The sequence below is a fragment of the Phoenix dactylifera genome, chromosome 13 (assembly GCF_051530095.1).
Source record: "Phoenix dactylifera cultivar Ajwa chromosome 13, Ajwa_hap1_PhDact_Kaust_v1.1, whole genome shotgun sequence".
Classification (NCBI taxonomy): domain Eukaryota; kingdom Viridiplantae; phylum Streptophyta; class Magnoliopsida; order Arecales; family Arecaceae; genus Phoenix; species Phoenix dactylifera.
Window position 1 is genome coordinate 27,093,078 of NC_143202.1, and position 59,489 is coordinate 27,152,566.

Below are 59,489 nucleotides of genomic sequence, written 5' to 3' on the forward strand. Positions count from 1 at the left end.
ACAAGCGCAGAGAGAGAGAGAGAGAGAGAGAGAGAGAGAGAGAGAGAGAGAGAAGAAGAAGAAGAAGTTTAACTTTCTGGCATATTATGAACATAAGACAGTCAATCATATGATGTGCAATGGAATCAAACTGTAGTTGGTTGCTGATCTCCCCAACCCCTGCTTAGATTGAGGAGTCCATCTAGCATCTGTATTATTCATTCAGAAAAGACTATGACCGTGGCCCAGTTAGCTCTTTGCCAAGAGTTTTACATGCAATTAAATTTCACCTATACAGCAACTAAACCAGCAGTGTAAGGATTTTTTTGAGAAACAATGAGGCTACCACAAAAAGAGAAGACATCATGTCTTTCTCTGGGGAAGAAATGGAATGGAAGATTAAAATCACAGACTATGCCTAGTCAACATATGTCGCCATGCAAATTCTGCAGCCATATTATAGGAGGTTATGACGTTGCTCCGCTTACCAGAGCTCAAGGAAATCATATTTTCCAAAAATTTGGGCAAAACAAACTCCTCCTAGTTCCCACTTTGTCAGGCACATGCCTGCATACGTTCAAATAACAGTTACCCTCATATTAAGAGCAGTTGCCAAATAAAAATTTGGAAAGATAATCCCAACCCCAAATAGAGACTGCAGAAGGGAATTATGATCTATCATAAGCAACAGAAGATCAACTAATGAGAAGACGTTCCAGGATAGCATGGTACCTACATCCCATCACATGGCTGTGACAAAAACAATGGCAGCCTCATGCTATCAGTTGAAATTTTGGGGACTAGAAGGAATGGCATTTACAACTCGTCACTGCAAAAAACATATCTATTTTTCTGAAAAGATTTTTCTTAACTTGCAAGTATAACTTGGGACTGAACTGACCGATTGTCCCATTCAAAACATCGTCCATAAACGTCCATTAATAGCCAATACAGAAGCCCAGCCAACCTCCCACCATCTTTCTCACGATCTAAGATCCACATAGGACACAGAAAGCCCAGATGTGCCAAGAAGTGTAACCTGAAATTCAAAATCCGGGAGAATGAGTTGAGAAAAACAAAGTAGACAAACATGCATTCTGACGCTCCTGAACCATATCTGAAAAATATATCATTCAGAGTTTCAGAGCCAAAAAAAATGAAGCAAGCAAACATAAAACTTTTGACACATATCCAAAGTAGTTTTCTTCTTTTGGAGTATATGGATGTTGCAGTCCCAGCCCAGCTCCAACATTAGGCAAACAATCCAATATAAAGCTAATAGTAAATCCCATAAAGTACAGGGACTTGTTTTGCATGAACAAGTTTGAAAATTTTTGAAGATAACTATAAAATAAATCAAATATATTCCTTGTAAACAACTCTGAAAAAGGGCATTGTACTCAGTATCCCCTGCCCTCTGAAAAACAGAAGAAATGGTATTGAAAAACAGCTGAAGCCGCATTATAAATGATAGAACTTTCAAATTAATATAAAAAGTGATATCTTAAAACATAGAGAACAAACTTCTATAAAGATGGAAGTTTCAAGGACCATGGATTATGCATGTTGGTTTTCTGTCAGATGTATAGGAAATCTAAGGCAAGCAAACTATATAGGCACATGCATTTCATTAAGGGCACACATTAGAATGCAGAAGATGTAACAATGGAGATTTGCTAAACAAGATATTTAACAAACAAGATTACAGTGTGGAGGTTGCTTGCTATAATTATCTACATCCCAGAAATATGATGTTTGAAGAATTTCTTGTGGTTATAAGTGGCACTCTGGTGCTTAAAAAGCATATCCATTCAGAGTACAATTCAAGAAATTAAAGCACAAAGTGTGGTACCAAACAATTAAGTGATATTTATCATGCACTACTAAAAAGTAACTTTACCTTTCCCCACTTCGAACCCATGCCACTATATCTCATCTTCAAGTGTGTCATTTTTGTTCCCAGCTTTCTTTCAACTTTTTCCACAAATAAGCCTCACCAGGGCCAAAAGAATCCAGATATGCCATGTAGCATTTATATGCGGCTCTTATGGCATCTCCTATATAATCTGGTAGGCTTCCCACATTCTGCAAGGTAACCTTAATCAAAATACTTAAGGCAAAACCCAAAAAGCAACAAGGTGCAAATTGACATCTCTCTCTCTCTCTAACACAAAGTGGCACAACTAACAGAGACAAAATGCCCAGACCTCAACACTTAATCCATTTAGATCATCAGGAGCCATTCTGAGGGTAACTAGACCACCACCAAACTCCACGGAAGCCTCAGCTGCACAAAAGACATTTGCCAGAGCCTCTTGGCCAGCCTTATCATCAGAAGCTTTAGAGAGTGCCTTGTTTGTCTCATTTGCAGTACACTCTGGGATTTCATCCCAGTTCATAGCCATTAAATCCTCGAATGCAGCTTCTATGTCACGGTCGATTATGGCACAGGCAACTGGCTTATGTTTGAACAGAATGCATGCCTACAGCTCAATGTGAAAGGAACACTGCAATCTGAGATTGCTTGCACATAAGGAAAACAAGTTTCTGGTTCAAACCAAAATTTGAGTAAAAAATCAAGAGACTGAGAACAGTATAATGCGACATGAATAATGATGTATAGAATTTACAAGACGTGCAAAATGATAGAAAGACCAAGTTAAAAGGAGGATTTCTTCATATTTAGTCGAATATATGAATTTGCATCATCACCAATGCAACTATGTGATTAGCAAGAAGGCAATAGCAGGAAGATAAATCATTCTGCATTAAGTAGTTATCTTCGAGAATTAGTTACTATAAGGAATAAATAGTGGTTGCTTTTTCCCAGATGGTGGCAACATCATAGATTCTTAATTCATTTCTTTTTACATAACCCTACCTAGACCAACAGCAGCTGTCTAGCAGATCTTTTGTTTAACTTCTAGACATACCACTGGCATAATGCTATCAAGATGTAATATTCATATTTAGAAGAAAAATATGGCACTCTTAACTCTTCCATTCTCTGTGAGACAGCTAGAAATGCTTGGCCTTAATTCTCATGGGCATTCGATCTGCATTTTGCATTCCAATATAAATGTCAATTACGCTTACCATGTATGCAGGTATTTCAATTTTACAAAAATAAGTCGCATACTTAATTTCACAAGTGGTAGGCATTTGGAAGGGAAAAGAACAAGAGATTGTCTAAGTGCAGCATGAAGGCAGCCGTGTTGTCATAAGGGGCATGTAAAATAGATTAGACAGCTAATTTATGGCCAATCATGCACACCAAGTTCTATGATGCCCAAGCTCAGCTTAAGAATCTTTTCTGTGCTGACTCATTTGGGATGTATATGTACTCATGTAATCTAAATTCGCATATTAAAAGAAAAAGCATGTAAAAGCCGATTTATTGGCGTATCACTACCCACTCTATCTAAAATCTAGGCATATATTTCAGAATAGAATGCAATGCTTTTGGGTCAAGCAAACTGATTCAGATTCAGAGATTCTTACTGACCTGAATAAGGAGGTCTAATACAGGATATGCAAAGCTGCATGGGAACCCTCATCTGCTATCTCTGTCACTCGTTTGCTACAGCAATGAGAACCACAGCATACGTTCCAGAGAGCATTTTCAGTTTTCCTAGTGACGGTAGGATATGGATCAGATGTTCCATGAAATAAAAATGTCTTTCTAGGCTTCCACTCAAATTAGTTTAGTTAGTAATGTTAATACTTCTATTGGCATTGTAAATTTCTTTCTGTAAATTTTACATAATTTTGTAGCTGCATGATCACTCAATAGTCCATTAGAACTTCAAGAACATTAAATTGTTTCAGCGCTTATTAATTAGCGAGTTAATCTTCTTTTCAAAGAGAACATCTACAGGGAGAAGTGAGAGAGTAGAATATAATGCTCATTCAAATAGCATTTTACTTCTATAAGTAGAACTTGTAGCAAAACTTTCAGACAATAACTTTCTACCATAAGATGACTATATGACAGTATTTTTTTTATTTGGATAAACTAGCAATCTTCAGCAGAGGCAACTGCTATAAAATGTCCAGCATAAAATATCATATATATTCACAAATTATTTAATTTCTACAAAATTTTATGATGATATGAAAACAAAGTAATGTTTCTGGTGGTTATGAACAATGGTTCCATTATCACTGGATAAATATTTTATCACTGGTTTAAAAGACAGACTAATCTGTATTTGGTATATAGAAAAGCACATAGTATGTCATTACAAGATGCAATATAATTAATCATTTTTAGTATATGATATGAAAAATCCTTATTTTTTCCCTCTTGTATCCATGAAAAAAGTTTGACACAGAATTCTGTCAAAATGTGCAATTTGATCGTGATTATAATAGTGAAGAAGCTACCCAAAGGAGGTATACAGAAGAAACTTAAATCAAGCATAAGAGTTGATTGTTGGAAACCAATTCCATTGTTCATTCCTACTATCAGCATGAATTTTTTTCTGTCATCAGCAGAGCTTATCGGTTACATTATCACACACAAATGGGTGGGCGAATATATGAATGCATAAACCTTGGGCCTTTTGTATTGACCATTTCATTTTGATTGCCCATTGAATTGCAAAATAATTCTGATGCGATTGTCATTGTTTGACATATTGATGCCATGCATCATAGCATCCTGACTTCTTTAATCATGTTTATGTCATAAGTTATGAAATGCCTGTTTTAGACAAAAGCTATTTTATATGACTATTAGTATGCAATGGTTGAGCAAGAAAATAAAAAGATCTGTAAACTAATACAGATGAAAGCTATCCAACTGTTTTCTGTGAACGTATTCAGAAAACATTAAGCTAGATCAGCACACTGTGTGCAATCTAATGACTTCAAGAATTTAAGGATATTGGGTTCCCTCTATCAGGTGATTTCCAGTATCCCGATCATTTTGACAATCGTATGATCCACATTTTCCCCACAGAGAAGGATTCTCCTCTCTTAACCGCTAACATCTTCCCAACCTTAGCCATATAAGGGTAATTCAATGGATAAGCTTTGCAGGTGTCAAAACAGGCCCTTAGTCATTAGAAGTTGATGCTGCATTTCTATGCTATGTGTGAGGACCCGTGCGGGCATGTGTTTAGTCCCACATCGGTTATTTGCTGGATAGATCTTGGGTACTTATACAGGATCAAGGAACCCAAATAATAACTTCCGGCTAGCCATTTTGGATGAGGTCTTGGATTGTTATAAATGGTATCAGAGCGGACCCAGTCTATAACCTATGTGGACTAGGAAACACTGCAACACGGATCCATTGGAGCTGACCACGGGCCAATCGTGGTGTTTGTGATTAGATTTGAATAGATTTGAACTCTTAGCCTGACGAGAACGTCAGGGCTTGAACGGCGGTTATTTGCTGGATAGATCTTGGGTACTTATACAGGATATATCTTGGGTACTTATCCACCAGATTTCTATATAAAGGCATAAATTCCTGAGAGGACATTCATTATTCAGTAGAGGGACTCGCAAGCTGATAGTGTGAGACTTCAAAAAATAATGCTTTCAACAAAATAAACTAGGGAAGCAACATGAAGTGGTAATCAATCTGAATATGCTTGATCAATTGAGAAAAAAGACAAGCATCTAACGAACATTCTGGTAATAAAGACGAAACTCCAGAAGAAAAAGTTGGACAGAGCAAAATGGTACATTTTTCTCTATCAGGACGCAAATGCTATAATAGGCACTTCATTTCCTGAAATTTTTAGGGACAATATTGGGCCAAGACAACGAATAGCGTATGCATAACATTATCTATAACAATAGAAAAGGGTGAAATGGAAGAAAGGGTGATCCTTAATTCTAAAGAGCATAATGGAACCACATGACCACATACTCTATATAAGCTGTTGCATAAAATTCGACCTCAATTGTAAAGCCAGATACGATGTTCTTCAAGCTCTTCCAAAAAGAAAAAGAGCCTTAGGAAAGTAGTCGTTATAAATGATGCAAAGCCAAATTATAAGACTGATTTAATTAAAATCAGCAAAAGTCCAACACAAAGGAAGACAACATGCCAAGCACGTGTTGTTGCATGCTGGTCCCTGCTGGCAATGCCAGGTGCATGCTGACATGTACCATATGCCACTACATGCACGTGCTGTGAGTATTGGGCCACCAGATGGGCCGATCTGGACCAAAGTTGGCAGCCCATCTGTAGGCCACTATCCGTTACTTCGAAGGGAGGGGAGAAATTGATGTACGGTGGCTCAGTCGTCGAACCCTCCAAAATCCTTAACTGAACCCACGTCACTGTTCCTTCCTCACTATTCTCCTCCTTCCTCAGAGACCGGGTTCCCTGAACGGACGTCTGTGTCGCCGGAGAATGTGCTTGTAACTCCTCCCCGAAACTATATAAGCTCCTGACCACCTTATTTTTCCTCTTTCCAGCATTCTTCCCTCCCGGTTTACAGTTTGCTTGGGATAACAGAGAGGGAGAGGGAGGAAGGGAGGAAGGGGGGGACTCACATGTGCATATCTCCGCCGCAGGAAGAAGGCGAGGGCTGGCCGCTGTGGGTGCTGCCGGTCTCGGCCTGGGCCTCCCGAGCACCCCGGCGAGGGACCGCTCCCTTGTGTTCATGGAAAAGGGGAGGAGGGGGCCGGGCTACGGCCTACGGGCATCGCCGGCCTTGGGCCGTTCCCCTCCCGAGCTTCCTTTCCGCCATGGGTTCTCCTCCTGAGCTCCCTCTCCGCCGTCGGTTCTTCTCCCGAGCTCTGGTGTGGGATTTTTCTTGTGATCATGAGAGAAGAGGGGAAGGGGAGAAGAAGAAAGAAAGGAGGAGAGGAAGCTTCGGGAAAGAAAAGAAACGGGAAGAAGGACAGAAAGAGAAAAAGAAAAGAAGAAAAAGAGAGAGAAAAAGAAAAGAAAAGAAAAAGAAAGAAGGCCCACCGTGGGCCGAACTGGGCCGAGCTTGAGCTCTGTTCATTATGGGCCTAACTTGTGCCCAGTTGGGGCCGTACCCTTTTGTGGACCCAACTTGGGCCCAGTCCAACTTTGCTGAGCCCTATTTGGGCTGTACCCATTATGGGCCCAACTTGAGCTCAGTTCAGTCGTGTGGACCTTGTTGGACCGTGTTCAGTAGCATTTTTAGTTTGCTTAGCTTTAAGATTGATAAAGAAATTAATTATATTCTAATAATATTTAACTAGGTGCACCTGACCCATTCGTGTGAAGTAAGAGTTAAGCAAAAAGAGGTAAGTAACTTAATACTTAAAAGTGTGTGTTCTAGATTATTTGATAAATTAATTATCAGTAGATTAAATTTTGAGATATGTTTTGTATTTAGTAAAAATGGGTCAGGCATATTAAATATTATTGTAAATTATGTTATCTGCTATGAAATCTGTAAAATATGACTGGACAATTTATGAAATCTATTTTTATATGTATGTATTCTCAGCATGGCTATGATCTGTTCTGGTCCCACCAATGGAGATTATTCGTTGGCCCTATAGACTTGTATCTGTGAGAAACTAGTTTCGACACTGTACCACCGGTGATTAGAATAGTGATATTTGGACACCGTACCACCGGTGATTAATAATAGTGGTGTTTGGCACTTTGTGTAACCTATGCCACGGGGTTACGTGGCCATAGCCTATATATGTTGGAATTTCCGTATCAGAGTTTTTATGAAAATGCTTAGTAAATTTTTTTAAAAAAATATGCTTATTTGTGATTAAATTTTCAGTCATTATTTTGTATTTTAATTCAACATTTGATATGCTTTGACCCTACTCTGAGGTATTATGTTGCTTACTGGGCTAGTGTAGTTCATTATCCTATTTTATTTGTTTTTCATATCCAAAAGATTGATCGCATGGGATTGAAGAGTGCGATAGATTTTGAAAATTTTTGCTAAAATTAGAATTTTGATTAGTTTAACTAAAATATTTGAATTATTTTGATATATCCAAATTTTAGAAACTTTGTAAGATTGTTTTGTATATATATTAATGTTTAAGTAAATTTTTAAGCATTTGAATAGCATTGATATGGTCAGCTGCCTTGCATGCCTGTACGGTCCGCCGTGCGGGCATGCGGCGTCTGTTGCGCTTCAGGCTCGGGGCGTGACAGATTTGGTGGTATCAGAGCCTAGATTTTAGGATTCCTAGGATTCGTTAGAACGGTTGAGAGATGGGTAGAATTTAGATAAGGAGATAATATTAATTGCTTTTTGTTAATAATCTTTTGATTAAACTGTTTGGATGATCTTATAACATTTGTCTATCTTCACTAAATCAGAATGCCGCCTCGCCGTGCTCGTAGCCTGAGACAGATGATTGGGCGCTCTTGGGGTAGAGTTCCTACTAACTAAGCGGCCGAGGCATCACAAAGTTCGAGGCTCCAGAATGAGGCCTTTGAAATTCACCAAGAAGGAGGGGCTGGTCAACCAATGGTGAATCAGCCAACCTAGGGTCAGTCAACATTGACACCAAAAAATGTAGTTGGAAACCAGACCCAAGTACTCAAATTGATCGAAGAGGTCGTTGGGTTGGTACGTGAACAGAGGCAACAACCTCAGCAATCAGTCTAGCAAAGATGTTGGTTGCTCTGAGCAAAGGACTGTTATGGAATTCAAAAGAATGGCTCCTTCGGCTTTTAAGAGAACCACTAGTCCTTAAGATGCTGAAGCTTAGATAGATGAAATGGAGAAAACCTTTAGGGCAATGGAGTGCACTGATGAAGAGAAGGCTCGATTTGTCATCTATATGCTTCAGGACCATGCTCATCATTGGTGGAAGTCTGTGGAGCGCACATTGAGGACACGAGCATGAACCGGTTACCTAGCAGAAGTTTCGCACATCCTTCTACTCTAAATATTTTCCTTCTAGTCGCCTGAGGGAGCTTGAGAGAGAATTCCTCACTTTGTCTCAAGGAACCAAGACTGTGGATAAGTATGAGGCAGAGTTTGATAGGCTGTCTCGGTTTGCTCCCACCCTCGTTATGGATGTAGAATCCAGGATGAGGAGATTCAAAGAAGGGTTGAGGTTTAGCTACAGTGCACTCAGTACACTATGATGATCTAGTAGACAGAGCCAAGAATATAGAAATTGTATGGAAGGAGACTCAGGATACCAGAGAAGAAAAATAAAAGAAGAAGAGTAGAGACTTCGATAACCACAGTGGACAGAGTTCTGTCAGGTCTACATAATCTCGCAATAGATCCTGGCAATCAGGGAAGCATGGATCTTATGGGAAGGCTACTCAACATCAGCAAGACAAGTTTAAATGTGAAGCATGTGGAGGTGCCCATAAGACAAAAGTTTGTAGACGGTTATCCAGAGCTTGTTTCAAATGCGGCCAGCAAGGTCATAGGATAGCAGAGTGCCCTCATAATCAATAAGACTCTCAATCAGTTCAGAGGCCTCAAGCTATAAGGACCCAGCAAATGCAAGCTTCTCTTGCTCCAGCTCAGTTGGCTCAGCCTTCTTCTTCCAAGCAGCAGAAAGGGGGGAGACCGCGCATACAGGGCCGTGCAGTCGTGTTTATGCACTGACTCAACAGGATGCTCAGGCATCCAACACTGTGGTGTCAGGTATATTACCGATTGCATCTGTTTATGCTCATGTGCTGTTTGATTCTGGTGTTACACATTCTTTTATGTCATTTACATTTGTGCAAAAATATGGCCTGCCTTGTGTGTTGTTAGATTATGATTTGCATATGGGCACCCCTACTGGGGTTGGGGTGATCGCTAATCAGGTATGCAAAACTTATTCAGTTCAGATAGTAGGTAGAGACATGACTGCTAATTTGATAGTCATTGATATGCATGATTTTGACATAATATTAGGTATGGACTGGTTAGCGATGCATTTTGCTACTATAAACTATCATGAAAAATGGGTAAACTTTCAGATCTCTAGATATACTGAATTTAGCTTCATGGGTAGTGGTGCATATACTTCCCTTCGAATTGTCTCTGCTATGCAAATAAAGCGGCTACTCAAAAAAGGGAGTATGACATATATTGCCACAGTAGTGGATACCAGACAATCATACCAAAGATTGGAGGATATTCCAGTAGTGAATGAATACCTTGATGTTTTTTCGGAAGATCTCTCTGGCTTGTCACCAGAGAGAGAAATTGAATTTGCAATTGATTTGACTCCTAGTACCACACCAATCTTCAAAACCTCCTATAGAATGGCTCCAGTTGACATGAAAAAAACTAAAGGAACAGTTGCAAGATTTGCTTGATAAAGGTTTTATTCGACCCAGTGTTTCGCCTTAGGAAGCTCCAGTATTGTTTGTAAAAAAGAAAGATGGAAGTTTGAGGTTATGTATTGATTATCGGGAGATAAATAAAATGGCAGTAAGGAATAAGTATCCTCTACCAAGGATTGATGACCTATTTGATCAGTTAAAGAGTGCTTAGGTATTCTCCAAAATTGATCTTCATTCTGGGTACCATCAGTTAAAGATAAGGGCAGAAGTTGCGCCTAACACTGTTTTTCATACTTAGTATGGGCACTATGAATTTTTGGTCATGCCCTTTGGATGACAAATTTTCCTGCAGCTTTTATGGATCTGATGAATAGGGTGTTTAGGCTCTTTTTAGATAAATTTGTGGTGGTCTTTATTGATGATATCTTAATTTATTCTAAAAGTTAGGCCGAGCATGAGTAGCGTGTGAGGATAGTACTAGATCATCTACAGTGATGCTTCAAAGAAAGAACTGGGTTGTGTGCTGATGCAGAATGATAAGATGATTGCTTATGCCTCCCAACAGCTTAAGCCATATGAGGAGAATTACCCCACTCAAGATCTTGAGCTTGCTGCTGTTGTGTTTGCATTAAAAATCTGGAGACATTACTTATATGGTGAATCTTGCAAGGTGTATACTGATCACAAAAGTCTAAAATACCTCTTTACCTAGAAGAAACTCAATATGAGATAGAGAAGATGGTTGGAATTGATAAAAGATTATGATTTGTCTATACATTACCATCCGAGAAAAGCTAATGTTGTGGCAGATGCACTGAGTAGAAAAGCTTCTGGTAGTATTGCTGCTCTACTTACCTTTCAGAGAGGAATCTTGGAAGATTTGACGAGAGCAGAAATCGAGGTTTGTTGGCACGATCTTGATGCACATTTGGCAAATCTACGTGTCCAACCTATCTTGATAGAGAGGATCAAGATTGCTCAAGTAGATGACCCTCAGTTGCAAAAGATTAGAAGTGACATTGAGTTAGGTTCTCAGTTAGAATTCAGACTTCATGAGGATGGATCATTGAGATTTAGAAACAGAATTTGTATTCCAAATGACTCTAATTTAAAGAGAGAAATTATGAGAGAATCTCAAAATACTAGATATACAGTACATAGTGGGAGTACTAAAATGCATAAGAATTTGAAAAATATGTTTTGGTGGAATAACATAAAGAAAGAAATTGCACAGTTTGTAGCTCGGTGTTTGACTTGTCAGCAGGTTAAGGCAGAACACCAGAGACCGGCAGGGTTGTTGCGTCTCTTTTCAATTCTTGAATGGAAGTAGGAATACATCACAATGGATTTCGTCTAGGTTACCTCGTACTCCTAAGGGTTATGATACTATATGGGTGATTGTCGATAGATTGACAAAGCACACTTTTTGGCATTCAAAGTGGGAATGACACTCAAAAAGTTTGCGGAGCTCTATATTGAGCAGATAGTTAGATTGCATGGAGTACCCATATCCATTATTTCCAATAGGGACTCGTGGTTTGTATCTCACTTATGGGGTATGTTGCCCAAAGGTGCAGCCCAAGAGGGGAGATGAATTGGGTCTCTTAAAAAATAATAATGAAGTGAATAACTCACTGAAAACTTTTGCAAACTCAGAGATCTAGCAGCGGAATTAAAGCAGCACAAATAAAGCAGTAAATAACTTAAGAAAAACAGTTAGAAAAATGCGGTAGAAAAAGAGAGACAAGCCACACACAAACACAAGGATTTATAGTAGTTCGGTGTACTCCCAACACCTACATCCACTCCCCAAGCCAAGCTTGATATTTCACTATAACCCAGCAGATTACAACCTGATTGTTTTTCGGGCGCACAATCAGAAACCTAGTCGATTTTCTCAAAAAACTAACCGAAAACCTATCACCATTTGTTTTTCCGAGCTCACAAACAACCTAGTAGGTTTTCAGATAAATCAACCAAAAATTTTATACTGTTTGTTTTTCGGGGCTCACAAACAACCCAGTTGGTTTTCAGATAAACTAACCAAAAACTTTATCCTTGCTGAATTCTTCCGATTCAGCAACTTCCAATTAAGGCTTGGAAGTACCTTTACAAGTTTCAGATGATGAAACTGTTACAGCAACAAATAATCCAAATAAATGATTGTTGTAACCAAAAAACTAGAGATTCAGAAAATATAAAACGTATCAATAGAAGAAATGCTAAAACCGATGAAGAGATTGGCTGATGATGTGAATCCCAATGTTGTGCACCAACTCTTTTTGTTGCAATGGATGAGAAGCTTTAACTAATTTCCTTACAGGAGTAAGTTTCAGAAGAATGCCGATGAGGATGATGAACTTTTTTGTTTTTTTCTTCTTCTTTCTTTGTGAAAACTTCTTTTTCTTGATTGAATGTTTCTCTCTTCCTTGTTGTTTTCTTTCTAAGGTTCTCTTGAATTTATAGATAAATTCTTTAGAGGGATACAAATTCCTTTCTTGCTGTTCTGATAGGAAAAAATGTTGGCCCATCTGGAGGCCACTATCCATTGCTTCGAAACGTTGAGAAATTGATGTACGGTGGCTTAGTCGTTGAACCCTCCAGAACCCTTCTATTAACTGAACCCACATCACTGTTCCTCCCTCACTATTCTCCTCCTTCCTCAGAGACCGGGCTTCCTAAGTGGACGTCTGTGTCATCGAAGAAGGTGCTCGTGACTCCTCCTCGAAGCTAGGTAAGCTCCTGACCACCTTATTTTTCCTCTTCCCAGCCTTCTTCCCTCTCGGTTTACAGTTTGCTTAGGATAACAAAGAGAGAGGGGGGGGGGGGAGAGAGAGAGAGAGAGAGAGAGAGAGGAAGGATGGGAGGAAGGGGGGACTCACGTGTGTATGTCTCCGCTGCAGGAAGAAGGCGAGGGCCGGCAACTGTGGTGCCGCTGGTCTCAACCTGGGCCTCTTGAGCACCCCGGCGAGGGACCGCTCCCTTGTGTTCACGGGAAAGAGGAGGAGGAGGCCGGGCTATGGGCATCGTCGGCGCCACCGGCCTCGAGCCGTTCCCCTCCCGAGCTCCCTCTCTGCCGTGGGTTCTCCTCCTGAGCTCCCTCTCTGCTGTGGGTCTTCTCTCGAGCTCCGGCGAGGGATTTTTCTTGTGATATGGGAGAAGAGGGGAAGGGGAGAAGAAGAAAGAAAGGAGGAGAGAAAGCTGTGGGAAAGAAAACCTATTCCTGTTTCACATCGTCATGATTACATATCGTCCACAGATAGCCCCCAAAAACGTGTAAGAAGACATACCCACTTAATTGAGGATCATCGACAGATAGAACTCCGAACCATGTAAAAACATCAAACTCCATACTATGCCCAATCTCATCTCTTCTTGATCTCCTTGGATGCAACTCGACAACGGGCGGTCCTGAAAGGCAACCAAGAATAGAATACCTTTAATCAAAACAAGCTCAACTCTTCTTAACTGCATCTCAGATATACTAAAAGATTCATTAAATAACTATTCAAGAACTCGATATCGGCAACTTCTCACGCAAAATTTAGTTGAAAATAAGAAAAGATTCAATAAATCAAAACAAAACCTCAAGAAAATGGTCAAGAAAATCCTAGATCGTAGAACAGAAACTGAGAAGAAACAGAAACGAGATAGAGCAAGGGGAGTGGGTTACCAGGTGATTCTAAATTAGAGGACTATTCATTGAATAGAAAAAGATTCATTGAATACTAAACAGGCTCAACTCTTCTTGACTGCATCTCAGATATACTAAAAGATTCATTGAATAACTATTCAAGAACTCAATATCGGCAACTTCTCACACAAAATTTAGTTGAAAATAAGAAAAGATTCAATAAATCAAAACAAAACCTCAAGAAAATGGTCAAAAAAACCCTAGATCGTAGATCAGAAACTGAGAAGAAACAGAAACGAGACAGAGCAGGAGGGAGTGGGTTACCAGGTGATTCCAAATTAGAGGACTATTCATTGAATAGAAAAAGATTCATTGAATACTAAACATGCTCAACTCTTGTTGACTGCATCTCAGATATACTAAAAGATTCATTGAATAATTATTCAAGAACTCGATATCAGCAACTTCTCACATAAAATTTAGTTGAAAATAAGAAAAGATTCAATAAATCAAAACAAAATCTCAAAAAAATGGTCAAGAAAAACCTAGATCATAGATTAGAAACTGAGAAGAAACAGAAACGAAACAGAGCAGGGGGAAGTGGGTTACAAGGTGATTCCAAATTTGAGGAGTATTTATTGAATAGAAAAAGATTCATTGAATACTAAACATGCTCAACTCTTCTGGACTGCACCTCAAATATACTAAAAGATTCATTGAATAACTATTCAAGAACTTGATATCGACAACTTCTCACGCAAAATTTAGTTGAAAATAAGAAAAGATTCAATAAATCAAAACAAAACTTCAAGAAAATGGTCGAGAAAACCTTAGATCGTAGATCAGAAACTAAGAAGAAACAGAAACAAGACAGAGCAAAGAGAAGTGGGTTACCAGGTGATTCCAAATTAAAGGACTATTCATTGAATAGAAAAAGATTCATTGAATACTAAACAGGCTCAACTCTTCTTGACTGCATCTCAGATGTACTAAAAGATTCATTAGATAACTATTCAAGAACTCAATATCGGCAACTTCTCACGCAAAATTTACTTAAAAATAAGAAAAGATTTAATAAATCAAAACAAAACCTCAAGAAAATGGTCAAGAAAACCCTAGATCGTAGGTCAGAAACTGAGAAGAAACAGAAACGAGACAGAGCAGGGGGGAGTGGGTTACCAGGTGATTCCAAATTAGAAGACTATTCATTGAATAGAAAAAGATTCATTGAATACTAAACAGGCTCAACTCTTCTTGGCTGCATCTCAGATATACTAAAAGATTCATTAGATAACTATTCAAGAACTCAATATCGGCAAATTCTCACACAAATTTAGTTGAAAATAAAAAAAGATTTAATAAATCAAAACAAAACCTCAAGAAAATGGTCAAGAAAACCCTAGATTGTAGATCAGAAACTGAGAAGAAACAGAAACGAGACAGAGCAGGGGGAAGTGGGTTACCAGGTGATTCCAAATTAGAGGACTATTCATTGAATAGAAAAAGATTCATTAAATACTAATCAGACTCAACTCTTGTTGACTGTATCTCAGATATACTAAAAGGTTCATTCAATAACTATTCAAGAACTCGATATCGCCGACGTCTTCCTTTCTTCATCGCCATGGCGGCGAAAACCGAGAGAGCCATCGCCATCGCCGACAGGGATCTCGTTGACGTCTTCCTTTCTTCATCGCCATGGCGGTGGGAACCGAGAGTAGCATCACCATACGTCATCCTTTCTTCATCACCATGGTGGTGAGAACCGAGGGTGGTGCTGCCATCGATAAGAAGGATCTTACCGACATCTTACTTTCTTGCAACAAGCAGGAGTCGGGCTTCGGGGTGGCTGGCAAAATGAAGGGTAGACGTGGGGGTATATATAGCTGTTTCTAAATAAAAAGCCCTTGGTTAAGAATAGAATTACAAAAGTAGCCCTCCTGGGTGGGACGGGTTGCACCTTTGGAGAGAAACGATTTCCTTGCTTCGTGCGAGGGCACCATGACTTCGGAGTGCTTTCAGATTTGTGCGACGCATGATTCAATAGTCAACATCATGAAAAAAAAGATCAATCCTTCTTTCCTTGAAAGATACAATCCGAACTCTCTTGATGCATCTACTCTAAGGGACTGAGCTGTTAGTGAAAATTTTTCAGTTTTGAAAATTTTTATATTATATTTCTATACTCATTGTTATTGATAAATATAAAAGTCCTTTCTATTTTCATAATTCATATATTTACATGATAAAGGATAATATATGTAGTGTTTTTAAATTTTTCTCAATGAATCCACCGTCACTGCATAGTAATTTTGTTTCATGTAATGAATTAATTGGTCTAAAAATGTTTGGAAAAGCTCTGTTGCTATTTCTCAAGATAATCCACATTGATGTAATGAAAGAGAAGGACCGACAATAATAACAAAACATCACTCGTAATTTGATTTATTTATTTATTTATTTCTTTTTTATATGCAGAAGAGGAGGATATTAATTTCAGGCTGGGGGACCAAACTTATGGGGTCATGTGGAATAAATGCTGATTTATCGAATGGTTAGGAGTTTGTAATCTTTCATTTGTTGATGGTGTCGGTTTCACATTATCTCTGATATAATGAACAAGTTGGGTGCATGCTTCCTTGTCAAGGGATCCAATCTAAATGTTGGAAAGCTGGTCTTGTTAGATTTTGATCAAACTTGATCTCAACCAATTTTGAATTGATTTTACATCATAGATATAGAGCATATTTGAATTTCTAATTTAGCTTTTATCATGTTCGATTGAGTTTGTTCTAGTTTGGTCGGCTTTGGCCAAATTGTAGGTAATCCACTTGTGACCTGATCGAAAAGGTTTTAAATCATGGTTCTTGTTCGTTCAATGGTTTGAGTTTGGGTGCAAATCTAAGATTACGTCGAGGTCTACTATTCCTCTAGCATGCCTATTTAAGCTTGTGTGAAATCTTTTGATGTCGATGATAGTTATAGACCAATGAATGAAACCAATAGCTTTATAACTCGACTAAATTAATAAAAAAATAATCCATCCCAGATCATCGAATCAAGTTAGAATATGGGCCAAATTTGTACTGGTACTTCGATAACAATTTACGTACATATAGATGCATATTGTTTCTAAATAGACATTAAGTACGCAAATATATCGACCTATGCATTTATGGTATGCCAATTTATGATTGATATATATATATATATTGAACCATCAAATATATGGTTTATTTATGGAATCTAAGATGATATCAATAATTTACTTTTTTGGTACATATAAATAATTTACTTATTGGCGTAATAGCACAAATATTAATTGATGCTACCAATATTGGTGCTATATGACTGAGTCATATAGCAGTTTGCTACAATTCAATAATTTTTAACTACGGGTATATCCCACCTAGTTTGAGATACGGAAAACATTTTAAATATCAATTCAAAAAATGTTTATAGAAAGGGTAATACTTGACATCAGCTCAAAAACTGTTTAAAGAAAGGGTAATGCTTTCCTAATCATTGCAACCTACGAATCCCATTAAGAGTCTATTAGGTTATGTTCATAGAATTTGGCTGAAAATTCTATAGAATTGGTTAATTGCGCCGTCCATTTAAGTATAACCTATATAAATAAAACTTTATTCAGCCTAAATTTCGTAAAAAGAAAAAAAAAATCTCTATATTTTTTTTTCATCCTGCAGCCAAAAAGTTAAGAACTGAGTTGGATTTAGATAGACTTCTAGAAAATGCAAATCAATAGGCTCGATTTTTACTGAATTTTAAGTTTAATCCTACAGAAATATTTCAACAAGCTGTGAGGCGGCGCCAAAGGCCATTTAGGACCGGATTAACAGTCGCTCAGCAAACTCACTTAGAGCCACGTGTACCCAAGAAACTCATGGCTGATGGAGTTTGGATTTTGGAACCCTCCTCTACTGTATCCCCAACTGGTTCTAAACCGGTTCCAGATCTGCCAAAACCGGTTTGCAGACCGGTCTATGAATGTAAACCGCTTTATGAAAATTCGGGGGGAATTAAATTATATCAATCTCTGTTTTAGGAACCTCAAGATTCTCAGTGTACTCAGAGGGAACCGGTTCCCATTCTTTCCCTTTCCAAGACAAATACGGACTCCACGAAATATGTCGATTTGGTTTCCCGAGTCCTCTCCGATTCTGAGTGCTTGATTGCATCCTAGTTATCCTACGTGGAAGTGATTTCAAATAACTTCAACTTTTAAAATTACTGTCCAACCTCGGCCATAAAGATAGGTTTCAAATATCATCCTAAAGCAATGATGTTGGACTAAAATTTGGAGATAAAAATATCTCTCAATTCAATGGAAAAAAAGTTTTTTCAAAAATATTGAACTTTGGAAGAAAAAAAAGATTCTTCTACTTAGAAGGATTTGATAATTCCATAAAATGTGAATGTTTGATAATTCTCTAGAGTTTCTTTGATAGGTTTTGATTAAGTTTTGGTTTTATTGAATTGGTTTGGAATGATAGATTTTGGTAATTTGATTTTTGTTCATGCTTTCTATAATTTATTTGAAAATTCTATTTAGTAGTTGCAAAATATAGGGAACATATTGGAGCTAGTTTCGGTATTATAAAGTCAACGATCTTGAATTTTCATAGCATACCAAATAGATTAACCATAGATACTCGAGAATTATTAGAACATAACATACTAATATGGTGATCATAGATCATCGAAAATCAAATTATTCTGATATAAAGATCACCAATGATTTAAGATCGCCATAATGATTCCATCCAGGTTACCAAATGCCACCATAATATTCTCTTCTTAACTCCAGAATCTTCTGTGCATGGTTACTACATTTTTTGAGATCACAATTCTAGTTAGCTATTGAAAGATACCTAGCTAAATTTTACTTGGTACAAAGTTTTATTAGAATATAATCCCTAACTCAGAACATGGCACCTCAAAAGACATTTATATGTGGTTCTCTGACTAATTTGCCAATTTTGACTTCAATTATTTTTTACTGTTAGAGTCTGCGTTTTTCTTAATGATAAGACGTAACTCGAGCTTGATTAGGGCAAGCCTCTCTTGTATGGGCATTGTATCATTTTCGTTTTTGCTTGAGTTTCATATTTCAAACACGTTGTCAAGGGGCCAAGTTAAGCTACTAACGTTTTTTTTACCAAAAAAAAGCCACTAACGTTCATGGTTGTCGATGGCGTGCCTTCGGAGATCAATCATCCCGCAGGAAGAACAATGATAGGCATTTGGTCCTAAAACAGAGATTGATATAAAGCGGGGTCCTAAAACAGAGATAGTTTTAAAACAAACTATGTCTAACTTCGAGCTATCATTTGGACCAGTTGATAGGGTTCGAAGTTAGACATAGTTACTAGTTTTAAAACAAACGAACCCTGCATCCTGGGCATTTGGTCTAGTGGTATGATTCTCGCTTAGGGTGCGAGAGGTCCCGAGTTCAATTCTCGGAATGCCCCAAATTTATTTTTTAATAAAGCGAAAAATATCAATATCTTGGGATTTTTTAAATAAAATAAAGGGAAAAGCGAAAAATATCATGGGACTCCAATTCTCGGAATGCCCCAAAATTATTTTTTAATTATAAAGCAAAAAGCGAAAAAATATCAATATCTTGGGATTTTTTAAATAAAATAAAGGGAAAAGCGGAAATATCTTGGGACTCCAAATTTCCTTCTTTTTATAGTCGTCTCACTCCGGCTCTCCAATTTTCGATGGCCGTCTTTTCCCCCACTTCCGTCATCTCTCTTTCATCGCCCAATGCGCGTCCGTCACGCTCTTCTTCGTTTCCTGCCTCCTCCTCTGCCGCCTTTCCTCCACGGCTTCGATCTCCGGCAATGGTGGGTTCTTCCTCCCCTCGTGTCGTCGCTCGCTTCTCGCCTCCTTCCCAACTGGAGCCTGTCCCAGACGGGGCCAATCCAAGGTCTGTTACAATTTTCTTTCCCAATTTCTCGATGCTTTCCTCTTTTTTTTTGTAACAGTGATAGAGCTCGGGATCATAGTTTAGTTGGTTTTCTCCTTAAAAAGTGGATCTTTTTATGGATTTTTGTTTTTTTTATATTGATCAGCATGAGGAGGGGAAGTGGACGGTGTGGTAAGATTCAGAGATTGTGCTGTTTTGGGGTCAGTCTGAATTAGAGAATTGGGATTGCGTTTATTGTTTCGTAGAAAGACGGATTCTTTTGCCCTTCATTACCTTTTGGGATAAATAAAGATGAAGTGGTTTATTCTATATCGCCTAACATATGAAATGGTAGATTCTTTTCTTTGCTTTTATAATTGTGCGAAGTCCTGTTATAAATCTTTCCAACATGATTCGGGTGTCAATTGCCTCAGTTGGTTTAGTCACTGGATGTGACCTGAGATCGAATTCGTGTTACCCAATTTCAGCCAGGCTTCCTCCAATCTTATTTCAGAAAAAAGAAATAAGAAAAGGAAAAAAAAAATAACTTTACATCATGATCATGAAAACACCATACTAGCATCCTTGCACACAAGGAAAATTGCTTTGTCTCACCAAAAGTCTATGGGCAAAGGTGGCATTCTGGCCTCAAATGAATAGCTAAACCCCTTGTCTAAGCTGGGTTTAGATATTCTCTGAGTGGATTCTTGGGGAAATGCAGCAGTGTTTTTTCTTTTCTTTTCTTTTCTTTTTCTGGAACTTGAGGTGGGGGCAGACGTAGAGCCCCTCCTTTTATTACGGTGATAGCTGGAGTCGATCCTAGGCCATTAGTATCAACCCACAACGACTTTATCAACTTTGCTATAGGCACCTCCGAACACATTATTGACATACAAAGAGTTCACACCTTAAGCCATGAGGTTTGTGTTCCACACATCCAACGACTTGCCTATGCCTCTATCCTTTTTGACTTGGAAAAAAAAGAAATAAATAAATAAGTCTATGTATGGAACTTAAAATTGTTTTAGAATTTAGTTGATTCTCTTCTTGTTTAGTTCAGATTTTTTCCTTCTTTTTTTCAACTGATTTTCCGAACTCTTCTGTTGCAATAGAACCCAAATTGGACAGTCATAACTCATAGTGACCATAGTACTGACTTAATTAATGGTGGATGACAGAAAAAAAAAAAAAAAACTCACAAGAATCAACTTCTTTAATGCCCGATGTCATCTCATCCTATCCTAATGGTGCTTGATCAGAACCAGATAGCTGATGATCATATTGGTTGTGAGGAATAACTGTAACATGTTACTATGCTGCCATTGATATTGAGTTCCTGCTTTGATTTCCTTGCTTTAGAACATCACCTGGTATATCATTTATGACTTCGCTCGTTTGTTATATCCTTCATAGTGACTTTTTAAATGGCATATTGAACAGTAAAATCATGTTATTTGGGTGGCTTTTATTAAATTAGTTTACTTTTTTAACATGCAGACCTCATGCAGCAAGTATGACACCCTTTGGTGCGATCACAGATGAAAGTTCCATGCCGAAGCCATCATATAAATGGCATAGGGTATTGCTGAAAGTAAGCGGGGAAGCACTTGCTGGAGATCACACACAAAATATTGATCCAAAGGTGGGAATGCAAATGTATATATATCATGATTGCTATGAACTTCTGATACTGTAAATTGTCCTACTCCATTATCCATTTAGTTTACAGGAAGATAACATGAATCACCTTGTTGATGTTGTTCTCAAACATGGATTTGTAAAGGAGTGAGGTATGATTATGTTCTATATGTATTTTAGCAGCATGATGTATCTGTCAATGAAAACATTAGCTTGTACATTCTCACAGGCCTAGTGACAAAACTCTCCAATTTATAGCAAAATTCTCCCATTTTTTAAGCCTTTTTCTTACCTTTATTCTGATTTGATGGAGGAAAGCATGCTTTACCAATTTTGGGGGCTTCCGTGAATTTCCTTCAAATTTTCTGAAATTTATGGCTTTTGTTAAATTTAGCTCATTTGCTGAGACGCTGGCAATTTTTTTAAACTATTTTGCACTTCAATTTTTAAGTATGTATGTACATTTTTCTTGTGTAAAATGTTGAATTATGAAACATTACCCTCGTGAATCAATCTCGAATTCTGCTTTTCTGGCTATTCTTACGGTCTTTTATATTTGTATTCCTTAAAGGGGAGGAATGAATGAATTCTTAGGAACATATGGCTTCTGTGGCCTTCTTTGTATTTTTTGGAACCTTTATCTGATTTTGTCCATAGACCATTCAGCAAATTTGATATGAAAATTTCTCAGTTGTTTGTGCTCCCGTGAAAGTTTTCATCGGTAGAATACTGTGCCATATTATGCAGATTACGATGTCGATTGCAAGGGAGGTTGCTTCTGTCACGAGACTTGGGATTGAGGTTTGTCTTTCTTGATGCTTCTTCGTCTAATTGCTTCTACTTTGATTGCTTAGTGAATTGCTCTCGTGGAGCAGTTGCAATCTCAATTAGAAATATAATAATTGACATAAGTCATGGTATTGTCTAATCTTGGTACTTGACAGTGCTCTAATCTAACTTTCTTTATGCGGATAAATTGGACTTCTCTGCAGCAACCAATAGCTCTTCTAACATAGTTTTTCAGGGGACCAAGTTGATTCAGAAACCAAAAGGCAATTGTTTAGGGAAATACTAGAGCTTTCATACACGCACACACACAATGTCTGCACCCATATTCATGAATGCTGATATTATGAGAACAATGGACATGTGGATCCATGCAACCTTGCTTCACTAGCTTGCATGTATGCATATAGTAAAACATGTACCATGGATGTATGTTTTGATATGTTTAATGTGTGGGAGCGAATTGTATGGATGCAAGTGCACATGCATGGTAACATCTGTGTATGTATGCTTCCATGCTTATTATGCATTTGTCTATTTGCGGGTGAATGCATGTATGCTTGTATATATGGAGATATGAAGACATGCTTGCATTGTCTAGGTGTATAGAAGCTTGAAATGCCTGTGGCACGCACAAATATATATGAATTAATGTTATACAGGACCTCAGTGGATTTAAGAATTATATTTGATGCTTGTTTGTCCAATAAGATGAGTATAGTCCTTACATCCTATACAATATTTCAGTGTGTGTCAATAGTTAGGGGCAGGCCTAGGGTTTTTTTTGGAGGGGAGGGATTTTAGATTTTCCTAGAATTCTTTCGTACTAGTTTTTAAAAATATAAAATTATAACTTATAGTAAGTATACAAATAGTTAAAATCATTACACTGATATTAAAAAAAGCATGTCATGTGTAGAACAATAGAGGCAAGATGGAGATAACTAAATGGAACGTTCCATGACTCTATGACATAATACGATAAATCTAAAAAATTCAATCAGTATACCTTATTATCATGTTTAATAACAGAAAACTGGAATAGCGGATGAATAGAATTGTTAGCTTCGCATTCAATGAAATTTGGGCATGGGAAGAGTTTAAAACTTAAATTTTCCTTCATCATTGTATTTGCCTTTGACATCATACGATAAACTAAACAATTCAAAGTGCATAATATCTTGGTATTATGTTAATAACTGGTACTATATAATAACTAATAAGGTATGAATAGAAGAGATAACTCTGACTCCTTCCTATAAGAGGAAAAAATGGAATTAGCAAGAGTTTGAGACTCGGATTGTCTTCGTCTTTGCCTTTGTCTTTGACATCAGAAAATAAAACAATCATTATGTAATATGATGGTATCATGTTAAGTTATCTTTTGAATCCTTGTAATGGGAGAAAGAAAATTGCTGATCACAGCTTCCATTTTGGGGAGCAGATTTTTTTTCTGTTTTTGGGGGTTGGGGTGGGTGTTATGGAGATGGAATTTGGGACCAGGATTTGCATGAGAGCAAACATGGATGACTTCGATTTGCTAGGAGCCCCATCTAATTAAAAATCTAACTTGATAAATTCACCTGACTTCTATTTTATGTAATATTTTGTTGTTGCCCCTTGGAGAAAGAGCTACTTTAAGTAATTGTGTGCTTTTCATTGATGACGGGAATGCTATTAATATGGATAGAATGGAGAGGGGACTATTATATCACTCATGAAATTCGGCCTAAAAACATTAGAGAGAAAGAAAGAAAGAAAAATATGTGAAAGAAACCTTTGGAGAAATTTTAGGAGGTGGCTCTTATTTTAGAATGTTATAATAACATTGAATTAGATAGGAGCATATCTTTCTTAATTTGCACTAATTAAAATTATATTAGGAAGGTGAAGAGCCGGTTTTGGCTGCGATTAAGTAGGAGGGTCTATTGGTAAATGGTAAGAGATTATCGGTGGAGGCGAGACTTCTGTTGGCCAGAATTTTTTTTGGAGGGCCAAAATTGATCGTTAAGGGGATTTCATGAGTTTTGGGGGACCCATGGCACATCTCCCCAGTTTCACTGCTGCCAATATTATAGAATATAACCTGTTGACTTTTAGGAGTCTAGGAACACAATAGGTAGAATGATGCATAATTTTCTCCTTGAATGTATTTTTGGATCTTGAATTGATAAATATAAACATAATTGTAAGATAAATGTGTGTAGAGAGAGAGAGAGCAAGGGAGATGGGGGGACACTGTTGGAGTTGGTGCTGTGGTAGATGCCATGGATCGGAGTGGGGGAGAAAGTGTGTCTGTCCAGCAGTTATCTGATATTGGACTTTAGTAACAGAAATAGAGCATATATAGGTTGACTTGGTGCCTCCTCTCACAGGCAATTCCACCAGAATCATTTCTGTTGTAGTGGATAGAGAGGGGAAGAAGAAATAGAAAGAGATTTGGTAGAAACTGAAAGCTCTTAATAGATGTTGAATTAAGTCTGTCCTGTCTACCATGCACTCTCTCTCGCCACCTTACAGAAAGTGGGCATGCCAATAGGTTCGCCGGCCTATAATGGAACCTCTCAAACACCACAACCAAGAAAAAGTTATCCTGGGAATTCTGACCATACTGTAAAGATCTGTGAAGTTCTGTTAGATACTAAGATCTCCTATTATTAACCTAAGTTATAAGCACTATCATTATATTTGCATGCATGCGAGGTCCGTATTGCATTAAAACTAATAGCCGCTAAGTTGGTTGTGCTCCCGCACAAGCCATGAATTTATGTTTAGGAAATATTACTCCATTTGACTATGATTTTTCTGGCAAGCAGAACAATCTATTATATATACTAGCAAACAAACTGCTGGTGATGGCTTTCCGTCTAACAAATTGATTTTTTTTTTCAAGGTTGCCATAGTGGTTGGTGGGGGTAATATCTTCCGTGGAGCCTCTTGGGCAGGGTGTAGCGGTCTTGACCGAGCTTCTGCAGATTACATTGGGTATGATAATTTATAAATTTAATCCTTTTAATATCATGGAAATCTTCTTTAATATTTCATCACTTGTTCTTAGCCTACGAAGTCTTGAACCAATTACGTATGTTGCTTGGATATTGTTTGTCATGTATTTTAGAACTGTATCTCCACAGAGGAAGCTTAAGTTGGTTAAATAACTGAATCCATAAGCTTAAACTTGGTGAGATTACCCTCATATTTGCATTATGGAAACTACCAATCTTGCATTTCTCGCATAACTATGTGTTCTAAATTTGCTTGCTCAAAGTTACAAGTGATATTCTAGTTACTCCTTAAATATGCCAGCTGATCAGCTTTACTATTTTGATTCCTGCTTCTTGTTTCAGCAGGATACGGCAATGTTACTAGCCCTATCAGATGCATACTATAGTATGAAAAATGAGACCATACTAGTAAATTAGGATGTATGCATTTGATTTCTCCTTTGCCTTCTATTTTTTCCTTTCTGTTGAAAACAGATAAGCAGACTGACCTAGCAAAAATGATTTCTATGATGCTGTCAAAATGAGGTAGGTCTCCCTATCTGCAACTGGTCTTGTAGGTTACGTGGCAGGTCTTTCTCCTACTTACAATTGCGAATCTCCTCTGGTACATATTATCACTTCACTGAATCTATATTTGGTGGAGATCTGGCTGTAAAATGCAGTCTTTGATGGATGATCCATAAAGCCAAAGCTATATAAATTGGATAGGATTATTGGCCAAGGTAATCTGCTGCAATCCCTTTTTTTTTGAGTGAAAGGGAGGGCTTTGTTTGAGGAGATGAGGGTTAAAAAAACAAGAATGTTGCAAGGAAAGAGAGATATAGAAATAATCTTGTTTAGCCCTGTGACTTGCCAACTTATAAGCTCTGCTCTTTTTTTGCATGCAGGCTGAAAATAGCTTGCATAAATGCCAATTTTCATGGTTTACAATTCTGTGGCCATTCTTTTGCTATGCTGCAGTGTATGATGTTGTAAGCTGCTAGATTACTAGCATGGATCTCATGTTGAGTCATTTATGGTTTCTGCCATAGAAACCTCACTCCTTCAGAATTGACTATTTTATGATGTCTTATATCTGAATGTGTTGGTGATTTTTAGAATTTCCTGAGGCAAACTGCATTTTGGCTTTATAATATGTTATCATTCTTGGAGGAATAAATATTTTCATAAAAAATTTCTATGCATATGCCTGTTTTAATTTCTTTCATGTGTCTTGTGGTTCAGCATGCTGGCAACAGTTATGAATGCAATTTTCCTGCAAGCAACAATGGAAAGCATTGGCATTCCTACACGTGTCCAGACTGCATTTCGCATGTCAGAAGTTGCAGAGCCATATATAAGAAGAAGGGCTATTAGGCATTTGGAGAAAGGGAGAGTTGTTATATTTGCTGCTGGAACTGGCAATCCCTTCTTCACAACAGATACTGCTGCTGCTCTCCGCTGTGCAGAAAGTGAGTCGTTTCTGTAGTGTGTGGCTCATAATATATCCTAGTTAGAATAGCATGATGGCATGTTGCACTCTGCTGTAATCCATCCATTTTGGGTGACAATTTCTAGCATTGCAACGTTTTCTGACACTTGTTGCATGAATATCAGCATCCTTTAAATTCAAATCAGTTGACAGACTAAGATGAAAGTAGATTTCAGGGCAATCAGTTCATGTAAGTGTTTAATTAATAATAGGAGGTAACAACCTGTGATTTCATTAATGTGCCCTCAAAGAATTATATAAGTGATTCAGTCATTTGTATCAACAGCTGCATGATGGACATCACTGACCACACACAAACATATGTCATGACAATTTGACATTCTCCTGCTTGCTTTACAGGATGTGTGCTTAGCATTCAATCCCATATGACATTTTTTTGCTGACTCAGTTTTTATACTCCATATTCAGTTAATGCGCAGGTTATGCTTAAAGCAACAAATGTTGATGGTGTATATGACGATGACCCCAAGCTTAACCCAAATGCTCACATTCTTGACACTCTAAGCTATCATGATGTGACCACAAAGGATCTCTCTGTGATGGACATGACTGCTGTTACTTTGTGCCAAGAAAATAAAATACCTGGTATATATTGGCTCAGAGCTTTTCTTTTCTTTTTCTTTAGTAGCTTCTATGAAGTGTATATGGACTATGCTTATCAACCTTACCTGTGCAGTTGTTGTGTTTAACTTGAATAAACCTGGAAATATTGCAAAAGCTATTGTTGGTGAGAAGGTCGGTACTCTGATTGGTGGAATTCCAAATGAGCAGCAACGGTATGAACGAAGCATGATAAGTCATGAATTGAAGATGTTAAACAACTTCGAAATTTAAGATTTTGTTTATTTATTTATCTAATTGTGAGCTGCATGTTTGTGCACGGGTGTAAGTGGGGAGGGGCTGGATATGCTTCACAAATTTATGAATTATCTAGCTGTATATGAATTTTGTAGAGTTGTTTTTAGTCTTTAAAAGATCTTTAAGCTTCAAAGAGAAGCTTTTTGGGGGAATCTTGCTATTTGCTTAATAATGATCTTTGTCTGCCTCATTATTGGAAGATGAAGATGTTGATGATGTATCTGATCGAAGGCAGTGAATATCCAACACATTCAGTAGTGCTGCCAAATTCTTAATTCGTTTGCTATATTAATCATTACTCTGCATTACCTTGTTCATATTCTTGGTTTGTAATTCTAAAACCACAATCCCGGTAAAACATATTATACAAGATGTTCGAGGAAAATCGATCAAAATTCATGTGGCAAGCATGTGATGAGTTGATGCCAAATGTGTGAATGCACCATGGTGTTCTTTGTTGAATTGCATACTCCATCGATGATATGGTTTTGTGATAGCTCCAAGGTTTGCAAGCCCATTGGCCTTTTGAGCTTCAGAAACCTGTCGACTGTTCTGATCTTTCTTTATTGCTGGACTTCTTTTGATATGCACATGGAATCTGATTGCCTTTTAGACTATATATTGCTAAGTTCCCATCACTGCTTCATGATTCCTGCAGTCCTTGCCTCTTCTTTGTTCTTTATTCAAGAGAACGTCATTGTTGATTGGTATGCATGGTTTGATTAGAGAAATTTGATTGCAATATTTTTCTTTATTGGATTTATTTTAGTTTTTAGGGAATCATGGTGTGATTCTTTCTAATTTCCATTTATTTTTGAACCTCTCACCTGACTGGATGGACAAAGCTATAAAACTCTTCTATGATCTGACCAATTTCAAGCTAAGTATTTCTTAGATAATGGTCTATATTGTGAGGCCCAATAGTCCCACATCGGAAAGACTCGTTCCAGAGCCTGGGTATATGAGGCGGGTGGCTCCTAATCCTGCAGACGCGTTTTGGGAGGAAAATAAAACCGGAGAGGGGTGAAGGACGCTTGCGTGAAGCTCCGGAATCGGACAATATCTGGTAGGGGAGCCCCGTATTTCCCCCCTCATATGGCCCCCACGTGGGCACTAGGTGCCTCACGTGCTCCGCGGAAGCGGGGGCGTGACATTTGGTATCAGAGCCGAGGACGGTTCTTGTCAGATGGTGGGAAGGGTGTGAGGCCCAATAGTCCCACATCGGAAAGACTCGTTCCAGAGCCTGGGTATATGAGGCTGGTGTCTCCTAATCCTGCAGACGCGTTTTGGGTGGAAAACAAAACCGAGGAGGGGTGAAGGACGCTTGCGTGAAGCTCCAGAACCGGACAATATCTGGCAGGGGAGCCCCGTGTTCCCCCCTCATGTGGCCCCCACGTGGGCACTGGGTGCCTCACGTGCCCCGCGCAGGCGGGGGCGTGACATTTGGTATCAGAGCCGAGGACAGCTCTTGTCCGATGGTGGGAAGGGTGTGAGGCCCAATAGTCCCACATCGGAAAGACTCGTTCCAGAGCCTGGGTATATGAGGCGGGTGTCTCCTAATCCTGCAGACGCGTTTTGGGAGGAAAACAAAACCGGGGAGGGGTGAAGGACGCTTGCGTGAAGCCCCGGAATCGGACAATATCTAGCAGGGGAGCCCCGTGTTTCCCCCCTCATATGGCCCCCACGTGGGCACTAGGTGCCTCACGTGCTCCGCGGAAGCAGGGGCGTGACATATATGGCCTTCTTAGGTGTCAGGTCTATATATGACGTGGTCGCTGAAATCTGTTTATTTTTCTTGAGTCAATGGCTACTATATTCAACTAGAGCATATGTTGATTCTATGAAAAATAGCTGCTTCTCTTCGACCGGGTTGTGATAGAAACTTATAGCCGAAATTCTGTACTGCTTTAATCTGCCTGTGATCATTTCTCCTTACTCCTCATGAGACTAGTTTGTGATTTCCAATCCAAGCAAACGAAATAGACCTGTCTGACATTGGGGTTTTCTCAGTTTGAATTGCATGCTTCCGGCCGCCAAATTTGGTTATTGACTCTATGAAGTTTCTGAGGTTGGTCAATTTTTGAGATTCAACTGCACATAGATTTAGCTACCCTGGATAATTCAAAGTATATTAGGTTATTTCTCAGAAAAATCAAAGTATATGAGACCATCAAACTTTTTTTTTGTGTGGATTCAGTGATTGCTGGGCCCTAGCATTGAATAGCTTCTCATTGTTATCCCAAGGCCTCAATCATCATGAGCTTTTGTTTGAATATCCACATCACCACCAAAAAGTTCCCAAACATTAATTGAATTATTGCTTAAAAATTGAATTATTTACTAATTAATTTCTCATTTGCATCAGTACCGTGCCATAGATCGTTCCACATTTGTATTCACTTGCCTTATGTTTCTTAATCTTGCATGGCCGAGACATCACTACAACTATCTTGTATCTATTTATGCTGTTTTTGTTTATATATTTCATTGATTGTTTCCATAATTCACCGACCATTTGGTGGAAATTGTTTATTTCCTTAGAATATTGATTTTTTTTTTCAATAATCGAATCTTCTTTAAGATACCATACTTTTAACCATAGATATGCATTTTCCCCATCTTAACCTTTTCATAATCTATTGCCTGGTCCTTGAAGTGGGAAATGTCTTCCAATTGCGTCTCAAGATTTCCATCTGGGTTTTTTTTTTTGGCCGGCATCTATTTTAAAATTCTGAGCATGACATAACCAGAGAAAAGCCAAGTTGACTTGCCAATGCTTCACTATGTTTTTATTCTTTTATTTTGTTTTCAAATAAACTTATGTAAACAGTGGGGACAAGACTTGATGTCTGTGGTTTTGCTTGCATAATGAACATAAATAAAAAATGTCTCACCCTCTTTGTCCAACAGTTTTTCAACCATGAACCTAAAAGTGTCTATTGTCTTTATAAACCACCAACAGTTTCATGAATTCCTATAAAAAAATTTTCAGCTAAATTGAATCATTGCGTGCTCCCATTTCTTAGTACTCTTCGCTTCATGGCATCGACAGGCTCAGCTCATACACAATTGCTTGCGGAGACATTTGAAGAACTGATTAGTCTCCTGTAATATAAAATACAGCGATGCTATAATTGCACTAAAATAGTCCTAGAGCTATATTTGATCCCTTAAAATAACTCCAACCAACCTCATACAAATTATAAACAATATAATTGCGTTATAATTAAAATTATATCTTCTATTCTATCTCATTCTATCATTCAAACTCTCCTGCTTGCCAATTTAGACTTTTAGTACACAAGACGGCCATAATTATTTGATGGTAACGAGGATGATGTGAATATTTTTTTTCCTTTCATTTGCAAACAGGAAGACTTTGTTAAGAAGAAAGAATAAATAAATGGATACAAAGTCTTGGGCTACCCTATGGATGGTCCAAGGACTGACCACCATCCAACTCTCATCCAGCGGTGGTCAGGCAAATGAAATCAAATCCCCTATCGAGTCTAGACGCATCAAAGGCAACGACAATGCTTACCTATCGGTTTGGACCAAGAGATGCAAAGGCCGGCCTGGCCGCTATTGGAGGAGTAGCTATCACGTGGCCCACCACCATAATGGGCCATCAATGTCCTCTCAACTGCACCACCATCTTTGATTCCGGTCACAACTTTGTTTCCTGAAATCTTGAACTAGAAATCTGGAAATTGGCTGAGGAGTTCCCAGAAAGAGCCTGGAGATGGGACGGTAGGAGTTGATAAGAAGTTGTTAGGACTCGGCAAGATGGTGGTTGCACCACCATCCACGAAGCTTCTGTTGGCTGAAAAAATTGGGCTCAATTCTTGCAAGAAGCTCAAAGAAGTCGTGTCGAATGACGTTATCGGCGAGAAGAAGCCGGGCGATATCGGCGGAAGGGACGCCGGCACCGGCGATAGTATCCCCGGGAAGGAACCGGCCCGATCAACCACCGGGCCACCAACATCCATGTCAAACTGGGCCGCGACATCGAGGGCCGAGCTCCGACTCCGATCGCCGTGGGGCGAGTGGGCCGACTTCTCGAACGTGGCGAGCCGGGCGGCGGGGGAGAGCGCGCCGCTACCGTAGGATGGCGACGGGAGGGAGGCGTCGGCGGAGGAGTCCGGCCCGGTGAGGCGTTGGACCAGGTTCATGAAGTCGCTGGGCTTGGTGTGGATGATTTTCGGGGATACGGTGTAGATGATGACCGGTGGGCGGTGGTGGGGCGCCGCCGCCGCCGCCGCCGCTGCTGCCGTGTGGGAGGGGCCGGCGGGGGCCGGCGGTGGCTTCTTGATCTTGTAGGAGTCTTTGCGGACTTTGAGGGGAGTGGGCCGTGGGCCTTGGAGCTCGCGGCGTGGGGAGGGCCTCGGCATGCCGGAGGGATCCATGGAAAGTGGAGTTCCGGGGTGGAGAAAAGGAAACTACGGAGTTAGGGGAAGGGAGGCCAAGTCCGCGGTACATAGAAAAGGAGATGGAGACGAGGCAAGGCGGAGGGATTCTTCCAATGTGGAATATATATAAGAGTCCAGGAGAAATATCTTAACGAAAGGCCACGTCACTGCACAAGGAAACGTCGAAGAACGGGAAGGACGGAAAGGACAAGGTTGTGGGTTATTGAATTGGTCGAGGTGGGTTTTTTTTTTTTTATTTTTTTCGATAGATAGGTGGGGGAGGGAGGGGGTGGTTAAAAGCGCAAGTTGGGTTTGGATGGGTCCCGTCACCGGTGTGGGTCAAATGGTGATGCGGTCGGATGGTCGGTCAAGGACGGGCGACAGGCGGCCGCAGGTCAGAAGTGATCCAAGGGAGGATTCTCAAGGGATTTATTCTTATCTATGGCTGTCGGATGCATAGGTTCATCGAATGATTTTTGTGATTCTGAATCATTTTACATTTATTTCTATAATATATAACGGAGTATAATACAATACAATATGATATAATATATGCATTATATAATGTAAAATATAATATAAAATATCTAATTTTCGTCTCCTTGGCTCATGACCCGTCTCTTTCCTCCAATCCATCCCTTTGACCACCACCAACGTCGGAACCACCAGAGCCGGTGACACCAATGGCCTTGGTGCAGCCACTAGCTTAGAGACGCCTCCCATCTGGCCATTTGTCTGTATCTCGGTAATTGGGAGGAGTTTACTAAAAAAGAGGGACAAGCAGTGACTCTACCCCAATACTAACAATACCACCCGAGATGAGGATGGATCGTGTACCTTGATCAACAATCTAGCGGTGAAGGGTGAGAGGGCTGGGTAATGATGACCTAAGACACGGCTGGTGCTCATAGATGCGAGGACAAAGGGTGGCAGACGACGTCCTTGAGGTCGTTGCAGTCACTGCTGCAGATGCACTAGAGTCACTTAGGATCAATGAGTACAGAATCTGCAAAAAGATGGATCGGCGACAATGGTTAAGCCACTAGCCCCTCCAGCTAGATCCTATCTCGCGCTCCTTCGAATCTGAAAGGAGGTCCAGAATTAGTCGCAACCTCTCTATCTGGGATTAGGGATCAGGATGATAGTCCACAATCTAGATTTTGCGAGGGTACGGTAGCCCTCCACTTTGATTGATGATGGTTCGCCGCAGAATCCCCCCGGAATCATTTTACGTTTATATATGACTCTGATTCAGTACCTAGAGCTACCTCCAAGCAAAATAGATCATTTATAGGATCTATCATCATTCTCTCAAGAAGAATAAAATAAGAAGAAAAAAAAAAGACTGATAAGTGTTTAGTAAATGATCAAAGGACTTCTGTCTACTTGGAAATGCTTAGAGATCACTCCTCCATATTTGTCCCTTCTGGCTGTCCTAAGGACACTTCTCCATGTATATTTTATCTACCTTCTATAAATTTGTAGCCTTGCATCCTTTTTGTTGTAATTCCTGAAGTTGGCCTAACAACTCTCGCCGGCTATATACGTCTTGGATTTGACTTGGCAACCAAGTGTTCCGTGGGGGCCCTACTCCAAAAACCATAGTGCACAGTGCACTGTAGAATTACGTGCAGCTGTTCCAGTTGCGTCCATCTTGCAGTTGTTCATGGAAGTATCTAAAACATCATCTAACCCTCACAGATAATAACTAGTGCTAATAATATATATATTTGGCTGTGGCATTCTAAGAGCAAACCATAATACATGGAATAATGGAAGGTAAAAACGGGTAGGAATGGCATGGCAATCCTCTTAAGAGGCATTGCATTAGATTTTGGTTACTCCTTGAAGAAATTGTAATATTCTAAATCTGAATTATTGGTACGGTGAGGATCCGTGCAGGCGTGTGTTTAGTCTCACATCGGTCATTCGCTGGATAGATTTTGGATACTTATACAGGATCAAGGAATCCAAATAATACCTTTTGGCTAGCCATTTTGGGTGAGGTCTTGGATTGTTAGAAATGGTATCAAAGCGAACCCGGCCCATAACCTATGTGCAGAGCCGGCTCGAGCCTTAGGCGACTGAGGCGGTCGCCTAAGGCCCCCGGCTCAAGGAAGGCCCCTCTTTGCCGCCTGGCGTCTGCTTCATGCCTTCACAACCGAAAGCTAGCCAGCTAGGAGCCTAAGAGTAGGACTGTAGCATGTAGGAGGAATGGAGCCATGGAGGATGTCTCATGTCTGTCCCGCCTGCCGTCTGGCTACGCCGCTAGGCCTGCTACAGTGGGTTCTCGTCGACGGACAGCGACTCAGCAAGAAGAGCTACGGCTATAGGTGACACCGTGACTGGTGACCTACGAGCCTACGACAAGGACAACCAACGGCAACAGACATTTTCTGATTTCCTCCCCCATTTTCTTCTCTGAGTTCTCTCCCTCCTCCTCTTCTCTCCCAGTGCTTTTTTTTTTCTGAACCTTTTGGGCCAGGCCCCAGACTCCAGTTCTTCTCCAGTTTCTCGACGACTCGACCGTCGACGGCTTCTTCAGTTCTTGGGCCGCCGGCCGCCCCTGCTTCGGAGTCCGGAGACCGGAGTCCGGACCTCCTCTATCCTCTCTAGTTCTCCTCGGCTCCTCCGACCTCCGGCCTCCACAGCTCCGCTCTACTCCTCCTCGGCTCCTCGCCTCCTCGACTCCTCCGGCCTCCGCTCCTTGCCGACTCGCCGACGTCGCCGTCCTCGGCTCCTCCATCCTCTGCTTCTCGCCGTCCTCAGCTCCTCGGCTCCTTGCAGTCGCCGACTCGCCGTCCTCGGCTCCTCCGTCCTCTGCTTCTTGCCTTCCTCAGCTCCTCCATCCATGGTCCACCGACCACCTGAGTCCTGAGGCACCGTCACCACCATGGCACCATCCTCCGGCTCCAACTTCCGGGAGGCAAGAACTTAAGGTTCGTTTGCCAAATGCCAAAGGCCCCAAGTCCATCGTCCACACTCCAGGGCCTTAGAGTTAGAGTTTAGATATGTTAAATAGCTTTGGGGAGACATCAGACATGTTAGCATGATTATTTCTGAATTAGATGGTGTTCTGTAGACTGTAGTTATCTTTCATTATTTTTCATCAAATGTACTTCATCAAAAAAGAAAACCACGATTAATGTACTTCATCAAATGGTATATACTGATTAGTGATTACTGATTACTGAACAAAGGGATTTTTGGTCCAATTATAGGTTCGTTGTGACTTCGGCGGTTCGGCCTCTTTTTGTTGTTAAGTTCGGCACTATTTGGCCTCTTCTCGACATAATTAAGTTCGGCATTACTTGTTGGGACCTAAGTTTGTTTTTCTTGACACAATCAAATTTTATCATTTTTAACTTTTTTATATTTTGATTTGTTTGTGGTGTTTTTTTAATTGCTTTGTTTGATAATATTATTATCAAATGAATAGGTGGTTTAATTTAGAAGTGAAAATAGTATTTTAATGGATCTTGAGTATAAAAATTTGATTAGTAATTTTGCATCTCAAAAAGCTTGATGAATTATTTTTAAATAAAATTTTAAAGTATTTTATAATTATTAAAAAAATTTTATTATTTGAAAAAAAAGGCCTCACTTAGTGAGTTCGCCTTAGGCCCCCAAATATTTTGGGCTGCCCCTGCCTATGTGGACTAGGGGACACTGCAGCACATATCAATTGGGGTTGTTCACGGGCCGATCGTGATATTTGTGATTAGATTGGAATAGATTTGAACCCTTAGCTTGATAAGAACGTTAGGACTTAAACGGGGGAGCATGTGAGAATCCGTGCATGCGTGTGTTTAGTCCTACATCGGTTATTCGCTGGGTAGATCTTGGGTACTTATACAGGATCAAGGAACCCAAATAATACCTTTTGGTTAGCCATTTTGGGTGAGGTCCTGAGTTGTTATAGGTACAAGGAAAGAAAATTGAATTGCTTATTCATAACATGGGAATGAAGCAACTTGGATGTCTAAAGGAGAGTCCTGGCATTTCCTAGTGACTTCGGTCTGTTCCTGTTCGCTAGATGTGTTCCTTTTTTATATTGTTTCTTGGTAGCTACTAATAAGAGGTTCTTAGACAAAAGACCCTTATGATTTCCCCACCACGAAGAGGGGATATATATATATATAAGGTTCTTAGACAGAAGACCCTTATGATTTCCCCACCACGAAGAGGGGATATATATATATATATATATATATATATATATATATATCCTTTAATACTCAAATAGCACCTAGAGATAACCTTGCAAATCCCTTCCATGAGAGCCCAACAGCCATAATCAGTAATTTCAATTTGTTTTTTTAGCTTTTGCAGTTATTCTTTCAAAAATAGAGGAGACCAAAGCCACCCCCACCTCTTAAGCTCCGATTATATAAACGGAGGCTGTAATGAGGGCTGATGTCGCTAAGAATCGACCCCCGAACTCTTCTCCAAGCTATTTGGATGAAAAGTTAATGGAGATGATATTATCTAAGGTAATGCTCAGTGGCTACAAATTGTTGAGGAATAATAGTCGCACATCGGATAGGTTAAATGCTTGTCACAAAATGCTCACCATCCTTTTGGGCATAGAAAATGTGCTACTCATGGAGTCCTTGGGCTTCAACCTTTTTGTAGTTTGTTTTCTAGCCTAGGCATGGTAGATGTCGCACAGTATTGGATCAGCAAAAGTACATATAAATTGCCATGGAATTTGACTTACATTCACTCTAGAAGGTAAATTATCTCATGACACTAATTCTGAACTTCTGCAGCCTGATCTAAACTTATTTGAAGCATAACTGATAAATTCAAGATGGTCTTAAATTATAATAAAAGTACTCCAATCTCAAAAGAGGAAGAAGATGATAATGATGATATTGCTAGAAAAACATTATGCTTATTTACCATCTTTCTTATTGTTTTGTCTTCTTATTTCCTGATTTTTTGTACCATATATGGCTCTTTCTGAGTTTCATGGAGAGCAGACATTGGTTAGCAAGGTGAAATGCCAAATTAAATCAATTATTTTCTACTACAAATATGTGAGGATCCGTGCGGGCGAGTATTTAGTCCCACATCAGTTATTCGCTGGATAAATCTTGGGTACTTATACAGGATCAAGGAACCCAAATAATACCTTCCGGCTAGCCATTTTGGATGAGGTTCTGAGCTGTTACAAATGGTATCAGAGCGGACCTGGTCCATAACCTATGTAGACTAGGGGACACTGCAGCACGGATTCATTGGGGCTGACCACGGGCCAATCGTGGCATTTGTGATTAGATTTGAATAGATTTGAACTCTTAGCCTGACGAGGACGTCAGGGCTTGAACGGAGGGAGTATTGTGAGGACCCGTGCGGGCGTGTGTTTAGTCTCACATCGGTTATTCGCTGGGTAGATTTTGGGTAGTTATACAGAATCAAGAAATCTAAATAATACCTTCCGGCTAACCATTTTAGGTGAGGTCCTGAGTTGTTACAGAATATGTATAATATGAATACAAATAACTCTGAATTGCATACTCCTGGCTAGTTTAGACACTTGGATAGGTTCTCTCATCATCCACCAGTGGGATGTGCAGCTCTTGCCTCATCCAATTGTTGGAATTTATAATAAAACATTGTATAAGTTTATGATACAGGATCACATAGTGTATAGGCTCAAAAAGTTGGGGAAAAAAAATGCTCATATCAATAACATGAGGAATGGGTTACAAAGCTGAAGTCACTAATGACAAGATAAAGTTGCACATGTCTTGAATTATATGAGCAAGACTTAGAATTTAAAGAGGTCAATTGGCACGTTCTGCTGGACCACCAAGTGTTGAGATAGCGATGTTCACAAGAGGAAATTTCGTGCGGTATTGCAGTTACTTATTAGAATATTTAAGTAATTTATAGTATTAATTAAATTGCTTAATTTATAGAGTTACTTAAATTACATGGCGGCCCTGCATAAATTCTATAAATTACTTAGTAGAATATTAGATTTTTTTGTGTAGGTGTTTTATGTATTCTAAATTAAAGGAAAAAAGAAAACCAAGATATTTACATTTTTCCTTCATCCAAGAGGAGCACGTTAAAAAAAAAAATAAAAAAAAAGAAGTGGAAGATGTTCTATATGGCAATCTTGGTCCCACTATTTAAAGCCCGTAAATGCTGCTCACTTGTTTAAGGGAATTTTACATAAAAGAATTCAGTTAATAATTAATACTACAAAAATGTCGATTTTTATTTTTGCAAAATAGTACATATTTTGGATTCTTAGACCAGTTTGCTAGTAGACATGAGTCCTCGAAACATTTATAAAATATCCAACACATATTTATAAATAATATGATGTACATACTTTAAGGATCTAATATATGGTAATTCAGATTTGCTCGTCTCATATTTAAATCCATGGATAAAATTGTTTAGAGAGATAAAAAAAAAAAACCAACCTTTTCTTGCCATATCAATTGATTGTGTATACAAAATCTGCCTTTTTAAAATATTTGCAATCGGAAGACCACAAATAACTGTAAACTTATTTGGCACCCTTATTAGTTTCTTTCTGATTAAAAAATTCATGACTAAAAAAGAATTCTTTACTTCTTTCTTTCATTCAAATTTTGCTTGAGATTTTCATCTCGCACGGCTCCTAAATGATAAAAGAAGAAAAAAATTTATCTTTTTTTCATTTTTTATTACCTTGTGTATATATAAAATTGGATCCTTGAATAGGTGAAAGAGATGAGGAATCTTCTTTTCAATCTTATTGTACATGAAATTAGTATAAGTTATTTGTCCAAGCGAGATCGATTTTATTTGATTAGTATATTCATGCTATTTATATTGTAGCCTAATAATCTGATTGGTTGAATTATTAAAGAAAATAAATGATGAAATCAATTGGAGTTATAAATTGTTAATTGAAGCCGTTACCTTAACTGCAAGAAGGAGGGATGCCAAAGGCAAGACTAGTGATTGGAGTGAAGTCCTAAAGGTAGCCATATTGGAAGGTACGGCTGGATCACTTTTTTTTTTTTTTTTTTTTGGAAAGAACTAATATTTATGCCTTTTCAATTAATTAAATAACTCAAACATGGCAACGGTACGGTGTTATGGTGAGAAATTAGGGATCGTCATTGATTATAGAATAACTATAGATATCTCCTTTGTCGTTGGCCTATTAGCTCAGTTGGTTAGAGCGTCGTGCTAATAACGCGAAGGTCACAGGTTCGAGACCTGTATGGGCCATATGAATAATTTTTTTAGAGTGATTATAATATAGAATCCTTGAGGATTAGATCTAGTGTAATTTTGATCTATCCTTGATTAAGAACAGGATACGATGCACCTGCTACGGATAAGTAATTTCCAAAATATTTTTTTTTTGCTGGTGAATAAATCATTCACCATCCCGATACTGTAACATACTAAGTCAACATAGATTCTTTATAAGGAATAAAGAAATGATTCATATGTTAGAAAATAAGTCATGATTTTTGCTGCCACAATGTAATAATCCATAAATGATTCATGTACGCGACCACTAAATGATAGCCTCTTAGTTATGTTCTCTATTTTTTTTTTATATAACAGCTGCACACACAACTCTTGCACAAGTACAACTAGCAATATCGAAAGAAAAGAGATGGCGTAGAGGTGGAGGGAGAGTTATATGATACGTTCAAAGAACCTTTTCTGAATGCTGAGCAGTAAAGAAGGTGATCAAGTTCGCATCTCTGTTCGCCTTTCGGTACACATGAACGATCTAAAAGGAGCTACAGTCTCTCACTAACCTACGGATGTCACTAGCAGCATGTGTCCATCTTCACACCGGTCCTCGTCCTGTACAGATTAGAGAGGGCGTAGAGGTAGAGGGAGAGCTACATGATACGTTCAAAGAACCTATTTTGGATGTTAAGCAGCAAAGAAGGCGATTGAGTCCGCGACTCTGTTCGTCTTTTGGTATACATGAACGACCTAAAAGAAGCTACAATCTCTCACTAACCTACGGATGTCACTAGCAGCATGTGTCCATCTTCACAATGGTCCTCGTCCTGTATCCACTTGGTCACCGTAACAGAATTTCCTTCAAGAAAAATACTATTAGTACTTAGAATATCTTCCCTAAATAATATCTTCCCTTGCTGCCCCTAAATTTCTATCTCTAAATTAATTCAATCTCTAAATTTCGCACAACCTGCATCTATCCCCAAAAATTTGTGGTTGTGTTGGGTGGCAAGATTCCTATTTCAACCACGGGAGCTAAAGAAAGGACAAAAACATTTTTTGATGATCAAAAAAAGTTTTCGTTTCAAAAGTGGCCTTCCCCTAATTTGTCCTACGTTTCCATAAATGGTTTCCATAAATGGAAACCTTCCAGCTCAACGGCCACACGGCAATGCACGCAGAAATGGAAACCAAACAGCTTAAGATTAACAAAAAATAACTGGAAAAAAAAGAGAGAAGTTACAAAATTCTGCATGCTCACACACGTGTCCGTCACTTATGTCACGTGACACGCTCCATAGGCACCCAGAATGACAAAATTACCCTTATCCGGTCCATTTGTCCTAATTACAAAACACCTCGATTCGCTCGTTATGCTCTATGATTTGGAGGACATCAACGCGTCTCTCTTTCCAACGGTCAGAATCTAGCCACAGTACAAGAGCATTTTCGTCTTTTCACAGTACATTACCAAGCGTACATTAGCGAAGCCAATGAAGCTGTGACACGTCATCCGCGTACCGTGCGCCGTCCCCCTTCTCGAGTTCCCGCGGACCAAAAGCTCGCTCGCTCGCTCGCTCGCTCGCTCTCCGGCATTCGCCGAGCTCTGATCGGAAACCAATCGATTCCGTACGCCGGCGATCGAAATCGCGGTGGCTCCGCCGCCGGGAAACCCTTTCGATCGGCGACCCCACCTCCCTCCGTCTGCCCGCTTGCCAGCCATGGCGCCCAAGCGGCCCGAGGCGGAGAGCCCCTCCCCCACCAACGGGTCCGTCCGTAAGCGGACGGCGGCGCCGCCCCCGCCTCCGCCGCGGAGGTACCGGTCCCTGGCGGAGATAATGCGCACGGCGAAGGCCGCGCCGCCCGTCACCGGCGACTACTACTCCGACGTCCGGTGCGAGCAGTGCCGCTCCGGCGACTGCGACGATGAGTTGCTCCTCTGCGATCGCTGCGAAAAGGGTTACCACCTCTTCTGCCTCCGCCCCATCGTCGTCAGGGTTCCCACCGGCCCCTGGTTGTGCCCTAGCTGCGCCCGAGAGCGGCCGTTCCGAAGTACAGAAAAAAACTTACCTTTTTTTTTCTTTTTTCTGATTTTTAATTATTTTTGATAAAATTTGAGTAACGGAAGAGAGGTGATTTGGTTGGTCGTTTGGGGATCGTTAGGGTTTCCATTGATGCAGAAGAAGATCATAGACTTTTTCCGGATCCAGAGGTGCTCGATTGCTGCAGCGGAGGAGAAATGTGGGATCTCCCAAGGTGATGTTTCTCGAAAAAAAATCCGATTTTCCTCTGGTTTTCAGCATATTATATTATTGGTTTCTTGACTATGAGTTTTGTTGCATCCAAGATTTTATTATTATTTTATCAAGGAGTTTCCTGGGGCTGGATGATCAATATGTATGTCATTCGTCCGTTGCCTTTTTTTTTTCTTTGATTTTTCTCTTTCTTCTGATCAAAGATTAGATGTTACATTTTCATTTTTTTCATAATTTGAAATTTATTCTTCTTTCTTCATTATCCCCATTCAGCTATATTGCAGCAGCTATGTTTGTGAAAACTTTTTTAAGTTGGATGACATCGAAGCCCGGTTAGGGCTGACATTCTTTTATCAGTTTCTGGAATATTTAGACTTCCAACAAGTTTGTGAAAAGCCTATTGAAAATGGTGAGTTACTAATTGCAATAGGCATGCATTGTCGCTTGAAGGGGATCTCTAGGTCTCATAATGTATGTTACTTCTTGAAAGTAAATGTTAATTTATCAGATAAGAATGGAGAACAGGTGCTATACTTGAACATGACGTGAATGGGATATCTAGGCCTTATAATATCTATATTCGTAGATGATATGGTGCTGATTTACTAGAGGAGAATGAGGAATAACTGCTATATTGAAATGCCTCTGAAGAGTACCAAATTTCCCAATGGGTGCTCTAGAGTCTTCAAACAAGATATAACATGTTGCAGTGTAGATTCATGTGCGGTAATTTACAAGGCAATGGCAATTACAGAAGCTCGGAATAACTACAAAGGTCTCGATCACTTGCAGACTTTAAATGTGCCTCCAGAAGGTTGAAAATTTACCTCGATTCTCTTTTTAAAGTAAACTTAAGTGGCAATGCATGGATGATTGGCATAAACTTGAAGCCTGGTCGTTCAGACTATATTGGATGAATGATGAGGAGTACCATATATGACTGGTAAATTGTCTGGTATTGAGGTAAATAAAACATATGATAGGAACCTAAGAAAGGAATTTGGTTGGGTCCAAGGAAGCAAGGTGCTAAAAATGGATAAGTCATCTTGCCAATAGCTCACAAAACCAATTATAGAAAACGATATGAGATTTGGAAGGAAAAGGATCCTCTTGAAAAAAAATTACAAGGTTTTTTACTTAAATGTTAAGAAATCATACATCAAAAAGGCGAAAAGTACACGAAAGGAAGACTTAAGGAAGAAAGCTAGATATTAATGATTGCATGGAAAAGAATAATTGTGATTCTGAAAATAAAAGATATCTTGCGCACAAATGTAGTCTACGCAACTGAAAGGGGATTCTAACTATTCACCTTTTGGTTGCACTATGCTTTACTAAGCACATTTTCTTGAAATGTTCTCTTTTCTCTGTGCCTCACCTCTCTTTGAGGTGTTTTGCTTGAAGGAAAAACCCAGCAATGCAAGAATTTGCTATGTTTTTGCCATGAGGCAACTACATGCCGGTCTTTCAAGATTCCTAGCTTGTAGAGGGTCACGAGAATGGGAAGACTCTCTGAGATTGATGGACAATTACATTTGTAGTATTAGAGAAGATTCTGTGTATTGCTCAATTATATCCGTACTAGTAATTATTATAGTAAAGTTTTGACATGTAAAGTAATAATTTTCCCCTTAAAGGCAAAAGTGATAAACCTATCAGAATCATGCATTCTGATATGGTATGTCTATTAATACATTTTGTAGTGACACAATGCGACCTTTTCTTATATTGTAATTGTATTTGCTATTTCTTCATTAGAATGATAGTTTACTTCAATATGCTTTTTTTTCCCGATGAATTGTACTATTGTAACTGAAAATTTCAATATCTTTAGTAAATAAGAGAAAATGTATGAAATGAATTACCAATATTTGCTCGTATAGCTTTGGTAGATGTCTTGCTTGTTAGCCATTTAAAGTAACCGATGAGTTTAAAAGCCATTTATTATCTGGCAAGAGCGTTGGAAATGATGCACCTTATTTGATGCCTCTTATTGCTAGATAACATTGAACCAAAAGGATCACCATGCTCGATGTGGACCACTTTGGCCACTACAGGTATCCAGGAGAATCACCAAACTTAATGTGAATCACTTTGGCCATTACAGGTATCTAGGAGGGTCATCAGACTCGATGTGAACTACTTTGACCACTACAGATAAAGTTGAACAGGATCCGGGGGCGAGATTTGTCATATCAAGAAGCTGAATTACACGCCAAACTTTTGGAGATCATAATTTGGTCATATGATATTTTTTGCTAATTCGCTTTTTGATATCTATGATAGAGAGCTAACCCACTAGGGGGTTGAAACAGTTTGAAATTCTATCATTTAGGCTCTAAAATAAACTGGTCAAACTGAAATTTTTTTTTTTCAAGAAAGATTTTGACAGGATGTATATCTTTCAATCTGAGAAGAATTAGGTAGAGCGACAGAAGAGAAAGTTAATATAGAAGTCAAGATCTAACTTCTGTAGAATTTTATTTTTTTCGTGATTATTTCTACGAGTCATTTAATTTATTTTTGGAAAGTTCATCCTATTCGAACTAGAAGAGGAATACGGCCCAAATTATGCAAAAAAAGATTCCACTATAATTATAAATAGAGGCTATGTACCTCAGTTTATGATGTGGATTCTCAATAAATAAAGAGACACTCTACTTTCAAAATATTTTCATTTTTTCTAAATTTCTCTTAAGATTCGAGTTGAACAAGTTGAGAAAATTTTTCTATCCATTCGGATCACGTTGGTATTTGAGCCTCGGTTCTACATATATAGGATCAGGTAGGTATCAAAGCTTTGGTCCTTTACATCTATGGGAGTCTTAGTTTATGGTCTAGACATGCGAGCAATACAAGCATATGGAAAAAGAGCTATCCATGCTTGAAGCATATTAAAGGATAAAGACGAGTATGGTTGCTAGTTCTATCTCGATGGATGATGAGATGAAGAAATATCTCACACAACTAGAGAAGATTGCCCAACTTATAGAGATCGTGTCTTGATTGGTGACGCCTTCAGCATAAGCACTTGAAACTCCCGTAGCAAAGCTGTTTCCTATATCTGGAGACGAGGATCTACCATCTAGCAAAGAAGATCAAGGTTGAAGACCATCTTCAAAAAAAGCCAAGTGGTTCAGCCATGAGGTGGGGAAGCAGGTATTTTCTCATTTTTAGTTTTGATTTACTAGGAGTTAAATTTTTTTAAATAGGGAAAGCTCTGATTTAGGAGGATCATCAGACTTGATATAGATTTTTTAGCCATTATGGGTATCCAAAAGGATGACCAAGCTCTATGTGGATTACTCTGGCCACTATGGATATTCAAGAGGATCATCAGACTCGATGTGAACTACTTTGACCACTACAGGTAGGGCTAAACAAAGTCCAGAAGGGAGATCCACTATACCAGAAAACCAAATTGCACGCCAAACTTCCGAAGGTCCTAACTTGATTATACAACGTTCGATTGAGTTATTTTTTTTTTTTAATTCATATAACTTTTTGAAATTTACGATAAAGAGCCAACTTTCTAGGTGGTTGAAACAGGCTGAAATTCTATCGTTTAGACCTTCAAACTAACCGGTTAAATGAAAGTTTACTTTTCGGGAAAGACTTTGATCGGACATATTTCCAATCCGAGAAGAATTAGGCATAACAATGAAAGGTAAAGTTGATGTAAAAGTCGAGATCTATCTTCTGTATGATTTTAGTTTTTTCATAATTATTTCTACTAGTTATATTTATTTTTGGAGAGCTAGTTTTATTCGAACTAGGAGAGGAATCCAACCCAAATTATGTAGGGAGGACCTCTATTATAAATAAGGGTTATGTGCCTCAGTTTATGACGTGTGGATCATAAATAAAAGAAAAAAAAAATGTAAATCCTACTTCCAAAATTCTTCCACCTTCAAATTTTTTTTTGACTAATTCGAGTTGAGCGAGTTAAGAAAATTCTTCTTTCTTTCCGATCGGATCAAACATAATGAAAATTATAGCCCTTGAAAGTTCCAAGGTGGGCAACTGGCTTGACGAGTATCGAAAGGGGATGGTTGGTTTTGCAGCTGTGCTTGAAATTTGGTGAATTTCTTTTCCTATGTTGAGCAATCTTCTCTAGATGAGATAATGATGGTGGATGCAGTGCGTGAGTAGTCAGATCTACCACTATCATGAGCAACATAGTTTGGTTTTGTTGAAGCAACTCTAACATGGAGATTCCAGCAAGTCATGGGAATGTTCTCATTTAGTATAGAATGGTTGCACCAGTCACCTCTCTGAACGCTACCTTCTGTGTCTTGACTTCCATCTCTACTTCCATAAATAATATGATGACCTTTAACTTCAATGCTCTCTCCTACCTTTGCCTTCCACATCATAATTTTGCTATGTTCATGACTCTCATTATAAAGTCAACTCTATGGAGGTGCAAAATTTGTTGGATTTGCTCCTGCTGTGTGATGTTATTAGAGTTAGTCATCTCCCACATCTCTGTCATGTTGTCTCTGCGCCAACAAGGCTTTGTAATCCCATTATATGCTTTTGAATTTGGGACTGAAACCCCAAGATCACTCTGGCTCCTAGTTTAGCTCAGGTCACTATCATCATATGATGCAAATACAATTACGAAGTATTTCAAGATGTACTCAGGAAATGGAACTTCTTTGCCAACATTTCCGTTGTTTTATTTTTCTTCTGAAAACTAGCTGTTCACTTGCTTATTTATATATTGCTTGTGGTAAAAAACCACCTCTGTTCAAATGGCAAAACAGACCTTCTATAAACTTGTTTATCTTGCATAAAATGCTACTAGGCTAACTGTGTTTTCTGAAACTCTTTTGGTTCAGATACAAGGAAACGCAGGAGACGTTCCATGCCGTTAATTATGCATAAGAAGAGGAGGAGAATATTACCATTTACTCCAAATGAAAATCCAGCGCAAAGGCTTCAACAAATGGGTTCTCTTGCTACTGCCTTAACAGCACTAAAGATGGAGTTCAGTAATGAGCTAACTTACATGCGGGGGATGGCCTCTAGATCTGCTAATCAGGCAATTTTAGAAAAAGGCGGCATGCAGGTTCAGGAATTCTCCTTAAATTTTAGAAAATTTTCTCTTACTTTCTCTACCATGATCTGTGCTTATTTTATTTTGCACATTCTTCAAGGTCCTTCCAAGAGAAGATAAAGAAACACTAGAGCTCTGCAGGGCCATGTGCAAAAGAGGAGAATGTCCTCCGCTTGTAGTAGTTTATGATTCACTTGAAGGGTATTTTTCTTGATTTAATGCTGATCGAGTTTAGTGGCCATTCACCAATTATTTGGTGGATGATAATTAGATAACAATTTGGTCAATGCAGATTCACTGTACAAGCTGATGGACATATAAAGGATATGACTTTTATCACTGAGTACACTGGAGATGTGGATTACCTCGTAAACCGGGAACATGATGATTGTGACAGCATGATGACCCTTCTTTCTGCAACAAACCCATCAAATAGTCTAGTTATCTGTCCTGATAAACGTGGAAACATTGCTCGCTTCATCAATGGCATTAACAACCATAATCAGTAAGTTCATGTCTTGTCTCCTCCATCTTCGTCATAGTTTCTAGGTATTTGTTGGTATGGGTAACACTCTTAAATCAAGCCTATATGTAATGATATCCACTTCATTCCTAGCCGTGTATTTCTGCCTTGAGCCGTCGCTTAGGTGTCACTTCTCCATGTGGATGCTTTTAGCTTCAACTGCAAATATAACTGATAAGAAATCTTGAAGTTTGTTATACTTGAACCTGCCTATTTGTTGCAGGGAGAGTAGGAAGAAACAGAACCTTAAATGTGTCAGGTATAATGTGGATGGTGAATGCCGGGTCCTATTGGTTGCTTGTCGCGATATAGCCAGTGGAGAAAGGCTTTATTACGACTACAATGGTTATGAACAGGAATACCCAACTCAGCATTTTGTCTGAATTTCCCCAAAACCTCAGAACATAATTATCTGACCTGTTCTTGGAAACTGAAAAAATATTTGGGCCGGAAAGGATCATTTTTGGCATAGATAATTATGGATTCTTTCGTTAGCAAGCCCTCTAGTTTTGTTTCTTGCGGCTTCAAATTTTGTCTACTGGAGCATTGGCCCATTTTTTAATTAATGGTTTTACAACATGATTTCCAACATCCATTTGGTTATAAGGTGACCATAGTTTATAACCGAGAGATCTTGAATGACAGATTTTTGGATCTTGATGTCAATTTGTTATACAACTTTGTACAGTTCCATATGTTAACATTTATAATGAACTGCAACCCCCTTGTTTTCATTTTACATTTTGCTTGTGATCATCAGATTGATGTTTTATATCTCACATTGTGCTCTGATGGAGCTTTAATTAACTAATATCTCAAATTTTTTTCTGAATTTGCTGTGAAATTATGTTGGGAATTATCTCCGGTACAATCGTCAAGTCATTACCGGCAGGCCAGGTGGCATCTTCTTGTGGAATATTGATTTGTGACTTGGTAAGTGGAGGAACACAAATGATCGACTAATAGAACATATTTCATATCTCCATATTGATTTGACTGCCTGTAGGGTCATATTTTATCCATCAAGTTGGACCTTTGTAAGTTGTTGGAAGGGGCTGTTTGGTGTCATTTGGTAGTCCAGCATAAATGAGTTGTGTTCCTCTAATGCAGTTACCAGTTGTTACTCATGTTCCTATAATACAGTAGTAAGCTGCAAAGTATGGCGTGACCTCAAGTGCTGCTGTTGACATGCAGCCTTACAAATTGTCACACTTAATGTGATAACAAAGGAAGGAGATATGAGCTTGACCGGCATGGGAAACAACAAAAACTGAACAGGACCTTATGCCAACGAATTGAATGAGTACATGATCATCCTATGACTCGTAAGCATTCCACTGGTTGTAAATTTGAGTACCAGTTTTATTATTATGATCAAAGGTCATTGTGTCCTATATGGAGGAGGAAGTTTCATGGATGGGGAAATACATGAGAGGAAAGTTGCATTGATGCATATGGGAACCTATTAGCCTTTTTGCTAGTCCCTCTGAAGTGTTTTTTGAAGCAAATTTCTAAAAGAGGAGAGTCATGCCCCCCTGTTTTTTTGAATAATTAGATGATTGATTATTAGGATAGGTAAGATACTTGTCTGGCCTTTCTTTTTTGAATATTCAGTTGAAATTTCAAATTCCCAGTGCATGCTTGCTCACAAACATACATGTCCATGCATATGCATGCACTCAAACACACACACACACACACAGGTATCTGTCAATGTCCCACATTTAATCAAAGCTTGAGCTGGAGTAGTTTTGCTGTTGCAGAAAGTAAAACCTAAAATCTTTGATAGCAAGGCTGGCTCTTTATGCTTGTGATCCACAGCACTTGAATGATTTGTGGTCCTTTTAAAGCTTAGCTTGTTATTTCCATATGAATAATGGGAATGGAGGCAAAGTTCTTGGCGTCTTTCACTTGAACTGCAACTGGAAAATGGGCTATGTCCAGCCAAATATTGTCTGCCCAGAGTTTTCTGAACTCATAAATTTTCCCTTCACTGTACTTTGCCATCCCTTGCCCAGCTTATATCATCCTCCTCTCCTCCTCTTGTGCATGTATTATGTTTTTGAGGATCAGTTATAATGCGCAGGGGGAAGTGAACTATGGATAAAACATTTGAACTTATCTGTGTTTTCATTTTGTTCATCACTGTCAAGTACAAATGATTTTTCTCGGCCAAAAGGTCATTTGCACCACTTTTCATCGCTTGTTGCTCGAATTCTAACTCTTTCTTATTTTTCTTGCAACCTAAAGCTTCAATTTCACTTCCTAAGTGATGAATTCAGCAAGAGATCTATGTGTTCAAAATATTTGCGGCACCCTTTTTTTCTTGTAGATTTTCTTCTTTCATGTATTTACCATTTTGTGTATCATTATCTCCTTTCTCACCCTATTGTATGGCCTCCCATCCAACACAAATTTCTCTGCCCATCTTGCAATGCACATGACCATATGAATCATCCGAACCAACTCCTAATTGCACTGTGTTTCCAATGCTAAAATATTAGCTTGCACATCACAAACTAAGAGCAACTCATAGACTTCATATATATCTTATGTTTACCAACTTTTCATTGTAATTTATAAAAATTGATTTTAAATATTATTGAGCTGTCAGGTTGATTATGTTGATATTAGATCGCATGGCTTGTCTTCTACTTGTTGCCACCTTAATCAGCACTTTTTTTTTCTTTTTTATACCTTTTAAGCTTCCTGCTAGCTAAAAAAATTAGGATCTGTTTGCATGGTTGTTATTCTTTTTTTTATTATTATTTCGATGCAAATTAATGAAGTACTATATGGAATGTAATATTAAAGATGGTGTTTGCATAAAAAATTTTCTATGCTTTTGTTTTCATTTTTTTTAAAAGCATGAAATCTTTGCAAATCTTTGCTTCTAAAATAAATATAAACAATTTGAAAAATAAAAGGGTTTTATCAATTATTCAATCTGATTTTTTTTTTTTTGTTTTGGATTTTTGAAAATAATGAGCCGCACCAAATGGATACAGAGTAGAATTGAAAGCGGGTCGGATTATATCTGGTCATGTCCATTTCTATATCCAATTCGGATTAAATTCGGATCCTATTTTTTTGGTCTGATCGAGTCCGAACACGGATTTAGATGCTCAGTTCAAAAATCTTCTAGATACGGATACCAATGCAGATATACCTGATTTTTCGGGATTCGGATTCGAATCCGAATATTCGTATAATAAAAGTAGGTGAAAAAAAGAAGTTTAAGTTAAGTTAAATTAGAGAACCAATTAAGTGATTAATCAAACTTAAACTAAAAAGAATTTAGATATCGGATGACTGTCACTTAAGGCAATAATCCGAATACAGAATACTCGATTCGAATAAAATTTTTCGAATCATTTTGCGCACTCGTTCGTTCATTTCGTCCCTCTTTCTTTTCATTGTCTTCAAGTAACTAGGGTTTTAAAGATTCCGTCGACGATTGCAACTGACGACAACTGAAAGACATCTTGAAGGCGTCATAGATTCTGTCTACTCCAGCAACCTTGAGCAACATATCTTTTATGAAATTATTAGTTTTTATTATTGATCGATACTTATTAAAATTATATTTTTTTAACTGAATCTTTGTTTTATGATCATGTTTTTATTGATAGTTTTTATTATTAAATTTTATTCAAATTTAATTAATATTCAAAAAATTATTCGATTTATATCTATATTTGAAAAAAAAATATAAATATATATCTAATGTATCCTTATCCGTTTATAATAAATATAAATATGCTTAATATCCAATTTGTATCTATATATATTGAGAATAAATATAAATATTGATTTAATATACTTATATCTATAATTATTAAAATACATGAATATAAATATAAATATAATAATATTTAATTGTTTTTTAATGGTAGCCGTTCATGGGAAGAGAGAGGATGACGTGGTGCCATGATATCCACACACGTGATTTCCGCTCTACTCGGGCTCGTACATGAGAGAGGGGTAACGCCGCAAGGATCCATACGGCACCATCCCTCGGTGCCGGGTAGTTCTAAATACACCCCCCCGATTGCTCAGGACACCCCCCAAAAACCAAAAAAAAAATACCCAAACTAACCTTTAGTGTAATTACCATATTGCCCTTGAAATTTTCTCAGTACACCCCCCTTCCTCCTCCTCCGTCTCCTCCTCCGTTTCGTTTTGAAAAGGAAAAAAAAAACCACCCCTCAAACCCCCCTTAAACCCCTCGATCCATTTACATCGTTTAGGCGATCTTTGAAGGAGATTTAAGCCCCATTCGAAGCATGGACAAGCAACTAGTGATTTGGGACGAAGAATCGGCCGCAAAGGTACGTGTTCCACCTTGTTTCGAAAGTTTTTTTTTTTCACGGTTCGTGCTCCGTTCGGCACTGGATCGCCGAACAAAAGGCTTCTGTTCGGCTGCACAGTGCCGAACAGAAGCCTTCTGTTCGGCAACGCTCTACCGAACAGAAGGCTTCTGTTCGGCTGCACAGTGCCGAACATAAGGCTTCTGTCCGGCACACTGCAGCCGAACAGAAGGCTTCTGTTCGGCACTCTGCAGCCGAACAGAAGCCTTTTCGTGCCAAATCGCATGCCGTGCTGAATTTTGTGCCGAACAGATCCTCTGATTCATTAATTCTTGGTGATAAATTATTTTATATGTAGGGCTATGCTACAACCGAATCGAGTATAATTGGATCAGAATTTGTACTGGATTACACAAGCGAATTTACAACTTACGAGGTATTATAATATATTGTGCAATTTTGTATTAGTTTAGCGAGCTATTTTTACAACTGTGTACTTACATAAATTGTTTAATGTATAGATCTTCAAGAGTAGAGAGGACTTGTGTAATTGGTGTCGTGAAGCTGGGAGGCGAAATGGTTTTGTTGTTGTAATCAAATCATCCGATGCAGGTACCATTTCTAAGAAACCCAGAATTACGTTAGGTTGTGAGAGGGGTGGGACGTACCGAACCACAAAAGAAAAGCGAATAAAGACTGCCTGTGGGACAAAGAAGTGTGGATGCCCTTTTGCATTAAGAGGAAAGAAATTGGATACTGCGGATGATTGGATATTACTGGTCGTATGTGGAGTGCACAATCATCCCGCTGCAGAGAATCTGGAGGGGCACTCATATGCAGGGAGATTATCTGAGCAGGAGACGGAATTGTTAGTGGATATGTCGAAGAGTTTGGTTCGTCCAAAGGACATATTATCCACATTGAAGGAAAGAGATGCCCTCAATGTTACGACTATCAAGACTATCTACAATGTACGTCAACGGTTTAAGGTTGCAGAGAAAGCCGGGAGGTCTGAAATGCAACATCTATTAGGTAAATTATCAGAGGCTAAATATATTGAGTGGCATAGGAATTGTACTAATACGGATGTTGTGCATGACTTATTTTGGGCACACCCTGGCAGCATTGATTTGTTCCGTGCATTTTCCCGTGTGTTGATAATGGATTGCACGTACAAGACGAATAGGTATCGTCTTCCGCTCTTAGAGATTGTGGGGGTGACATCTACTGACATGACATTTTCAGTTGCTTTTGTATACTTAAATTCTGAGGGGGAAGAAAGCTATACTTGGGCATTAGAGAGATTGCGCAGTGTCATAGCTGATGATGTTTTGCCTGAGTTGATTGTTACAGATAGAGACTTGGCTTTGATGAATGCAATTCATAGAGTATTTCCTACTGCTAGACATTTATTATGTAGATGGCATATTAGTAGGAATGTTTTGGCCAAGTGCAAAAAATTTTTCGAATTGAAGGAGAAATGGGATAAATTTATTATGAGTTGGAATGTACTAGTGCTGTCCTCCACGGAAGACGAGTATAATGATCGCTGGAGTGCACTGCAGAGAGAGTTCGGTACCTATCCAGATGCACTACAGTATGTGTCAGATACTTGGCTGAGCAAATACAAGGAAAGATTTGTTGCGGCGTGGACTGATACATGCAGGCACTACGGAAATGTGACGACAAATAGGTATCACAAATAAAGACTCATTTAAATTTAATTTGCCTCAATTCTTATATCTAACTTTCATTTGTTTACTAGGGTCGAGAGTGCACATGCAAAGCTCAAAAAGCAGCTTGGATCAAGCCAAGGAAGTTTCGAGTCATCTTGGACTAGAATACATGGATTGATTGAGTTGTAGCACAGCTCCGTTAAAGCCTCATTGGAGAAGAGTTTATTGGTAGTGCAGCACAACTTCAAGCCAGCTGAATTCAAAGAGTTGCGAGGTTTCATATCTATAAGTGCGTTAAATCATGTCCTCGCCCAATCGAAACGAGCCAATTCAGTTGGGTTTGATGATTCAAATTGTGGGTGCGCTATTCGACGCACACATGGTATACCATGTGCTCACCAGATTGCGCGGTACAGGGTGGAAGGTCGGCCCATTCCTCTCGACTGCATAGATCCTCATTGGAGGAAACTTGATATTCTGCCTACCCCCCCCCGTGCAGCCAATTCAGTTGAGTTGTGATGCAGAGTTAGATTTGATTGCGCTACGATTCAAGAAGTTAGATGGGGCTTCTCAATTGCAGATGATCAAGAAGTTACGAGAGATTGCAAGTCCAGATAGTACACCTCTTTTAGAGCCTGCAAAACGGAAGACCGGTTCACGTGGGCGCGCTTCACTGAAGGTTGATACGTCTACTCGACGTGACCCGTCTGCGTTTGAGTTGGTTCTATCTGGACAGGATAGTTATTCACCTGGTGTTGAGAAAGTTACCATCCGCAATCCATCTACTCAGATTCAAAAGAGACGGCCCAAGCAAAAGGTAAGTACCAAATATTTATTTCCTTACAATAGGTATCACAACGTCTACGGGACGGTCCGTGCCGTGCCGGTATGTCATGTGCCGATACGGGACATGTCGGGACGTGCCGTGCCGAGATGTGCCGATACGGGACATGTCGGGACGTGCCGTGCCGAGATGTGCCGATACGGGATGTGCCGTGCCGAGATGTGCCGATACGGGATGTGCCGTGCCGAGATGTGCCGATACGGGACATGTTCTGCCATTGTTACATATTTTCTATCATTTGATATTATTTGCAGATTTTTCGTACTAGAGCCCAGTCACATACGCCCATTATCTATATTGATGCTATTCCTTCTGCCTTGAGACCATACATCCAGCATATCAAGGATGTAAAAGCTGATGGGAATTGCGGATTTAGGGCAATAGCTGACTTACTGGGATTTGGAGAAGATGACTGGGTGCGTGTTAGGAAGGATTTATTGCAAGAGTTGCAATGTCATTCGGACCACTATCGCACATTATATGGTGTGGAAGGGACGATTGCTGAGATCACTCATGCATTATCATATTATGATGATTGTCCACCATATGACAGATGGATGACTATGCCGGACATGGGTCATCTTATAGCATCCTGCTATAATGTTGTCCTATACCATCTCTCGTTGCAACAATGTCTGACCTTCCTACCTCTCCGTTCTGTGCCAGTACCTCTTCTATCCCGCAAAGATATCGCTATCGGATTCGTAAATGGAAATCATTTTGTTGAGGTACTACGTTCACAACACTTGCGAATATTTAATTTTGCTTATTTAATTTTGCTTATTTATAATTTTGTAGCTATTAATATTTTCTTATTTCTAATTTTGAAGGTGTTCTTGTTGCCGGGACATCCCGTTCCGCCAGTAGCGACCAACTGGCGAAAATATCATCTTCCTTGTGCTACCGGATGGGAAAATTCATATGAAGCACGGATTCAACAGTTCAAAGAGAGCATCTCACCTAATGTTATAATTAGCGAGACAGTAGAGTTAGATTGATTATTTATATATATACAATTTTTGAAAGTTGTAAATTTTTTGGGGCTCTTAGAGTCATGTACTGTGAAACTCCATCATCAGCTGGGAATACATATGACGACTGTTGTTTCCGTTGAGATTTCAGATGTAAACAGAAACATACTTAAGAGCTGGTGGGAGCAAACAAATCAAACAGGGGAACTAATAGACCTTTCTGATGTACAAGAACTTAACGGTGACAAGCTTGAGCAGATGATTAACACATTTGTTGGAAAAGAGGGCTCTGTGATGTTCTTGGTTAAGAGGTTAATCGGCTGCCCTCTCCTTGCAAGGCCAGGTCTTGCCACTGGCACCCTCTTAGGCTTTGCTGCCTTTTTTGGAGGGGAACTTGATGGAGCCACTAAAAAATGCGACGGGTATATATGGGCGATCTCCCCGAAGCCGATGATGGGGATCCCAAATAACCTGTAAAACAAAAGGTCCATTTCAGTTTTATACTATATCGCATATTAAATGTACTGACAAACACAAGCAAATGGTAATATGATACGTACCTCATCGATGCTCAAAAGGTCCAATGACTCACGTAGAACCACTAAATGGTCCATCGTGGTACGGGATGGAGTACCGGGCATCCAGCGGTGCACGCGGGGACTGGCATCAGTATACTCGAGCGACGGGTGAGGACTGAGTGCTGGAAAATGCTCATAAATCCATGCCTGCAGAAGCGTCATATAACCACTGATCTGTCTCACTGATGACCTCGACGCAATCCCCAACTGCCGATACAAATATGCTAAAGCAGCTGTACCCCAGGCATATGTGCTCACCCTATCCAGATCCCGCAGTAAACACAGATACGCTATAGGCACCCTGGTCCCACTCTTATCAGCAAAGAGTGTGCAGCCTAACAAAAATAACAAATAGGCTCGTGCTGCACACTCTATCCTCTGCTGCCTGTCTCTATCAGATACAGAGTGAAACTGAGTCCTCAGCCACTCCATCCTCACAGACTGACCGCGCGATGACAGTACCTCCTGACGCGCGTCTCCAGCTGACACCCCCAACAACTCCACAAGTAGCTCCTCAGCATCCCGATCACTCATCCTCTCAGGAGAAACTGATACTGAGGAACCTGCGACAGGAATCCCTAAAATGGCGGATACATCATCCAACGTGATAGTGATCTCGCCAAATGGTATATGGAAGGTGTTCGTCTCGGGCTGCCATCTCTCTACGAAGCCCGAAATCAGAATCTTATCGATGAATCGATAAGAGCACTGTACTAACTCTACGAGGCCCGACTGCCTCAATAGTGCTCTGAACCTGGTATTTGGTTGGTTTGAAGACCACCACTTCCATTCACCAACCTTGGCAGTATGGTTCATGCACTTTAGTGGAGCTCGTTCCTGTAATATAAATGTATAATTACTACTACTTTATAAAACATCAATAAACAAAATATAATGCTATAACAAATAAACAATACCTGTTGCCTCCAGATGGAAGCTGCTATATGCGTCCTGAAACTGATCAGGACGGACTCATCCTCTGGACCTCCTGGACATGGTCCAACGGACTCATCGTCTTCGCCCCTAGCGGGCATATCATCATGCTCTGACTCAGGAGAGTCCGATGGCATATGAGCAGGCTCGGGAGAAGCAATCCTAGCACGACGTCTCCTAGCTGACGCCGTAGGTCTAACTCTGGCGGGACGGGGATCCATGTCTGAAAATATAGAAATTCAATGTTAGGCTATATCAAAGAAAATAATTCAATTGCATACATAAATGTTCGGCACAAAATTCAGCACGGCACGCACCAGAACCCTTCTGTTCGGCTGCACAGTGCCGAACAGAAGGCTTCTGTTCGGCTGCACAGAGCCGAACAGAAGGCTTCTGTTCGGCTGCTCAGAGCCGGACAGAACCATTCTGTTCGGCACTGTGCAGCCGAACAGAAGGCTTCTGTTCGGCACCGTGCAGCCGAACAGAAGGCTTCTGTTCGGTTGAGTGTTGCCGAACAGAGGGCTTCTGTTCGGCACTGTTCAGCCGAACAGAACCCTTCTGTTCGGCGATCCAGTGCCGAACGGAGCACTGGAGGCGGGGGGGCGGGGAGCTACCTCGACGTGGTCGTGGAGGCGCCGGCGAGGTGCTCGTTGCTCGGGAGATGGCCGGGGAGGTGGTTCCGGGAGAATGCCGGCGACGAGAGGGAGAAGGGGAGAATGCCGGCGACGAGAGGGAGAAGGGGGAACGGGGGGGTTTTGGGCGAGGGAGAAGGGGGAGACGGAGGGGGTTTGGCCGCCGGCGAGGTGCTTGAGGCGAAGTTTTTTGGGCGGAAGGGAGAAGCCGGCTGGAGTGGAGTTTTGGAGGGGAAGAGCGGGGTTGGGGGGGGGGGGGGTTTGGGGGGTGTAGAGAGCAATTTAGGTGAGGGGGTGGGGAGGGTGAAGGGTAATTTAGGATTTTTTATTTTTTTTAGGGGTGTCCTTAGCAAATGGGGGGGGTGTAGAGAGTATTTAATTTTTTTTTAATTTTTGGGGGGTGTCCTGAGCAATCGGGGGGGTGTATTTAGAACTATCCCTCGGTGCCTGACACGCTATCCTTTTTCCGCTCTAATTTCCCAAAACCACCCCGACATTTTTCAAAATTATCCCTTTACCTCTCTCCCGTCGCTCTCATCCGTGCGATCAAAAGGCGAACATGTGCCCCGTTTCTACAAATATCCGACCGTGCGACACGTCATAATACGGTCCATCGGTCTCCATCTCGCGTTAATCCTGGACCGCACAGCTCCCGCTGTACTTCGTATACAACGGGGCTTATCCAGTCGTAGGAAGGTATTTTGATCCTTAGTCCAAATTTTATGGCTCCAAAACAAATCAGGCGAGCCAAAAATTTTCATTTCGCAAAAAAAATTAACCAAACACATCTTCTAATTTAGAATAAATTTGATGTAGCAAAAAATACAAAGTTAATATAAAAGTCAAGATTTATCTCACATAGAATTTTAATTTTTTTCATATTTATTTCTATTAGTTATTTCTATTTTTAAAATGTTATTTCTATTCGACTATAATAGAAATTTGATTTGAATTGTGTAAGAATGGACCATACCATTATAAATATAGGATATGTACCTCAATATTTTATCATCAATTAAAAAAAAAGAGGACTTAATATCTTACTTTCGCCAACTCTTTTATTTTTTTCAACTTTTTTTTTAAAACATTAAGTTGAGCGGATTGAGAAAATTTTTTCTTCTTTCTGATCAAATCACGGCATAGATGCAGTTGAGAAAAATGTTATGTTGAGTCAAATTTTCATATAATACTTAGGGGTCTAGCCACTCTTATTGGCAATTAACCTATTTTAAAATGTAAACTCGACAAATTCTATCCTATATTGGACCAGTTTAGATAATATGTAAATTCATCTTGATTATAAATCTATATATGGCTAAATAATTATATACTATGGTTAAATAATGCAACAACAAATTTGTATTAGAGGATTTGTAGATATATATGTCATGGTGCGGTTGGAGTAGGTTGCCCTAGATATATAATATACAAACCGTTCTTGAGTTTGCTTAATCACTTCCATTTTTTATTTTTACCTCTTGTCACTCTTAATTCCTATGTTTCTTTGCTTCCTTGTTAGTTACATTATTTTAGATTTATTTTCATTAAGTATCAACATTTGATCTTTAATATATTCTTTGGTAAATGGTAATATGGATGGGCTCACATGTTCAAGTAAACTGTACAAAGAAAAAGAAAAAAAAGTGTGAAAACTTGGCAATATACGACCTCTAGGTTATGCCATTTGTATACTAAATGTATTGTTTGGCAAGTCAATTCTTGAAAAGCTAAATTCAGAAACCGATCAATTGATTCACTTACGTATTGGATCAATCAGGCCAATCAATAGAATTAGGTTAATCGACCAATAAGATTTGGTTTGCCTTAGTAAAAGGGCTTAGAATTTCTAACATAAAGGCAATATTACAAAATTAAAGTAAATAAAAGAGTGCTAGCTCATATATAAGGAAACTAGAAAAACGAAAGGTTTGATTATGTGAAAGATTAAACATAATTCAATGTAAGTATCCTCCAGAGTGAGATGGTCAACATGCCGGAGAACTAGATTAGCCGACGAGTCAAAGATGTCGTGAACCATTTCAATGTTTAGTCGATCTCCTCCAAAATATGAAAAGATTCTACATTGAAGAACATTAGGCTTATCACAACACATAGTATACCACAATGCTTATCACAACACATAGTATATCAGTACTCACATAGAAGCCTTCTTCCTCTTCTTATGTGGTGGATTATTAAATATTTCTAGTAATAGCTACTTTCTTTTAAATGATTATTTATCTTAACAACTAACTCTTGGTGGTTCCGACAATTTCTTGTACCGGTAACTTACTCTTACCTAAATAACTTCCACAAAGTAGTTAATTTCAGTAAGAAACTACTTTTATATGGCTATATCTCCTCCACTTATCAAGTCACATGTGAGCGATTAAATTTTGATCGATCTAATATTATTAACTGCTTTATTGTATTAGTCAATAATTAATTGATCTCTAGGTGTAAATGTTTTCAAGGATACAATGAGTATAAAAGGTCCTTAGACTTCACAAAAATATCCAATTGGATATA

At 39.2% G+C, this 59,489-nt stretch overlaps 3 protein-coding genes, 2 non-coding genes and 1 pseudogene across 17 annotated transcripts; 4 read left to right on the forward strand and 2 right to left on the reverse strand.

The window, feature by feature from the left end:
• Positions 1–630: 630 nt before the first annotated feature.
• LOC113462471 (succinate dehydrogenase subunit 5, mitochondrial-like) lies at positions 631–15,434 on the reverse strand (annotated as a pseudogene). The gene is made up of 5 exons (XR_016398197.1): positions 13,489–15,434; positions 13,081–13,421; positions 2,187–2,526; positions 1,880–2,064; positions 631–1,018 (listed from the first exon to the last, which is right to left on the reverse strand). The product of XR_016398197.1 is annotated as a succinate dehydrogenase subunit 5, mitochondrial-like (transcript).
• A 3,818-nt stretch (positions 15,435–19,252) lies between these two features.
• TRNAP-AGG (transfer RNA proline (anticodon AGG)) lies at positions 19,253–19,324 on the forward strand. Its single transcript has one exon. It is a non-coding gene; the product is annotated as a tRNA-Pro (tRNA).
• Positions 19,325–19,528: 204 nt separating this feature from the next.
• Positions 19,529–27,698, forward strand: LOC103703154 (Amino acid kinase family protein). The gene is made up of 7 exons (XM_008785907.5): positions 19,529–19,788; positions 21,265–21,409; positions 22,153–22,206; positions 25,085–25,176; positions 26,421–26,647; positions 27,097–27,273; positions 27,365–27,698. Exons 1-7 carry the CDS (start codon positions 19,580–19,582, stop codon positions 27,520–27,522), a joined length of 1,062 nt encoding a protein of 353 aa, XP_008784129.4. The 5' UTR covers positions 19,529–19,579; the 3' UTR covers positions 27,523–27,698.
• A 147-nt stretch (positions 27,699–27,845) lies between these two features.
• LOC103703155 (protein MKS1-like) lies at positions 27,846–32,068 on the reverse strand. The gene is made up of 3 exons (XM_089927050.1): positions 31,088–32,068; positions 29,278–30,651; positions 27,846–28,449 (listed from the first exon to the last, which is right to left on the reverse strand). Exon 1 carries the CDS (start codon positions 31,950–31,952, stop codon positions 31,242–31,244), a length of 711 nt encoding a protein of 236 aa, XP_089783176.1. The 5' UTR covers positions 31,953–32,068; the 3' UTR covers positions 27,846–28,449; positions 29,278–30,651; positions 31,088–31,241.
• Positions 32,069–39,123: 7,055 nt separating this feature from the next.
• TRNAI-AAU (transfer RNA isoleucine (anticodon AAU)) lies at positions 39,124–39,197 on the forward strand. The gene has a single exon. It is a non-coding gene; the product is annotated as a tRNA-Ile (tRNA).
• A 1,494-nt stretch (positions 39,198–40,691) lies between these two features.
• LOC103703153 (putative Histone-lysine N-methyltransferase ATXR5) lies at positions 40,692–55,083 on the forward strand. Of its 12 annotated transcripts, none has more exons than XM_089927048.1 (8): positions 40,692–41,228; positions 41,340–41,432; positions 46,276–46,505; positions 46,594–46,694; positions 46,786–46,998; positions 47,240–51,762; positions 51,848–54,574; positions 54,677–55,083. In XM_089927048.1, exons 1-6 carry the CDS (start codon positions 40,898–40,900, stop codon positions 47,397–47,399), a joined length of 1,128 nt encoding a protein of 375 aa, XP_089783174.1. In that variant the 5' UTR covers positions 40,692–40,897; the 3' UTR covers positions 47,400–51,762; positions 51,848–54,574; positions 54,677–55,083. The 12 variants fall into 12 exon arrangements, with proteins under 12 accessions (XP_089783174.1, XP_008784125.1, XP_026658814.1 ...); XM_008785903.6 differs by having other exon boundaries at positions 47,240–51,347; positions 51,685–54,574; XM_026803013.4 differs by having other exon boundaries at positions 47,896–47,949; positions 48,127–54,574.
• The last annotated feature ends 4,406 nt before the right edge of the window (positions 55,084–59,489 follow it).

Bases quoted from the DNA above. Each gene is read 5' to 3' on its own strand.
- LOC103703154 (XM_008785907.5), top strand. From the start codon at position 19,580: ATGGCCGTCTTTTCCCCCACTTCCGTCATCTCTCTTTCATCGCCCAAT. The intron at 19,789-21,264 runs GTCTGTTACAAT...TTTAACATGCAG, and splicing joins CCAGACGGGGCCAATCCAAG to ACCTCATGCAGCAAGTATGA. The intron at 25,177-26,420 runs GTATGATAATTT...CTTGTGGTTCAG, and splicing joins GCTTCTGCAGATTACATTGG to CATGCTGGCAACAGTTATGA.
- LOC103703153 (XM_089927043.1), top strand. From the start codon at position 51,303: ATGGACAAGCAACTAGTGATTTGGGACGAAGAATCGGCCGCAAAG. The intron at 51,763-51,847 runs GTATTATAATAT...TTTAATGTATAG, and splicing joins GCGAATTTACAACTTACGAG to ATCTTCAAGAGTAGAGAGGA. The intron at 53,020-53,091 runs GTATCACAAATA...TTTGTTTACTAG, and splicing joins GGAAATGTGACGACAAATAG to GGTCGAGAGTGCACATGCAA.
- LOC103703155 (XM_089927050.1), bottom strand. From the start codon at position 31,952: ATGGATCCCTCCGGCATGCCGAGGCCCTCCCCACGCCGCGAGCTCCAA.